This window comes from Carlito syrichta, unplaced genomic scaffold (assembly GCF_000164805.1).
Source record: "Carlito syrichta isolate Samal-C Ts95f unplaced genomic scaffold, Tarsius_syrichta-2.0.1 Scaffold304786, whole genome shotgun sequence".
Classification (NCBI taxonomy): Eukaryota; Metazoa; Chordata; class Mammalia; order Primates; family Tarsiidae; genus Carlito; species Carlito syrichta.
This window is the reverse complement of record NW_007248882.1, coordinates 8,279-77,579: the sequence shown is the minus strand read 5'-3', so window position 1 is coordinate 77,579 and position 69,301 is coordinate 8,279. Positions and strand designations below refer to the sequence as shown.

Sequence of the window (69,301 nt, the reverse complement as noted above, 5' to 3'; positions counted from 1 at the left end):
GCTGCAATGCTGGGGTCCCCAGCCCCCCCAGGGTGAGAGTCAGAGACCCACTGCAGATCTCCCTTGCAGAGGGCTTCAGACGCCGGGTTGCCCAGTAACCATCTTGCCTCGCCCCCTGTTTATCTCTTTCATGAGGTTCTTATAAAGTTTTTTTTTGTTTGTTTGCTTGTTTTCTTTAGGCTTTGGGGTTGATTTATGTGTGTGTTTTCAAGTTTCTTGTTGTGCTGTATTCTCTGTTGATTCTATGCTCTGCTGTTCTCTTGGGAAGCGCATGGTCATTTTTTTTTTCTTTCTTCTGTGTTTAATACCTTTTTAAGTGTCTCTTATAGAACAGGTCTGGAAGCTGCATAATCTCTTAGGGATTGGACGTCTGGGAAGGATTTTAATTCTCCATCACTGATGAAGCTGAATTTGGCTGGATAGGAAATTCTTGGATGAAATTGTTTATCTTTGAGGACTTTGAATATAAGGCTCCAGTCTCTTCTTTCTTTTTGTGTTTCTGCTGATAGGTCTGCTGTTATTCTGATTGGCTTTCCCTGGTAGGTAGTCTGACCTTTCTCTCTTGCTACCTTTAGGACTTTTTTTCTTTTGTGCCTACTTTGTGTAGGCAAATTACTATGTATCTGGGTGTTGATCTTTTGATGTCTAGTGAAGGTTCTCTGTATCTCTTGTGCTTGGCTGGTCACATCTCTGGTGAGATGGGGAAAGTTTTCTTGGATTTCTTCTTGGAATACTTGCTCCACATTGTTCTCCATCTCCCTTTCTTCTTCTGGAATACCAATAAGGCATAAGTTAAGCCTCTTGATATAATCGCACATCTTGCAGGCTTTGTTCTTTCTTTCTATGTTTTTTACAGATCGGGTTAATTCCATGTTTTGGTCTTCGAATTCTGAGGATCTTTCTTCAGCTAGATTGATTCTGCTTTCCATGCTTGTTATCTTGTTATTTATTTCCTGGATAAAAATTTGTATTGCCAAAATCTCTGTTACAAGTTTTTTCAGTGTTGTATCTTGTCCTTCTCGAGTCTTATTCACTCTTTCCATTCATTCCCTAATCTTTGTCATATTCTGGGACCAGTCATTGGTGACTTCCATTGTTTGGGCATCAAGGTCTGATTTTTCAGGAGTTTTGTCTTTGGTACATTTGAAATTGCTTGTGGTCTTTCTTTGGTTTTTCCTCATTTGTGACAGATTTCTTGTTTATCTCTTTAGGTCTGTTATTCAGTGTCAGTGAGAGAGGCTTTCCCGTCTGATGTTTCTTCAGATATCTATTCTTCCCTGATCTGGGATCTGGATTTGTTTTATTTTGAAATAGGATGGTGGATGGGAAGCTTTGCTGTCTCTTGTAGTTTTTGAAAGTCAAACAAAGTAGGGGATGTGGCGCTAGGATTCAGAGACTACTTGTAAATTGCAATGTTCACTAATTGTTGTATGTGTTCCCTGAGACCCACTCCCCACCACCACTCTATATTATGATGCAAAGCAGAACCCAATGCAAAAAGCAATTGAACACACACACAGACATACACACACAACCCAAAACAAACTGGAATAACAACAAAGTGAAACAAAACAAACAACAACAACAAAAACCCAAGAAAACTAAACACACACACACATGCCTAGCACAAAGTGAATAGAGAAGAAAAACAGAAAGACTGGAAAAAACCCAACAGGAATGCAGATTGAACCCTCATACATATATTGAAACACACCTTAAAATATAAAAAATGAAAATGAAAAAACCCAGAAGAACAAAATAGCAAAAACTAACCAACAACAACAAAATTGAAAAATGAATGTTCAATCATTCACATATACACATAAACAGAAAATGACAAGTAAAAGAATAAAGAAACAGAAAAAGAAAGGAAAAAAAATGTGGGTGATGCAGATAAAACCCTCACATACACCTTCATGCAAGGAAAAATATTTTTAAAATAGATGAACTAACAAACAGTCAAAAAAATTTTTTTAATTATTTTAAAAAATTAAAAAACAAAACCTGCCCTCTTGTGGCAGGCTCTGTAATTGTTCTTGTAATCAGGTCTCTCCTGCAGAGCCACCTCTTTCACTCTCTCCTCAGTGTCTGGAGGAGGGAAGGAAGAGGAGCAGTGGAGGTGGGTGTGACTGCAGTCCTCCCCTTCCACTCTGGTATGGTCAGGGAGATCTCCTCTGATGGGGAGGTGTGGGATTGTCTCTTCCCCAGGCATGTACTCATAGGTGTGTACTGATAAGACACCAGGGGTGTCCCAGCCAGGCCTGTCCTGGAATGGAGTTCTCCTATTGCAACTGATGTCCAGGTTCTGCCTGGGTTTGTCCCTCTCAGTTGTGACCCAGCTATATGGATCTGACATTCAGAGGATTGCTGGGGAGGAGGGGGTTTGGGTTAGCCCAATACTTACCACTGATCCTCTTAGAGTCCTTCCTCATCCTTTTCTGGCCCCACCCTTTTTCCTGCCTGGATCAGGGTAGGGAGTGGAGTGCCTGGAACTCAGCACTCGTCAGGTCCCTCCAAAGTTTGTGCTTTCAGGATATTCCCTGGGTCACCATCAATCCCTGAGTAGTTGATCTGCCAGTCACAGAGATTGGGTCTGCTGCTCTGTGGTGAGCAAGTCAGAACACTTTCCTGTCCTGCCTTCAAGATGGTGGTGGGGTGCCTGCCTCTCTTGTCCTCTTCTGTGGGACTTTGCCTCTGGACTCCCTCCTCAGCCCCAGCTGCCAGTGCCCTGCCAGATGCTGAAGTGGTGAGGCAAAACCTGGAACCAGCAGTCTCTCCTGCTGCAATGGTGAGGGAGAGCCTGGGGCAAGTTTCTTCCCACTGCTTCTTCACAGGAAAACTTTTGTCCTTTAAAAAAAAAATGGTGCTTGGCTTCTGTGACCTGGGAAAAGCCAGGAGCCAAGCAGAGAAGCTGCAGCACCAGTTGTTGCACCAGGGTCCTGGCCACTTGCTCACAAGTCCCCACTTAGACAGTCTCTCCCAGCATTTTCTTCCCAGGAAGGGTTTTGTTGATTAAAAAAAAAGGAAAATGGTGCTTGGCTTCAGCATCCCTGGAATCACTAGGGTCCAAGCCCAGCAGCTGTGGCACCAGTTGCTGCACCAGGAGAGCCCTGGCTGCTAACTCCTTAGTCCTCACTCAGTCAGTCATTCACATGCCCACTCACTCACCAGCATGTACACAAAATTTCCCATTCACTCACTTACTCACACTGGGACTCGCATAGTCCAACTGGCTCGGCCGCCATCTTCCTGACCTCCTCCTAAATGTTCATTTTCAAAGTCTACATTTATGTTTATCAATGAGACAGGATTTTCTTATTTACAAAGACAGAGGGTTTTGTTATTTATGTTATTGTGTTTTCCATGTGCTGCCCATAAATTGCCATTTTCTGATCCCCTTTCCTCATTGTGTTTTATAATATTTTTAATAGTTGACAATTGGATAGAATATAGTACTTGAGAGTTTTGTTACATTTATTTAAATACTAATGTGATTAAATGCATTTTCATATGTTTATTGATATTTTTATCCCTTCTTTAATGAATTGACTGTTCAAATCTTTTAACCATTTAAAAATATGTGCATTTTTTTTAGCAATTTATAAGATCATTTTTATATTAGCAATAACATTCTACTCAATCCATAACATGAGGATAAAACGCATTTGCCATATTAAATCCTTTGGTGTCTTCTGGCTCTAAGACAGATGTTTCCAGTGGAATAGAGCTTAGTCACCTTTTATGATCCCTTCCAATCGCAAGTCATATGATTGTGATTTACAATCACTGTGATTCTACTTGTCTTTGCCAAAGGAGATGTGATGATTTAAAGTCAAAAGTGTTACTGAACACTGTAGAGTCTCTTTGTTCCTCTAAGTCTTGAGTTAAGCTAGATGGAAGATGTAAATTTACACAATTTCTTTTTTTGGAATCTACATGCTCCTCATCAGCATTTAAGCATAATAAGCCTTTACTATGTTTTTGGGAGGAGGGGAAATCCTTTAATGAACCATTCTCTTGAGTTTCTTCCTTTGAGAGTCAAACTTTTTGAAAGAGTTTTCTATATTCCTATTCTTATTTTCCATTTTTCAATAACTCCTCAACACTGCTTCTACCACTCTAGTGAAACTGCTCTTCACAGGTCAGCAATGATCTTCTTATCACCAAATTCAATAGACAGTCTTATTCCTGATTTTTCAGCTGCATTTGAGCCTGTTAAGCACATTGTCCTAAACTTATGAATTCCAAGAGACCACATACTCCTGTTTGTTTGTTTGCCTCAGCAGCTTTTATATAGTTACTCTCTCTTTACCAATTTCCTGAATATTAATGTTCTGCAACTTGTTGTCCATGGTTGTTATCTTTTATTAATTTCTGAACTTTTACCAGGGAAGTTCATTTTCTCCATTGACATGAATTACCAGCTTTATGTTGCTTTCTGGTTTTCTATCTTTAGATACAGATCTATATTACCATCTTGTAATTTCATACCTCTTCTTTGATATACTGTAAGCATCTCAAATCCAATTCAAAATTAGTCTTATCATCATCTTCCATAAGTTGATGCTCCTTCAGTATCTCCTATTTGAAAAGATGCCACCACTGGTTGCCTACTTGTCTTAGGCAGAGAAGTCAGAGCTTTATTCTTGTTCTGCTTTTCCCAGAATGCGATCAATCACTGAATCCTGTCAATTCTCATGCTTCTTAATTATCTCTTCAAAACATATACTACTGTTTTTGAGCATTCCATTCTGTCTCTTGTTTCTGGGCATTTGCACATGCTGTTATATTCATTTTACAAACCATTCTTACATCTTTTTCAGATCTCCCTAAGACTCTTATTGAAGTTAGCTGATTCTGTGATGTATTCCCGTTGCACATAGCTGTTGCTCATTTGATTCTCTTAAAGTAAGCAAGAAACTCCATAAGACCACTTTTTAGAAAAGCACTTCATTGTACAATTATTTCCACACATATTAAGGGTAGTGATCAATGAATTTTGGCAAATATAATCACCATCATAATCAAGATAGAATATTTTCGCCATCCCCAAAAGTTCTCTTGTGGCTTTTCTCTTTCAATCTCTAGCTCTGACCACCCTTACTCAGGCAACCACTGATTTACAGTCTTCTATTATAGATTAGATTGGTCATTCTTAGAGTTTAAGATAAATGGAATCATAAAGTGTGTATTTTTTCATGACTGTTTTTATCCAGCCAGTACTATGTATTTGCAGATATCAATAATTTCTTTACTTACTGAATATTTCATTCTATGAATATATACACTATAATTTATTTTTATTCATTTATTGATATAAATTTGAACAGTGTATATGAATAAAGCCACCATGAACATTCAAGTACAAGGTTTTTGAAGTTATAAAATTTTGTTTCTCTTTATTTTCATCTAGAAATGAATTAATGGATTGTACAGTACACATATTTTTAACTTTGTAAAAGTCTGAGAGACCATTTTTTTAAATGGTTGAACATATTTTATATTCCCACCAGCAATGAAAGAAAGTTCCAGCTGCTCTGTATCCTTGTCAATATTTGTTATTATTAGTATTTTTAATTTTAGCCATTCTAGTGGTTATATAGTGGTATTCAATGTAGTTTTAATTTTCATTTTCTAGTGGTTAATGATGATGAAAATTTTTTATACACTTTTGTCCATTTGTTTATGATTTTTGTTTAAATGTCTACTTATAACTTTTGCCCCTTTTCTGACTGCATTGTTTCTCATTAATGAATTGTATGAGTTCCTTATATTTTATGGATACAAATCCTTTATCAGATATGGTTTATAAATGTTCTCTGTAGCTTACCTTTTTATTTTCTGAATAATCTTTTTCAAAGATCAGGCATATTCAATTTTTTTATGGTTCATGCTTTCTGTATCCTATGTAAGAAATCTTTGCCTAACCTAAGGTCAAATTTTAAAAAATCTTTCCTTCAGTAAATTCTATAGTTAAGTTTTTTACATTTAGATCTATGGTACATTTTAAGTTAAGTTTTGCACATGGTATGATACTGTTATCTATTTTTTTTTCCATATGGATATCCAGTGTTCTAGCACCATTTATTGAAAGAACAATCCTTTCCTGATTAAATTACCTTGGCTGTGATGTAAAAAAATCAATTGACTACATTCTGTTTCTATTTATATTCATATTCTATTTCTGGACTTTACTCTGTTTCATTGATCTATATCCCAATCCTAACGTGAATTTTACACATTGTTCATTATGTTAGCTTTGTAGAAACTCTTGAAATCAGGTAGTATGAGCTCTTCAAACTTGTTTTTCTTTTTCAAAATACTTGTGACTATTTTAGTTTATTTGCATTGTTATATAAAACAGAATAAATGTATCCATTGAGATTATACTTAATCTAATATATGTAGAAAATCTATAAAATAGGTAAATTTTAGGGGAAATGATAGCCTAACAATATAGATCCTTCCAATATATTTCATAGTGTATCTTTTTACTTATTTAGGTCTTATTTAAATTCTCTCAGCAATGTTTGGAAATTTTCAATGCTCTATTAATTGATTAGAAAGGATTGTTGAAGTTTACAAAAGTATAATTGTAGATTTGTTTTTCTTTCATGTAGTCCAAAGCTTTGTTAATAGATGTGTACATTTTTATGAGTGTTGTCTTCTTTATGAAGTGATCTCTTGATCATTATGATATTTTCTCTTTATCCCTGATGACATTCTTTTTCTGAAGGCTACTTTATCTTATGAATATAGTGAATTTTTCAGTTTGCCAATAATTATTGACTGCATAGTATATATTCATACATTTTTAAAAAATTTTAAACTATATGTGTCTTTCTTTTTATATAACATAGCCTCATTCCCTCCCAGCTTCTTTTAATATATTTCTTCTTATCTCTGATTTTCACAAATGTTATTGTAATATTTCTTGTGGTAGTTTCTTTGTGTTTATTCTACTTAGTGTTCATTGAGCTTAATGGATCTATAGGTTTATAATTTTTATAAAATTTTGAAAATGTTCAGTCTCTCCTTCTGTGCTTCCAATTACATAAGTGTTAGACTACTTGATATTACCCCAAATGTCACTGGGACTTTTAGTATTTTCAGTCTTTTTCCCTCTTTGTGCTTTATTTTGGTAGTTATTATATTTTCAAGTTTTTAAAATTCTGTTTCTGCAGTGTCTAATCCGAAATTAATTCTATTCAGTGAATTTTTCATTTTAGACTTGTATTTTTCATCTCTAGAATTGTATTTGATTCTTTTTTATATCTTACTACTTTCCTCATTATGATTGTTTTCCTTTAAATATCTGACATAATTATAATTATAATTGTTTTTATATGCTATTTTCATTATATCTATCATGTATGGCTTTGTTTCTGCTGACTTATTTTTCTTCTGATTACACCTCACATTTCCCTGCTTCTTAATATATCTTTAATTTTTGATTGACTACTGGTCATTGTGGATTTTACATTATTTGCATTTTGTTGTCTTATTTAAAGAGTCTTGGCTAGAAGATCAGTTATTTTGAATTAAGTTTGACACTTAATATTTTGTTTTGAGCCAGGCTCGGTGGCTCAGCCTGTAATCCCGCACTTTGGGAGGCTGAGGTGAGTGGATTGCCTGAGCCTGCGAGTTTGAGACCCGCCTGGGCAACTTGGCGAGACCTCATCTCTACAATAAATCAAAAAATTAGCCGGGTGTGGTAGCGCGCACCTGTAGTTACAGCTACTTGGAAGGCTGAGGCAGAAGGATCACCGGAGTCCAGCAGGTCGAGGCTGCGGTGGCCGGGAGCGGCCACTGCACTCCAGTCTGGGCGACAGAGTGAGACTTCAACTCAAAAAAAAAAATTTTTTTTGGAAAATATTTTAGGCATATCTAAAGTAACCTTTACTTTAAGGATCCTTTAGCCATGATACTGAAGCCTAGCTTTTGGGGGGTTTTTGATGAATACACCCAAGGGATTCATGAGAATTTTCCATGGTTAGAGTGTGAAAAATTCCCAACTCGTCTGTGATCTCTAGGAATTGTTTAGTTTTAAGCTTTCCCTATCTGCTCTTTGCCTAACTTCTTAGAGTTTTCACCTTTACATGCACATTTTGAGACAACAAAGAATCAGGGGCACCCCATGAAAATATATGAATCTCTTTGTCTGCAAAGCTCTCGTTTCTCAAGAACTACCCCTCATCACCTCAGAATCTTTGGACTCCAAACTCTATCATCTCAATTTAGCCACACCATTAGGTGATGTTTAGGATTCTTCTCCCTTCTTCAATCCAAAATATATTTCCAGGCAAAAAGCCTAGGTGATGGCAGGGCTCACCTCATATTTTCTCCTTATTTTCAATCTGTAGGTTTATAATTTTATCAAATTTACAAATTATTTAGTCTTCCCTTATATTTTCTCTTTATTTCAGGGATTAGAACACTGTATTGCCCATTACCCAATGTGTGAAAAAAATTGTTTGATATATTTTGTTCAGTTTTATAGTTGTTTAAGAAAGTAAAGTAAATCTGTTTCCTGTTATTGCAGCATTGCTGGAAGAATAGCTTGAAGTTTTTTAAAAATGTCTTTGAATGTGATATACTTTCGCTAAAATTCTCTAGGATCTGGCAAGCTTGTATTGTATTTTGAAATATAAAGATAAAATTGACAAAATTTCATTGCTAGGAAGCTATGTCTAGTCAGGTAAAACAGATGAGTATGTGGTCTTGAGCGAGTCACTTACAATCTCAAAAGAGGCACCATGCTATAATTAGGAACAGGTGGCTAGACAATATTAATACCAATTCTTCAAGACTGATCTTGATTACACAGTGCAGAATCTGCCAAGACAATTATTTGATTTTACCACTTACTATCTGTGGTAAACTGGACAGTTAATAAAGTTGTTAAAGTTGAGTTTTTCATCATTACCTACCTATAATAGTTCTTAGGGTGATTGTGAGTACTAAGTATATATGAATAAAGTGCCTGCCCTAAAAGAAGTGCTCAGTTGGCTGGGTGCAATGACTCAAGCCTTTAATTCTAGCACTTTGGGAGGCCAAGACAAGAGGATTGCCTGAGACCAGGGGTTCGAGACCAGCCTGAGCAACATAGTGAGACCTCGTCTCCACAATAAAAATAAAAAAATTAGCTGGGCATGGTGACTTGTGCCTGTAGTTCCAGTTACGTGGAAGACTGAGGTAGAAGGATCGCCTGAACCCAGCAGGTCGAGACTGCGGTGGCCATGAGCATGCCACTGCATTCCAGCGTGGGCGACAGAGTGAGACTCCAACTAAAAAATAAAAAATAAATTTAAAAAGTACTCAGTCTCGTTTAATTCTTTTCTCTCTATCACTCAGTTTTCTCAACTATATATTTGTAATAATCTTCTATGTCTGTTTTAGGTTGCAGGACTATTGTGAAGATAAGAAATTATGAGCTTCACAGTGCTATGGTATCTTCAGATTACTAGGGAACTCTGAGGCCCTTGGCAATTTTCTTGATTTTTCTGAGTAGCAGCCCTGGGCAAGTTAATTGAACATTGTTCCTTCTCTGATCTCCAGGCTGACTGGAATGGTAGATTGATTTAGACTCCCAGTGTGTGGGGTTCTTTTTAGAAGTGATAGTCTTGTTAGGTTCTTCACAGTACAATAACTCTCCCCTGGCAGCACCAGTTATTTTTTTTAGAAGAACAAAATGTATATGCTATGGATTCTTGGATTTGTTGTAGGATTAGGCTAAGCTTAAGTGGGTCTCTTCAGATTTTTACAGCAACCATTTCTTTTCAGATTGCACTACTCAATGTGTGTTCTCTCAGAGTACTTGGGAGCTAACATATTAACAAAAAGAGGCTGGTATTTTTCATGCCTAGGAATGAAGGGCTGTTTTCTAATGAAAATGAATGTAGGAAGAATCATCCTTCTACAGAGTAACATTGTCCAGGTCAGAAGAGTAAGAAATCCAGCTGATTTGTTATGCTAGAAAGGACAGGAACCTGGAAGAAAGATTTGGCTCAAACTCTCATTAGCACCTGAGTGAACTTAGGAAAGTCATTTATTCTCTCTGAGACTTTTTTTCTCATTTGAGGATGGAAATAATACTACATACATTGCATAGTAAATGTGAGGAACAAATGAGTTAGTAGATTGGGAAAATTTCTCTGTAATCTATAATGGTCTAACCAGCTACCTTCTATTATTTTTATTTTATTAAAAATTTTATACTCGTCTTTTTATACTCCTCTCTAGTACAGATGCTACCATATCTTATCTGCTTAGTTTCTCTTCAGATTCATTCTACTTATGCTTTATGTGTACTTGATCTGCTTGATGACCACAGCCCTGGTTTTCCTTGGGAAGTAGCCCAGTAGAATAGAAAGAATATAGGCTTTGAAACCAATGGTCTGTGCTTTACTTCTCATTTCTACCATATCATTGTATGACTATGAAAAAATTGTTTGAAAATTCTTTTATTATTTTCTCATCTATAAAACAGAAACATTAAACCTTACTTTTCAGGGCTATTATGAGGACTAAATGATACGCATATCAAATAACTACATGTAAGAGGTGGTGAATAAGCATTCCATTATTTCAGATATCTAAATTCTTGAAAATAGGCCTTATTGTACATTTTCCAGAACATGCACCAAAAATATGCTATTTTCTGGATTTTATTTGTTGAATAATTATATGCCCAGATTTTTTTCTCATTTTTTTTTCCTTTTGGTGCACTTTGACTTTATGAACCCATCAAAATATCTTGCACATTCACCATGCAAAATGTTTCCCTTTCAAATCTGTCAGCACCCCAAAATTACCCACTAACCACAAACTTTGGGCTCCTCTGGGCTAATTTACAGTTATTAAAAGACCGGCTAGCAACCATAGCCTTTGATCCCTGGCAGTTACCCATTCTCTGATTTTTTCTCACATCCAGATAGTCTTGATTTTGTACAACTATCTGCAGCCCACACAGTTAGAAGATAATCCCCATCTGGGATTTTCTAATTAAACTGCCTCATTTCACAGAAACTAGATTTCAGAGACAGTTGAAGCAGTCAACTCTCCTGGCTTCCTCACCTGTGTTATTCCCATAAACTCTTGCTACTATCCTTATTTACAGTTAATCTTCACAACAACCCTGTATGATAAGAATGTTAATGCAAGGATCCCCATTTGATACATGAGGAAATCAGTCTCACAAGGGTCACACAGCTAATAGGTAACAGAATTAGTTTGAAACCCAGACCCTGTTCTTCTCTGTTGAGCTATATCAGCCTGTTGCCCTTCTAAATTGCTTGTAAAGCAGTGATATGGTCAGGGTTGGTGCATGTAGCTTGCTCATGTGGGTCGAGTTAATTCTCCAATAACAGCTGGTGGGAAGCTGGAATGGGCTCCAGCCAGGCAGATATTGGCAAGCATTTCTCTTCCAAAATGCCATTCATTTATGCCATTGTTCTTAGAATATTCTGCATAGTTTCATTTGACCTTGACCTTTACCCTTCTGTTCTTCATTTTGCTGAGTGTAGAGGACTCTTCATTGCAAACCAGGATTGGAGGCAGGGGAAAGATGCTGTAATTCATTTTTTTCCCAGGGAGAATCTATAGAATTAAGAAACATGCTTATTTACATATATGTGTTTGTTTATTGACTTATTCAGTCATTATATTTTATTTGCCATAGTTCTTTGAAGTGGCTTATACAAATGCAGGAATTTCATTGCCTTCAAGGCCCCCAGCAGGCCGTCTCTATCTTTCTAGCTCCATCTCTAGCCATTCTAAAAATCCCAACTACATGGTCTCCTCTCAGTGCCCAGAAGGCACCAAGCTCTTCTATTTTAGAGACATATTACAAGCTGCCCCTTCTGGCAAAATGAGAGTAGGAAAAAAGAAGCAATCAGGAGTAGGGGTAATGCCCACATTTATTGTGGTTGAGTAATAAACTTAACTTTGAGATTCCTAGCAACCAAGGCAAAGAGAGATACGTGAAGACATATGGTTCACACTACCCATTACAAAATTCAGTAAAGTTGCTTAGTACAAACCCAGCATTTTTTTTTTTTTTTTTTTGAGTTGGAGTCTCACTCTGTCGCCCCGACTGGAGTACAGTGGCCACTCCTGGCCACTGCAGCCTCGACCTGCTGGGCTCCGGCGATCCTTTCACTTCAGCCTTCCAAGTAGCTGAAACTGCAGGCGCGCGCTACTACACCCGGCTAATTTTTTTATTTACCGTAGAGATGAGGGCTCGCCAAGTTGCCCAGGCAGGTCTTGAACCCGCAGGCTCAGGCAATCCACTCACCTCAGCCTCCCAAAGCGCGGGATTACAGGCTGAGCTACCAAGCCGGGCTCAAACCCAGCTTTTACTGACACTGAAACCCAGGGGAGTAGGAAGTGAGTGAACAGTCTTTATGAAGAATGTAGTTTATTATGTGATTAAACAATAATCTAGCCACATTCTTAGCTGTACCCCATCAATAAGGAAAAAGTGTTATATGACTATTTTACGACATCTTTCAATGTAGTCCTTTGTTATCTGCCATATTGATAAAAGCAGTTTTGTTAAGAGAACAAAATACTGTTCTTTTGTAACCTGGCTTGATTCAAAGATAAATTTTATGATATCTTAAAGACTGGATTAACTACATAATTTTCAGGCTATTTTCATTTTTTTTTTTCATTCTCTCTCTCTCTCTTATTTATTTATTTATTTTTTTGAGTTGGAGCCTCACTCTGTCGCCCAGGCTGGAGTGCAGTGGCATGCATGCTCACAGCCACCCCAGCGTCGACCTGCTGGGCTCAGGCCATCATTCTGCCTCAGCCTTCAAGTAACCAGAACTATCAGCGTGCACTACCATGCCTGGCTGATTTTTTTTTTAATTGTAGAGATGAGATCTCGCCAAGTTGCCCAGGCTGTTCTCGAACCCGTGGGCTAGGCAATCCCCTTACCTTGGCCTCCCAAAGTGCTGGGATTACAGGCTTGAGCCACTGAGCCCTGCCTTTTTCTCTTCTCTTAACTGAGCTTTTTATACATATTCAGTGGGAAAGAACTTAAGCTTGTGTTTCTGGTAATTAACTGACTAACATAATTTACTAACCACAAGTTTTCTAAGTAATTGTGTCTGTATGATCCTTTTTTTTTTTTCTGAGTTGGAGTTTTACTCTTTTCGCCCAGCCTGGAGTGCAGAGGCTCTCTGACCGCCACTGAAGCCTCGACCTGCTGGGCTTAGGTGATCCTTCTGCCTCAGCCTTCCAAGTAGCTACAGACGCACTCCACCGTGCCTGGTTATATAATCCTATTTTTATAAGAAAGTTTTTAAGAATAAAATTTTCATCTATAAATTGGAGACAATGAATGTTGAAAAGATCAAGTAATATGATATTACTAATACAAGTGGACAATAATAATGTAGTGGTTAATAGACATTGAGCTATTCCTAGGTGCTAGGTATTGCTAATTGTTTTATTTACATTTTCTCATTTAATCCTTACAAAAAACTTTAAAAGATAAGTATTAGTATTGCACCAACTTCAAAACAAAAACTGAGGGTCAGAGAGTTTGAGTAAATGTATAAAGTCATAGGTTTGGTAAGTGGAGGAGCCAGAATTAAACTGCAGATTGGTTGAATCTCAGAGTTCTTACTCTTAATTGCCATACTATAATTAATAATATGTGGTATCCAATAAATGAGTTAATAGTATTTTAATAGAGTTATAACCAAACCTAAATTGTTGTTAATCAATGTAAGATTAATATGATTGAGGTATTTTTGTTAGAAAGTGTTAACATAGCCTGTAGAATTTTATCTGGTGTGACTTACCACATTTCATCAAATTGAAGTTGTCGACTGTAAGATGCACTATTACTTTATATACTACCAAGAAAGAAAAATGTTGCTAATTAAACTCTGGCCCAGTGCTTTTTTACTACATTTAATTTTTATTTTGTACTCATTGACAGACTTCTTTTGAACTTCTTTATACAGTGATTTTTTTTAACTGATAGATTTATCTTGTGCATGATTAAAAATATACAAATAAAGTGTTAAGGTATTTTAAAAACATTCAAGATCTCACTCTTCATAATTTCATCCAGAGTTTTCAATAAACATGTTTTCCACACAGTAACATCGTCTGTACTTTAAGAACATGGAGAGGCAGCCTTTCTTCAAAGTGTCGACTATCATTTTGGTATTTTCTCCCAAGTCACTGACACATTAGCAAGTTTTGATATGTGCCCTGAGGCAATGTCAAAGGGTCATGACTGTCAGCAGAGACTGTAAGATGTATTTGGATTTCAGAGATGAAAAATGGGTGGAAAATATATATCTTAGAACTGACAGTTAACTATATTGAGCAATGCGTGCTTTGCATAGCTTAAAATTATAGTAATTCCAATGAAGATTTTCATTGACAGTCTTGTTCATTCCAACCCAAGTATTCAATGTGTTGGATACTTACTACACATACACATACACCACACCACACACACACACATACACACACACACATATTTTAATTTGGTCAACAAATATATATTAGATAAAAAGTAAGTATCCAATATGTATTTATCGGCCAAATTGGAATTGTTAAAAGCTCTTGTGAAGGGCTAATGTAACTGACAACTTCAAGTTGAAGCCAGTGCTCATTGATCATTCTGAAAATCCTAGGCCTATTGGGAATTATGCTAAACCCACTCTGTGCACCATAAATGGAACAACAAATGTCAAATGGATGACAGTATAACTGTTTACAGCATGGTTCACTGACTATTTTATTTTTATTTCATTATTTATTTATTTATTTTTCCGTCTTTTAAAAATTTTTATTATAAAGATGTGGGGTGCATTTCAGGGTTAGGTATATAAACATTGATCATGCAGGTACCCTTGTTGATGAAGTATGCCCCTCGTTCCCCTTGCAGTTTCCCTCAACTGCCAATCCTACCCCTCCCGACAGTTTCCCACTACTGCTGATTGCTTGCTTATAGCATTATAATTGTTCAAGGTTTGTTTATGAGTGAGAACATATGGAACTCTGTTGTTTGTTTCGATAAATCACTGAGTATGATCGACTCCAAATCCATCCAAATTGTTGCAAAGTCCATATATTTATCCTTCTTTATGGCCACATAATATTCCATTGTGTATATGTACCACATTTTTTTTATCCAGTCCAGCTTCAATGGGCAACATGATTGGTTTCATGTTTTTGCTATTGTGAATAGAGCTGCAACGACCATATGTGTGCAGGTATCTTTTTTGTAGAATGATTTGAGTTCCTCCAGGTATATTCCCAATAGGGGAATTGCTGAATCATATGGAAGGTCAATTTCTAGTTCTTTCAGGAATTGCCACACTGTCTTCCAAAGAGGTTGTACTAGTTTGCATTCCTACCAGCGGTGTAGAAGCGTTTCTTTTTCTCCACATCCTTGCCTGTTGTTGTTTGTTTTATTAATGATGTCCATTTTACAGGGGCTAGGTGGTATCTTAGTGTGATTTTGATTTGCATTTCTCTGATGATGAGTGAGACTGAGCACTTTTTCATGTGTCTGTTGGCTGCCTGTATATCTTCTTTTGAGAAGTGTCTATTCATGTCTTTTGCCCACTTTTTAAAGGGGCTGTTTGTTTTTTTCCTTTCAGCGCATTTGAGTTCCTTGTAGATCCTAGATGTTAGGCCTTTGTCGGATAAAGAGTTGGCAAATAGATTTTCCCATTCTGTGGGCTGACTCCCTGCTCTCTTGATGGTTTCTTTTGCTTTGCAGAGCTCGTTAATTTGATGAGGTCCCATTTGTCTACTTTATTTCTTAAGGTATTGGCCTTTAGGGTTCTGAGTAGGAATTGGTTCCCAGTTACAATTTTCATAAGGGTGTCTTTTGTGTTTTCTAAGATTCTTATAGTTTGAGATTTTACATTCAGGTCTTTGATCCATTTAGAGTTAATTTTTGTGTATGGTGATAAGTAGGGGTCCTGTTTCAATCTTCTGCATGTGGTCAGCCAGTTTTCCAAGCACCATTTACTGAATAGGTTCTCCTCTCCCCAGTGGTTGTTGTTGGAGGCTTTTTCAAAGATGAGTTGGTTGAGGAATTGAGGCTTTGCTTCTGGAATCTCTATCCTGTTCCATTGGTCTATGTGCCTGTTCTTGCACCAATATCAGGCTGTTTGATTACTGTAGCCTTATAGTAAAGTTTGAAGTCTGGAAGTGTGATACCTCCTTCTTTGTTTCTTTTTCTAAGGATTGTTTTAGCGATTTGTAGTAATTTATGTTTTCATATGAATTGCTGTATTGTCATTTCCAGGTCTGAGAAGAATGATGTTGGTAATTTAATGGGTATTGCATTGAATCTGTAGATTGCCTTTGGTAGGTTAGCCATCTTAACAATGTTGACTCTTCCTATCCATGAGCATGAAATATTTTTCCATTTGTTTGTGTCTTCTTGGATTTCTTTAAGCAGTGTTTTGTAGTTTTCATTGTAAAGGTCTTTCACTTCTCTGGTTAGGAAGATGCCAAGGTATTTCATTTTTTGTGGGGCTATTGTGAATGGGATTGTGCTTTTAATTTGGATCTCTGTCTGCTTGTTGTTGGTGTAAAGGAATGCAACCATCTTTTATTTGGTACCCTGAGATTTTCCCAAAGTGCTTTAGCAAGGCAAGCAGGTTTTTAACAGATTCTCTTGGATTTTCAAGGTATAGGATCATATCATCAGCAAAGAGGATAACCTGACTTCCTCTTTTCCTATTTGGATACCCCTTATTTCCTTCTCTTGTCTAATTGCCTGAGCTAGGACTTCCAACACAATATTGAACAAGAGGGGTGAGAATGGGCAGCCTTGTCTTGTTCCAGTTTTTAAGGGAAATGATTCTGGTTTCTGTCCATTTAGCAATATGTTAGCTGTAGGTTTGTCGTAGATGGTACTTACTATTTTGAGGTATGTTCCTTCTATACCTAGGTGTTTGAGGGTTTTTATCAAGAAGGATGCTGGATTTTATCAAAAGCTTTTTCTGCATCTAATGAGATAATCATGTGGTTCTTGTTTTTACATCTGTTGATGTATTTAATGACATTTATGGTCTTGTGAATGTTGAGCCAGCCCTGCATCCTGGGGGTGAAGCCTACTTGGTCATGGTGGATGATATTTGAAATGTGTTTTTGGATCTGATTTGCTGGAATCTTGTTGAGGATATTTTCATCTATGTTTGTAAGGGATATTGGCCTCTTACAATGTTCTCTTTCTTTGTTGGATCTTTACCTGGTTTGGGTATCAGTGTAATGTTAACTTCATAAAATGATTTGGGGAGAATTCCATCTTTCTCAATTGCCTGAAATACTTTCAGTAGGATTGGTATCAGCTCTTCCTTGTACATTTTGTAGAATTCTTCTGAAAAGCCATCCAGTCAGGACTTTTTTTGGTAGGTAGCTTCATTGAGTATTTTAAACTCACTGTTGAGATCTACTGCTCAGAAAAAAGATTCCTTTCAAAATATTACCGTTTAATGACAATGTACCTAGTTACCCGTGAACTCTGATGGTGAAGTACAAGAAAATTAATGCTGTTTTCATGCCTGCTAACAAAACATCCATTTTATAATTCATGGGTTAATGAGTAATTTCAACTTTCAAGTCTTATTATTTAAGAAATACATTTCATAATGCTATAGCTCTCATAGATAATGCTTCCTCTTATGGATATAAGCAAAATAAATAGAAAATCTTCTGGAAAGGATTCACCATTTTAGATGCCATTAAGAACATTTGTGATTCATGGGAGGAGGTCAGAATATCAACATTAATAGGAGTTTTGAAGAAGTTGATTCTAGCCCTCATGGATGAATTTGAGGGGTTCAAAGACTTTAGTGGATTAACTATGAGTGTAGTTGAAATAGCAAGAGAACTAGAACCAAAGATGTGACTGAATTGCTGTGATAGCATGACAAAACTTAAATGGGTAAGGATCTGCCTCTCATGGATAAGCAAAGAAAGTGATTTCTAGAGATTGAATCTACTCTTGGTGATGTTGCTGTGAACATTTTTGAAATGACAACAAAGGATGTCTAATATTACATAAAGTTAGTTGATAAAGCAGTGGTGGGGTTTGAGAGGATTGAGTCCAGCTTTGAAAGATGTTTTACTGTAGGTAAAATGCTATCCAACGTCATCACATGCTACAGATAAATCTTTTCTGAAAGGCAGAGTCAGTTGAGGTGGTGGATTTCATTGTTGTCTTATTTTTAAAAATTTCCACAGTCACCCCAATCTTCAGCAACAGCACACTGGTCAGCAGCCATGAACATTGAGGCAATACCTTCCATCAGCCAAAAACTTAAGATCCCTTGAAGGCTCAGATGATTGTTAGCATTATATGCCTTATGTGCTTGTTTTTTTCAAATACATTATTTATTCTTCAGGAGAAATATATTCATATATCTATGTTATCCTCCAGGAAACTGGCCCTCAAATATTAACCAATTACCTCAAGGGTTGGCTACTAAGAGGAAAAAGCTGGGATCCCATATATGTCTTAGTCAACTCAAGTCCTAGGTCTTTTGTATTACACATGTTGCCCTTTTCAGAATCCTTAAAACTTTAACTAGGCAGAACACAGGCAGAGCTAGGCAGTTGCTAGGATTGTGAAACTGGTACATTTTATTCTTTGAAATGTCAAACTCAAAGACTGCATCTCAATTTAGTTCCAAAAGCCTTCCCTAAGAGCCTACTTTTTGCCTGAGTGTTAGAGAAACAGAGACAAATTAAATCGGTCTCTGTCCTTAGGAAGCTCACAATTTAGTCAAGTATCTTTCAAAATATAGTCTTTTCAGTCCTGAAGTTCATTCAACATTATTTAACAAGTATTTACTAAGGAAAAACTTTGTGCTGGGGACAAAGTATACATCAGTAAATAGAATATATATAACTTCTTCCCTCATGGGCCTTCTGATCTAATGGTAATGACAGAGAGTACACAAGTAAGCAATTAAGTACATATATAATTTAAAATTTTAATGTATGCTATGATAATGTATCGTGTTTAGTTCTAGAAGATAATATAAAGGACATAGATGATATGGTCAAAGGAAGCCTCTCTGTGGAGTTGAAATTTACTCTGAAGCTTGAATGATTGGATGAATGATAAGAAGTAGGGAAGTGAAAAGCACTGAAGGTCATGCCAAGTAGAAAGAAGAGAATGGTTGAAAGCCTCTAGTGGGAAAGACATTATATGTTTCAAAGAACTGAAAGTAGAAATGTAACAGAAGGTGATGCTAGGGAGAAAGGCAGAACTGAAGTCAGATAGGGTTCAAAATTCACTAAAAGACATTGAAGACCTTTTTTTTTTAGTGGGAGGGGCTTACATTTTTGCAAACTGATATTTTTTTCAATACATTGGCCTCCATGGAGAATAGACTATAGTGAACTACTGTAGAAGAGAAGAAATTAGAAAGAAGGCCAGTACACTAGTGAGATAACAGTGGTTTAGAGTAGGATGGGCTACAGTAGAAATGAAAAGAACTTAAAGGACTTGAGTATGTACTGGAAGTAAGCTTACTGAAAGATAAATTGGATTTAGGAATGAAGGAGAGTGATCAATCAAGGTTGAGTCTAGGTTTCTGGCTTGGGCAACTGGTTGAATATTATTATCACGGATTTCATTAGAGAATTATTGTTTTGAAATAGGGTTTCACTCTGCTTACCAGGCTGGAGTGCAGTGACATGATCATAGCTCACTGCAGCATCAAACTCCTGAGTTCAATCACTCCTCCTGCCTCAGCATTCTTAGTAGCTGTAGGTGTGTGCCACCACACCCAGCTAATTAAAATAAATTTTTTTTGTAAACATGGGTTATCACTATGTTGCCCAGGATGGTCTTAAACTACTGGCCTCAAGCTATTCTCCTGCCTCAGCCTCTCAAAGTATTGGGATTGCAGGCATGAGCCACTCAGCCTGAATTCACACTCAGCCTGAATTAGGGAATTTTGAAAGACCAGGAATGTGAGTGGAATAGAAAAGTGGACACTTCTATTTTGCAAACACCAAGTTTTAGATAGTTGTGAGATTTTTAAGGGAAGATATCTAGTAATCTTTTGGATATATAAGATTGGGGTCCAGAGGAGAAGCTTGGGCTAGAGACATACATTTGAGATTGTCTGCATATAGACTATATTTAATACCTATACTATATTTAATGCCCATATTTGAAAGAGAAAACCTAGAAAAAAGGGTGGAGCAAAAAAGAATAGATGGCATGGGTTCAAACCCTGAAAAATTTTCTAAGTTAGAGACTGGTTAGAAAAGAGACTCACATAGAAATAAAAAAAATAAGTGACCAGAGGTAGGGGGAAAACTAAGAGAAGAGTGGACTTAATTGTCATTGAAAAATAAGCAGCACAAACAGCTTGCAGATGCAGAAGTTTGGCCGTGAAGAGAGCAGAGAGATGGGTAGTAGTTGACAGTGGGTGGAGTGTTGAGTCATGGGACCAAGGTTATTTGCTAATGGTAATGATCCAGAAAGACATTGGTATTAGAGACACAGAAGATGGCCAAAGAGCATAATCCTTGAGCAAGTGAGAGGCAGAGGATATAGAGGACACACTAAGGGCCTTTGTTGTAAAGAAGGACAACTTTATCCATGGTAACAGGATTATAGAAAGAGACATAGGAATGTTTCTAATTTTGGTTGTGGCAATATGAGGATGTTCCTGTCTGATGGCTCCTAAAATGGAAAGCATTTGGTGAGGTTACCCTCTAAGAGTGATGGTGAAGGGGAAAGAACAGTGGTTTTCAAGAGATAGAAGGTCTGAACTTGGTTGTTTATTTGTTTTGATTCATTTTTTCTTCAGAGGAAAAAAAGAGAGAGAAATGTACTTACTAGAATAACCTTGTAGAATTGCTGAGCAGTGATAACAACAGTAGCTTGAGGATTGGGATCATGAATTTAAAGTTAAAAAGTTCACTTACAAAGCTACTCTATGAGATGGATACTATTATTACATTATTCAGAGTGAACATTGTTTGGGAGGAAGAGAGGCTGGAGAACATGAGAGATTAGAGTCATGTGAAGACAGATGGCAGAGGAATTCTGGATTTCTAGTAGGGACTGAGGGAAATTGGTAGGTGGGATATGGTAGGATCAGCAGTAATGGGCCATCCAGTTGAAGTGGACAGTGGGCACTAGTGCTAGATTTACCAGGTGAGTGACCACTTCCAAAGCAGCTTTTCCCTCAGCGAGCAGAAAGGTTATAGCTAAGATGACTGGGGACTCTCTTCCTCCCATCCAGGGAAGCAAAAGGTGATCCTGCCAAGGGGAGAAGAGAAGTTGAATTTCTCTTATCTGTCCCCTAACACTACAATGTTTAGAACAGTTTTTTATTTCAATAGATTAAGGTTATAAGACTTTATGTAAAGTTTTTCAGAAATAGAAGTTGCTTTAAAATTATAATGGGATATTTGAAAAAAATATCTAGAGGGTCAATTAATCTTAAGAATATTTTTCTGATAGGGAACTGGATGAATGGCCTAGAGAGGGGGTGGTACTTGCTGAAAGCCACACAGTGAGTTCATGGTAGAACCAGGTGAACTCCTGTCTCTCAGTTTAGTGCTCTTCACCACACTTGCTGGATCCAAGTGTAGGACCTTAGAAAATGCTCTAGGGTAAATAGTGTAGCAAGCCTCTGCCCAGCTCTCACCCCTTCTCTGTGTCTAGCCCATCTCCTGCTGGAAGTCCACACCTGGGGTTTTAAAAAAATCATGTTATGTTAAGTATGCCATAACCCCTGCCTCTGCTGACTGTATTCTATTAAGAAATCATTCACTGTTTTGTCAATAACCCTAGGTGTCCTCTCCTGACAGTGCAGAGAGATGAGACCTCCCTGCATTCTTTGCTCACCCTGGCAGCAATACTAGGTCCTATACTTCCAGAACTACATGCAGAAAGTATTACAGATGTGTGTCAACTTACAGTGGGGTTACATCCTGATAAACCCATTGTAGTCAAAAATATAATCAGTTGAAAATGCATTTAATACAATAATCTACCAAACATCATGTATAGCTTAGCCTATCTTAAATGTTCTCAGAACACATATATGAACATACCATTGAGCAAAATCCTCTAACGCAAACCTATTTTATAATACAGTGTTGAATATCTCATGTAATTTATTGAATAGTGTACTGAAAATGAAAAACGGAAGGGTTGTGTAGGTACTCATCATTAACACACACAACTGAAACTACCAGCATAAATAGGTCCGTGATAAGCAGGGACTATCTATATATCTTTTAATCCATTCCTACCACTTCCTTTTCCTTTCTTCTCCATTTGCCCCATCCTTAAGTTTCTGTTCATTTGTTTTGAATTACAAGAATTTCAACTTTTGTTTCCTTGTCATCCTGTTGTAGGTCATGATCTTTGGATTTCATTTTCTATCTACCAGTAGTTTATCATAGTATTTTTCCAAATAAAGAAGAAATGGTGCTAACTATTAAAAGGTGGCCTCTACTTTTGTTAGTAAATTTATTCTTGGTTATAAGTGAAAGAGAATAACAAAACAGGACAATGATGTTATTGGAAGGATTTTGAGGTCTTTCCATAGCATGTAAAGGAAAGTTGAGGAACAAAACTTTGAGGAAACCCCCCAAGAACCCTTTGGGGGAATCTCAGCAGTATAAATTCATGGAATGCCTACTTAGGTATTAATATGAATATGACTCAGTGTCAAAAAAATGAGCCTCACTTCTCCATTTCTGGATTCAAGTTTTTCAGAGATGGACACTGATTGTCCTGACTTAGTTCAGATATTGACTTAGTTCAATGAGCTATGCTTAGGGCAGGATCATGCTGAATAGACAAGGCCATGTGCCTAGTCCTGAATAGTGGTGCCATTTCCAGGAAATGCAGAATTGCTGAGGATTCAGTAACCAACCCAAGCAGCATTCCACATTGCTTCTCTTAGGATTAAATTTAAAGGTAGCATTCTTCATTCATTCAAAAGCTATTCATTAGGAACATGCTAGAAATGGGTATTGGGTGCTAGTATACAGAGACTAATACAAATGTGTGTTCTGGAACCCAGTGTTATTACTGCTAGTGATTGGAGTGAGGAGCACATGTGAAGCATGCCTGTGTGATTTAAGCAGGAAGGTAAAACTCTTTTAGTAAAGATAGTGTTCAAGAGAGAATTAGAAACACACATTACCCATTGTTATGGCCATCTCTGGAATGTTACATAGTTCTCCAGTCTTCCAGAATTGCTTTGAGAGCAGCCAGCCAGCACTGGGGGCCATCACCAAAGAAAGAGATATATTGAATCTATTGTGGTTAGGTAAACTGAACTCCTAGATGAGGTTGTGAAAGATATGTTCACAAGTTTTGTTAATCTCTTCTCATTTAAGAAGTAGTTTTAGGTCCTCTTTCCATTTTAAAAGGATTTTTGTATTCACTTGTCCTTTCTATAAAAAAGGAGAGATAGCCAGTAGTTATAATTTTGCCCTTGGAGTTAATCAGGAGATAAAAAAAAAAAAGAACGTAGTAGCAATAGAATTATTATCATACAAATGAACATTTATTGAGAATTTATTGTACCACACACTGCACTAAGAGTTTTTCATAAATTTACACATTTTATCCTTATAGTAATTCTATGAATTAGGTACTCCTATGAAGTAGATATTCTCGTTACTTCACTTTATGAATAAGGAAACTGTAGCTCAAAGAGATTGAAGAATGTCCCCATGTTTCACAGCTACTGAGTGCCAGATTCACCATGCAGACACAGGTCTCACTTATCCAAAGCTTACACTCGTTATAATTATGCTAAGATGCTCCCATAGTTTTCCTAAAGTATTGCTAGTGCAAAGAGTATGGTACTGGGACCAGGATTATCAGTATATCTGGATTCTAGTCCTAACTCTCCACCAGCTCACTTTGTAACTTTAGGTAAGCTGTTTCTTTTCTCTGAGACTCACTTTTCCTACTTATAATAGATATGGCATGAACAAATCTCTAAGAACCCTTCCAGTGACAAGGTTTGATGATCCTATAGGCTCTTAGAGGCCTCTTAAATAAGTCTTGTGGTTTCTTGCTGTTCACGAACCCTGTGCTTGAGAAAGGTCCTTGGGACTGATTTTTGGAAACATAATTCTGCAGTTCCATTTCACTGCACTTGCTCCATTCAGAGAAGGTTTACAAAGGCCACTTCTGTCTTGCCACCTGGCAGCAATTGCTTACATAAGCCATTCAGTGCATAGTAGAGAGCTATACTCTTAATGTCAATGCCTAAAATAAATAAATAAATACATGTATAATGTCTGCTCTGGTCCTGGTAAATTGCATTCCACGTAAAATAGCAAATCCATATCAGCAAAATATTTAATACTGGTTTGGAGCAGAAGGTCTGGGCTGCAGATTGAAATTCAGATAGCTGGCAGACAGCCCATTTTCCATATAAGAAATGTGATATGAACCTCTAGCTCCAGGCAGATTCTTGTGCGGGAAGAAGGGTCAACAGGGCAGAAATGGGTATTGGGTGCTAGTATACAGAGACTGTGGTGCCTTTTATTATGCAAACAATAGGAAAAACTATCTCAGACATATTTGGAGGTAAATATTTCATCATTGCAAAACTATAACAACTGTTTTCATATCTGTAGGGCTCTCTGGAGCTCACTCAGATCCAGAGTGGCCTACCATGGGAGAGGACATTTGGAATTCCCTGAGCTTTCTTCCTGTGGCTTGCAGATTTGGGCTGAGTTCACAAGAGGCAACAGAAATGCAACACAAAAAGCCCTTAGACTTGGATTCAGAAGACCTTGGATGAATTCCAGCTCTGCCAAGGTTAAGCTCTGTAAATTTGGGGAAGTTACTTAAAATTTCTGATCCCCTCTCTTTTTCCATTGTAAAGAGAAGACAAGGATCCAAGGGATTAGTGCTAAGATTAAATAAAGAGAAAAGGAGAATAAATATTTATTAAAGCATCTGCTATATCCTGATGTTTTTCTCTACTTTCCTAGTTTGTGACATAAAATAATTATTCCTACTTCTCTATTTAGTGTATGATAATTCTCATTCATTTTATAAAAATGAATCATATTCTTCCCTCAAGAAGATTCAGTCAAGAGTGGGGTTTAAATACATTACCAAAAAAAAAAAAATTAAAATATGACTTAATATGCCATACTCCAGCTATAGGGGAATATGGAGACACAAAAGAATGAACACTAAATTGTATAATGGGACTCAGAAAATTCCTCCCAAAGGAGGAATCAAGGAATCAAGGGAGAAGATGCTTAAAGCAAAAGGGTTGGAAGGATCAGGATGACCACTGGCCTGGAAGGTGTGACAGTGACATCTTTCTAGCACAATGAGGAATCCCCCAGTAGGCTGAATGTGGGTCAGTGGAATGCCTTAATAATCTAATTATTAAGGTATTTGAATGTCAAATTCAGACTTTATTGTTTAAGTAATAGAGATTCACACAGTTTGGTTTCATTGGAAGAGGGATTACAATGAATGTGCATCATACATAGGTGAATGGCAGAAACTGAGGGGTCTGGAGATTAGAAGTCAGAAGAACATCAGTAAAATATTACATGTTTTGCTGAATGATCATTTGCAAGTAAGTGACTTAAACTCCTTGTATATAAATTTCCCTAGACTTTTAAGTGGAGAGAATAGAATCTTAGAGAAACAAGTGACAGTTATCAATTCCACAAGGATTTTGGGGGGAATATCCTAGGGGAAGAGCCTTCTGTTAGGAAATTAATGTAGAGATGTGGGGTTGGGAGTAGAGAATGGAGGAGTGAGAGTCTTGACTCTTTAAAGGTTGATCTACATGGCTTAGAACTGTAGGATGTGTGATGTAGGGCAGGTCTCATTTACATTTTTGGTGTACAGTTTCCCCTTATGCATGGTTGGAGCAGGTTTTTTTTGAGGCTTTTGTCAGCTTTAATATTTTAAGTTTTTACCTTTCAAACTTGTTCTCAAGTCTTTACTTATGGGTACTCTATTCAAAATATAATTCTTCAAACTGGACTTCAACCTTATCTTTGATCCTCTTACCTATCTGGAAATGTTTGCAGAACAGTACATGCATTATCCCAAAAGGCCAAGGTTAAAGGACTTCTCTTAGCTTTGCAATGAACATAGACTATAAACAAAAAGACAGAAAACATAAGTCTCCAGAAGTGTATTACATTTCTGAATTCTCAATCTCAGATCCCATAGACCAGTGGTCCTCCAACCTTCTTGTCAACAGGGTCCAGTTTTGTGGAAAACAGTTTTTCCACAGACCAGGGGTGGGGGAGATGGTTTTGAAGTGATTCAAGCACATAATATTTATTGTGCACTTTATTTCTATTATTATTACATTGTAATATATAATGAAATAATTATACAACTCACCATAAAAAAGAGGTGTGAACAGAAGTGGTAAATAAAATAATGGGCAGGTCACATGCAGACTAAAATAAGTGTCAGAGTCTGACTTAAAGCCTGCCACCAGATGCAGCTGTACTATAGAAGTACATCAATTCACTTGCCACTCACTGATAGAGTTTTGATATGTCTGCAAGCAATTGATCTGCTATGGTCTCTGTGAGGTTGAACCTCCCTGCTAATATTAATCTATATTTGTAGTCACTCCTCAGCGCTAGCAACACTGCCTCAGCCTCATCTCAGATCATGAGGCATTAGATTCTCATAAGGAGCACACGACCAAACCCCTCACACGCACAGTTCACAGTAGGTTCATGCTCCTATGAGAATCCAAAGCCGCCACTGATCTGACAGGAGACAGAGCTCAGGCAGTAATGTGAGCAGTGGGGAGAGGCTGTAAATACAGATGAAGCCTCCCTGGCTTGCCTGCTGCTTACCTCCTACTGTGCAGCCAGGTAACAGGCCATGATCCTATAAGGTGGAGTAGGGATCTCTGCTAGAGACAGAAAGTGTTGGATAAGAAGTAATAGGAGTAGAAAATAGTGAAGGAGATAGGCTTTTACCATGTGAGTAGGAAGTCAATGCCAAGGAGGTGCTTTATTTGTTCTTAAACTGAGCTATGTATTTATGTCAGACATGAATCTGTGAGAACTTCTAACCACAGATGCCTCATGACAGAACAGAAATCTGAATCATGAGTCAGTGAGCAGGACCCTTTTCCAAAGTGGGCTTTGGAAAAATCGGTGTCCTTTAGCATCCTAGTGGTGGGTTTGTGGCTGCCATGAGATTGAAGTGATAACAAGTGATAGTGAAAACAGGAAATGTCCTTGAAGTTAGGAGACCCAGGTTCAAGCTACAATGCAATCACATACAAATTGTATATGGTTCTTAACAACTGAGTTAACCTTTCTTGATTTTCAATGGGCGTTACGATAATATCTACTTCACAGGGGGGTTATAAAGCTCACTTTTCAAAATGGGTTCATGCATTTATTTATTAGATTGATTCAACAAGTACTTGCTAAGATCCTTATATAGCAACAACTGTACTGGCATTAAAGGAGCAATAGTGAGTGAGAAACGTGAAGTCTAATACTGTAAAAATGTAATATACAAATCAAATGTTAATACTTTATGAGTATTAGTGTAGTGGCCCAGAAATTTTATTCATAGCAACCACATGTAGCATCTTTCTTTCTTAAAACAGCTCTGGTCTTCCTTAGAAGTAGGAAACTTGAAAGTAAATGACAGCAACAATGAATTTTATTCCAGACCAGTAAGCTTGGTCCTGTGCTATAACTAAACCATTCCTTTATATTGATGTATTGCTCTTTGGTAAAATTTCCTGATCTCTCAGATTTCTACTTCTCTCCCCTGTTCTCTTCCTCCACATAAAAATAATATCTGGTGATACTGACCTCATGAGAAGAAAGTGGACATTGAATTTGTGGATGTACAAGATGATCTCTGAATTCTCTTTTATTTTAGCTATGAAATGGCTCCTTAGGCGGGAGACCACTGAGGTGTACCAGCCTTGTTCTTGGCCTTCTGAAGGCATCTGCTGCTAAAACCTACTGCTGATACCCAGTGTTTTCTTTCTCTTTCTCTTTCAGTTGATTATGGCCTAGATGTCCTTTCTGGACTCATATTGCCTCTTATCTATGATCTAGCTCAAGTAGTCTATCTCTGACTTGAGGACCTCTTACTATTAAACTCCAGTCAGATTCTCAGATAACTGCTGAGTCTTCTCATGGGGAAACATGAGACTTTCTAATTCCACATCCCACAGGAACCAGGTTGCTATGGGGGCAGCATAGTCCGTCTGTTTTATAAGCCCTAAATTGAAAATAGAACAGAACATCCTCTGAACTCTATTTATCTCCTACTTTTCTGGATGTTTCTAAAGTATCACACCTCAAACACAGTCACCAATACATACACACACTCATATGTACTCCCCCCCACACCCCTATTAAATTTCACACTGTTAAGAAGTAAGGATTTATACTGTAAAAATACACTAAGTCCATGAGGTTTATAATGCTATTAAAACTGAAAACAGGGTAGCCTGACTACAGGTGCCAATGTTTCATTTCTTTCAGTAATTCTCATAGTATTGCTGGGACCTTTAGAAACAGGTATCATTCAATTTTGTGTATGTATGGATAAGGCATTAGATTACTATTCACAAGCTATAGATGCCTGCATGGCACCAAATTTACTTTCAGGAGTAGATGTTATGTGGCAGGTATCAAAATGGAATGATCAATTCTGTGTCTTCTACTGATTAAACCTTCTCATTTGGTTAAACAGCCAGTGTATACCAGAGTTCTACACAGGTCAAAATTATATCACTTTCAGAGCAGCAATACGTGATCCAAGGTTTTCTTGAAGGTAGTGCAAAAGATGCAGTTCATAATGTTCTCCAGACTCAGGAACTCTGATGCTGTGTCCCTCCTGAGGATAGATCTGTAAATCATATGGCTTCCCAGCCCTCTCTAAGAAACTCAGTAATATACTGGTATGTGCAAAATGGACATTCTCATTCAAGAACCCATGTAAGAGTAGTAAACGATTTGGTTCAGAGGGGAGCTTTTCTGCTTGCATGGCCACAGATCCTAAGTAATAGCCCTGCTCATTCTAGTCAGGGTGACCCATGTAACGCTCTGTGTATCCTGTATCATAGAATATCCGCAGAGTGACTGGGGCCCCAGCAATAGCAACCCTGAAGATATCTCACCTCTGCATTAATGCCACGAAGGAGAGGTATCCTCCATAGGACCAGCCATGGATGCCCACACAATCTAAGTCAATGAAATCATATCGAGAAGCTAGATATTGAAGTCTTTCCACCTGATCATCAATTTCTATTTGACCCATTTTATATTTAAAGTCACCTTCAAATTTAAGCCCTCGGTGACAGGATCCCCTGTTGTCTATCACCACAACCACATAACCCAGAGAGGCTAGGGTATTCAAGCGAAAATACTTGACTCCTTTAAACCAATTATTCACTAACTGCACCTGAGGACCACCATATATGAACAGCACAGTAGGGAATTTCTTTCCAGGTTGTGGATTATCAGGCTTGTACAGCATCCCACACAATGTAAATCCAGTAGTACTTTCAAAAGAGAAAATTTCAGGAGGGGTATAGTCAGGAAGAGGACCTGCTGAATCCAAAATGGTGGCCCAAAATTCCTTTGTTTTGCACGCTGGGTCATCTTCAGGATTTGACAGCTTGTAGAGGGACACACAGTGTGGATTCTTCTGGTTACTAGACTTACGTATAAAGAAGTCACAATGCTGACTGATGCAGCAAGAATGGGAATAGCCACGATTGGTCATCCTTGTCACCTCTCCAAGATTTACATAACTGACCAAGTATAGGTGATGCTCTAAGGGGGAGTGTTTAGTGCCTTCAAAATATACCAGGCTTCTGACTTCATCTACCTGGATGTTAGATCCATGCCGGCCAAGAACTTTCCATTCACCACTGGTAATTGTTATTTCCTCTTTGATAGGACACTTAAAATCACTTGGGGCAGGTAGTCCACCACTGGATCATTTATATCTGCTCTCCTTTAAAATGGATGTGATTTTGTATAAATGATGGAAACCAGTTTTGCATCCAGAGGCAAAAATAAATTCAGTTTCATCTTTGTGACTTTGGGGAGAAACATGAAAGATGTCATGGATATTTATCCAGATGTCTGTTGTTTCCTCATAGATAATGAGTGGCGTCACAGAGTCAGGCACCGACTCAATGAGACTCTGCCTTTCCATGGCATCATCTTCTATGGGGATAAATAATTCAGGTGAGATCAACACTATCTGTAGGCAAGTTTGGGAACAATCTAGTAGGATGGACCAAACATATTTTTCCTCTGGAACCCATCCAACTCTGGCTATATATTCAACTAGAATCTCAAAAGGTTGAATTAGTTCCTTGTCTATGACATCTACAATCCTTCCTTCAACATCAATCATTATTTCTGACATCTTAAAAGTGACTTGCTGTGCCTGTTTTAGGATAACGGAATGAGTCTGCCCTCCTTGATTCCAACATAGGGGATGTAGCATGAATAATTTCCACCTTGGATTCATTTACAGTATACTTCTGAGTTTGTTAAAATATGATTTTAGTGATTGGTTTGGTTCAATTACAGAATCTCTTGACTAGTTACAGATCTGATAGCACTTAAATGTAATTGACTAGCTTATGCTTCATTGCTTGGGGTGTATCCAGCATGTTATGAACTAATCACTATTAAACTTGACTTAACCAATCACTAATGATTTTTCAAGGATAACTTAGTGGCCTCTTAAAGACACTTATTTTGGCTCTGACCAGTTTTTGCCAATTTCAACTGTATGTAGTATAAATAATTCTAATTTTTATTTGATGATATGACAGAGTGGGATTTTCCTTTTGCATAAAGGCAAGTAGCTATATATGTAGCATGGATTTAATTAGTCTTATGATACTGATAATTACAGGCAGAAAATTTTTCGATCAAATTATTAGAACTTAAATATTTGCAGGCAAGTTTTTTTTTTCTTTAAGAAAAGGGAAAAGTACATACTTACTCGTATTCTTCAGAAAAGTTAGTGTTGCCAGTTTTCATTTGGTATTTCCTTATTAAAATGTTCCAGAGTTTTAGGGAAGCTGAAGGGAATCACAGTGGGGTAGGAGACTAGGACGTGGGGAATGACAGGGAGAAGAGATGGTGAGAGTTTGCCTAAGAACTAAACAGAAATAGTTTCAACAGAAATACTCATGAAGAAGTTTAAGAAGTGAAATTTAAACAGATTATTAAGGAAACCAGAATTAAGAAATCGCTCTCTTGCCAGCACAGCTGCAGACTAACATTATTCAGGGGAAGAAATGTTCCTTGGGGTTACTTTTATAATTCTAACTTTTTTGTCTGTTACTTTTTTCCTCTTAATTTTAGAAACCTTACAAATTAAACTTCATCCTTTTAAATTGCTTGAACATACTTCAGATATTGTGAGCCTAAAATAAAAAGGTTTACAGACAACCTCTTCACATGAGCTAATCCTAGGCAAACCATGGCTTGCTTTTCTTGTGTTTAAAGCCTGTAAACAGTTTTCTTGAATGGCCATGACATTTCTGTGGTTTAGCCCTAACATTGGACTATGAGGAGAGCTCAAGGCTTCCAAGTGCTGATTGGGATCTGCCCTGTTGGAGTCTTGAGGTGCTAGATCTGTCACATTGGCACCAGTGGCAGGGAAGGCATCTATGAGTTTGACCCTTTTTATTACAAGCTTCGTGTTTAAGAAGTTGTTACCAACAATTTAATCAACACTTTAAGAAAAGTTGCCCTATTTCTTTTTCACCACTGCAGAGAGAGTAGATTTTTCCCATGGAGAATACTAGTAGCCTCCACTAGTAAGATGGTGACTGCATTGGGGTGGACATCACTGAGGACTAGGTGGGAGGTGAGGAGCCCAGAAATGACAGAACTGGTTGGTTCTGTCCTTTGGGAAGGGATTGGTTTTGCTGTCTGTATCTATACTGTATAATAGATACCACACTTTTTCCTTATTGTCTGTGTATGTATTGATTTTCATGTTTATGATATTTTACCATGCCAAGATTTGTTTATATTTTTTTAATGTTAAATTAAATTGATTTGGGTAAAAAAAAAAAAAAAAGAAGAAGTAAGGATTTGAACCTCTGACTTCAAAATCCATGCTCTTAGCCATTATTTTATATAGAGTAGTCTTATTTGGAAGAGTGTGCTGGTATCATTAGCTTCATAAATATAGATGCTTAGAACAAAAAAAAATTCCACAGAGATCACTCATTTTGTTCTTTATTTGAAAAATGAGAAAACTGAGACCCACAGATGGATAATTCATCCAAGGTCACACAGAACCTATAGATCCGAGTCTTTTGTCATCTGGATCTTGGGTACTTCACACACAGAAGCTCTCAGTGCTTGGGAGCCACAACTCATTGAGTTGTCCTTCCTCTAAGACATTAATTTGGATTTGAATGTCAGCTCTACCACTTACTAATTTAAGGCATCTTTCTGAACTCTTCTAAGTCTAGCATCCTTATCAGAAAGATGGTAAAATATAGCATCTCGACTTGGAGTCATTAGAAAGGAGATAAATTATATAAAATTATTAGCAAAGTAGGAATTTAATAGTAGTTTTCTTCTTTCACAATTCCTGGGTGTTACTTTCTGGAGCCATCATAGTTACTGGATTTGAAACTGTTTCTGCTGTGTCAGTCAAGCCCTGCCTGACCCTATGAACATTGCCAGACGCCCGGGACTTCAACCATTGGCAGCTTAAACTTATGATCTCTGGTCCAGTCATGCAGACTCCAGAACCCTGGGCTGTCTGACTTAACTTCTGCCCTGGCATATGTTCTTTTAGTCCTCTGCACCAATTTTGCAGTGTTACTGGGACCTTATGCCTCTTGACCCATTGCCAGTCTAGATTTAGTAACCTTGAGATCTGTGGTGGATACAATGTACCTCCCAGATTCTCCTTCAAGGACAATGTATTGCCCTGGTTCTTGGTTGGTGCACTTAGCAGACAGCCTTCAGCTGTAAGACTTTTCAGGGATTGCCTCAGAAACTGACAGCTGTCCAGCTAATGTCATGCCCCTTTCTGGGTACTCCCCATCCAATGCAGGAAGGAATATGAAGACCTGGTCATTTCAGCCCAATTTGGGACAACTCTGAAAGGCCATTCTAGCTCCAGAGCTCCCTAAGGGTATAGCAAAGGTACCTTGGGTTTCCATCACAGTTTACTTTTCCCTCTGTCCACTCCTACTTCCTTCCCTTCCTTCTACAATTGTTGATCCCAAGAGAACTTTGTAAACATACTGAGTGCTAATCTGTATTTAAGTTTCTGCTTTTTGGAGAACCTGACCTATGGCAAGGTCCCTCAAGTTATACCCAGTTTTCAACACTATCAGTACTAACCTTACCTAACAGATTCTGAACTGTTCCTGCCCACACCCTAGAATGAGAGAGAGAGAGAGAGAGAGAGAGAGAGAGAGAGAGAGAGAGAGAGAGAGACAGAGAGACAGAGAGAGAAAGAAACAGACAAACATAGGCTTGCTGTCTTGGCATCAAGGAAGCCAAAGCCACAAGATCTTCTCACAACTTTTTGCTCCTGGATTGTGTTTCTGTGGAGTCAACTGTCAGCTGGACTTTAATCTCCAATAGCTTTTGTTCTTCTTTCCTATGCCTTACTCTGACAGGTTCTGGACCCTAGGGACACAGGGTTAAATCAGATCCAGTTTTGCTCTGATACAGGGAAACTAGTCAGGGTGATCAGGAAACCCCGTAATGACCTTCCAAACAGACCTAGTGGCATGAACATCCAGAGACCCGGCCAGAGGGTCATCCTATATTAAACACAGGCCAATCATTTTCACAGAGAGTCCAGAGTCTGCCTTTGGAGAGATGGACACCATAATCCTCCATGAACCCAACAGAGAAGTTCCTTATCATATAGTCCAAGGGACTGGAGGGTTTGGATACCCGCTGTCCCATATTGTCAAAACGAGTAAATCACAGGAGGCACCTGATGAGGATCAGATCTCCAACCACAAGAAGATAAGTAAGGGCCAGAAGAAGTTTATGACCTGATGATCAATTCAAAGGTGCAGCAGAAGCAAGCCCTATAGCAAAGAGCATAGCAAGAATACAAAGAAAGGAAAGGGGGTGAGGATGACAGGGATATAGAAATATCATATGCAATCAGAAGTCCAAAGTGGGTACCCAAACAGAAACCAGATACTAAACCAAAACACTGTTCTACCAACATCTTGGGTCAGTGAACAGAGTCTAAAGAGCGACCTCGTCAGGCTCCATCCTCCTCAACAGAGTTGTGGCCTCATTCAGAATAAACAGATTAAACAGATTCTTACCTCCTAGGAGAACGCAGATGGACTCAGGAATTTTGAGGCAATGGGAAGCTGGTGGTCATTTCAACTCCCTCTGAGCCAGATGAGAGGTCATAGGGCCTTGGAACATTCCAGGAAGAGGGCCCTGGAATGTCTCAGGGGGTGCCTCCCCTATACCTCCTCCACCAAGCTGGGGAGAGTTGGAATGAGGCCACCTCCTGAGGTTGATGACATCTTGCTGGGGCTTCCAAATGTTATAGCCAGATTGTGAACTCAGATCTCCAGAAAGGAGATGCCAACACAGTGGGTCGGATTATGAGTCCTTTAATAGCTGGGAGTTGAGAGTGGCTAGTGCCAAAAGATCTCTTGACCCCGAACAGAGTGAGCAGGGGGTATATAAAGGCAGAAATTATATAAGCTATACAGTTTTAATTACATTTTCTTGGCAGGACATTTGGTTGCAAAAGGGTACAGATAGCTATGGAATTTACAACTAGGGAGTTTCCAAGCACTGAGGGGAACGAGAATGAGGGTGTGTGGTGTGATTATGGGAAGGTTGCACAAGGGGGTTATTTCTAGGTCAAGATGGAAGACCTATTAGAAAATGGAGTTACTTATGTCAAGCAAGTTATTACAGGCTATTATAGGTTTTTCAGATAGATATTTCAAAGGTGTCATATCTAGAGTGAGAGGAAGGTATTACACAAATAAATCATATGAGGGGGACCCAAAAAGAACCAGAATTATTTTTTGGAAGGTGGGCCCCGGCTTCCTCTACTAGGTAAGTGTTCTAGAAATCCATCAACATCAGTGTACCAGCTATTATTGTGGAAAACTGTGTTCATCTTCAGTTAATTTCTTTTTTGGAGATTCTTTCAATGTGTTTGCCCATTTCATGATGGATAAGTTACAAGCGCACCTGCCCACACCATGCTGAGTGTTCAGCAGTTTTTAACCAAAAACAGCATGACACCCATGCTCCACCCTTCCTATTCACCCAGTCTCATTCCGAGCAACTTTTCGTTGTTGTTTCCCCAGTGGAAAAAAAAATCCTAAAAGGAAAACATTTTGCTGATGTGGAAGAGGTGAAACAAAAAAATGGCAGAAACACTAAAAGGCATCAAAATTGCCAAGTTCAAAAAACTGTTTTGAGCAGTAAAGTGAAAAAAGTATCTTATAGGTTTATTGCATCAAACAGAGTACTTTGGGGTAAGTGAAGTTTAAACATGTAAGAATAAATACACAATTTTTTATAAATACATTCTGGTTTTTTGGGGGTCCCCCCCTCATAGCATGGAGTAATAAGTACAATAAAAGAGGCAATTCATGCCCTAAGAAATGTGGATTACAGTGTTTTCTGGTGAGCAAAGGGCAAAGTTATTCTGATGATTAAATGAAGCTACATAGCACAATACTTGGCATAGAGGAGGCAGTTATTGAATCAAAGGATTTTGTTTTGCAGGTTTGGGGATGGAGGCTGAGACATGGAGTGGCTTGTATAAAGTCCTGTTAGTAAATAACAGAGCTGGAACTAGAACTTAAATCTCCAGATTTACATTTCATGACTTTTTGCACTATGCACTTTGCCTTGAGAGGGTATAATGTATGTGTGTTCCCAATGCTAGTATTATTTTCAGATCCAAACTTCTGGGAAACCTCCTGCCTCCCTCACAGTTTGGATGCACCATATACCTGGTTTCTGACTGTGCTTAGCAGGTTCCTTTGTTCTTTGCTGAAATGAACCTAGCAGCTGAACAGTATTTCGGTTCCCACATCCCATTCTCCCTTCATGCTTAGTGGGATGGTGGAGACTCATCAGACTGTAGCAGCGACTGACATTTATATGAAAAGAAGCCACTGTGTCCTTTGTAAGAAAGAGCATGTAGCTCTAAGCCTTACTGCTTTCCTATTTTCCTTCCTTTGGGAGATTCTAGCAAGATCTTGGCCTGCTGGAGGGAGCTACCATGAGTCGACACTCTGGAAATTATATATTCTATAATTAAAATCAATAGCAAAACAGACACACAGCAGAAAGGTCATAGAATACAACAGAAAACCATTGGGCAGCATATTTCCAGATGTGAAAATAGATTTTTGAACTTTTCTTTAATCTGTGAATGCCTAAAGACATTTGTAGGAGAGAGGCAGTGTACCCCAAGCCCAGCCTCACCTGGGAAGGGTTTAGCTAAAGAGAAGACTCTCTGCTGAAACTCTTAAAGTCCAAGCTTTTCTAGACCAGTGGTGCCCTTTTAAAACTCTCTGACCAGCCCCTGTCATTAAGCCAGAGCCAGGTTGGAGTGAACCCCTAGCCCTGGAAAGTTATTCACAGCCTGTATCCTGAAACCTTTACCTTGGCTCTATCCAGTGCTCCCCCATTCCTTATATCCCTCTTAGAATCCCTGCTTCCTGACTTAATTGCTGTGGCTACATCACACTTTTCCCCTTTAGATATGATATTTGATGGTGCTCTTCTGTCATTTTCCTATCTTCAGATACATCTATTCTCATGTGTCAGGCTGCTTCAGCCCTGGCCTGAACCAGATCAACCTCTGGAACTTTTCCCGGTACTATCTTGTGTTTTCCATGTTCAGTTTGACCAGACAACAGGGGCTTAAACATAACCACACCTCCTCTACTCCATATGAATTCCTGGGTGAAACCTTTTTATCTTTCTCAGATACAACACATGTATTCTTATCTTTTTTTATGAGCCAGGCACAGAATGGAAATGGGGATATTTACATATTATTTTTATTTGTTAGAGATTGTAGTTATTTTACAGATGATCTTAGAGTAAAATTACTTGTTATACTGTAGCAAGTCGGTGATCCCGTTACATCTCTTGCCTCCCAGATCCATAGTCACTCCACTGCAAGAGTTACTACTGGCTTGAAGAAGCAGTGTCATTACAACGTTACAGCGCATAACATGCTGAATTTTTCAATCTGGTAGAATATTATTTCCATAGAATCAGGGGTGACCCATAATAGAAATGTGCCTAAGTAAAAGTCATGAAAGACTTTTATGCAAGCCTAAAAGAGTCAGACTTTGTTAAATAATTGCCTAGAGCCAAAGTGTTTACCCCAAACACTGGCCTTCTAGCCTTCATGCGTGGCCTCCAGAGTCTTCAGGTACAACAGTGAATCAGAATCCTGGTTTGTTTTGAAATTTTTTATTCAAGTATAATATTCAAATGTAAAAGTATAGGTATCATATGTGCATATGATAGTTTCCATGATCTGAACACATTTATGTACCCAGCATTCAAATCAAGAAACAATATCACCAGCATGTCAGCTCCCTTCCCCCAAGACTATCCTAATTTAGTCCCACAATTATTTTATCCTTTCTACTGTTGATGGCATTTGGGAACTTTCTAGTTTTGCATATTATAAATAGTATTTTAAGAATACTATTGTATATGTCTTTTTAGTGCACATGTGTATGTATTTCTGTTGGGTATATATCCAGGAGTAGAATTACTCAGTTGTTGAGTATGTATTTTGTATTAGTTTCCTATTGCTGCTGTAGCAAATTACTGTAAATTTAGTTTAGTGGCTTAAAAACAACACAAATGTATTTTCTTACAGTTCCGGAGATAAATCTGCAGTGAGTCTTGTGGGACTAAAATCAAGGTGTCAGCAGGGCCCGTTCCTTCTGGAGGCTCTGGGTAGAATGTTTTTGTAACTTTTACAGCTGCTAGAGTTTTATTCCTTACATTCTTTGGCACATGTCCCATTCCTTTATTTTCAAAGCCGGCAACATAGCATCTTCAATCACTTTTCATTTCTGTCTTTACATTACCTTTACTCTTATGAGAACCCTTGTGATTACATCAGATCCACTCAGCTAATCCAGGACAGTCTCCCCATCTCAAGATCCCAATTTAATCATGACTGCAAAATTCCCTTTACCACAGAAGGTAACATTCTCAGGTTCCAGGGATTAAGATGTGGACATCTTTTGGGAGAGTGGGGTATCATTCAGCCTATCACATATATTCCACTTTTTGTAAATAGTGCCAATACTACCAGTTGACACCCCTGCCAGCAAAATATGATAAATCTGTTTGTTCTGCATCTGTATCAACTTGTGGTCTATTCCATCCTTTTGATTTTAGCCAGAACTCTAGTTTTCTGCTTAGCTCACAAAGCTATCTGGAAAGTCACACTTTCTGTATCTACAATTTGACCCACGACCCTTCTTTCTCTAAGTACAATATTTCCTCCCCATTGGTATTTCTGTTAAGAAATAACAGTTTTTAAAATGAGATCTATCCTATGATGAAATGGGCTACCTTATGAAGGGAGAAGGGGTAAGTTTTTTGTCACTAAACACATTCAAGAAGAGGCTAGCTAAGCATTTTAAGGAAAACTGTAGAGACAAATTATGTATTGAATAGAGGTGTTTTCTTATAATAAGTCAGGGATTTGAAGTTAAAGAACCCAGGTTTTGGTTTTGACTCTCTACTACTGCATAACCATGAGCAAATTTTTAATATTTATGAATTTAAATTTTCTTATTTTTATATTGGGGATATTACTAATTTCATGTATTTGCTGTGAATGTCAAATACTACCTTCTCCAAGTCACCTAGACATGTAACCATTTCTGTAACATGAAAATGATAATTTTTTATACTTTTATTATACCACTGCTTACACTGTACTGCAATGACATGTTTATTTACAGTCTTATGGATGAGTCTTCAAATTCTGTAAAGGCAGATATTTTGTGTGGTGTGTTTACTATTACATTTTTAGCCCTTAGCAGAGTAAATTACACATGGTAGGTGTACAATGAATGAATGAATCTTATTTCTGTAACATGACTGGTGTGAGAATCTAGTAAGATATTGGCAATAAAAGCACTTTTTAAATTTCAGAACATTTTCAAAATGCATGTGTTGTTTCTGTCATTATTATCTTGCTAGTCCAGGCAGCAAGGCTCTAGGTCAGTCATTAAAGCAGACTGGAACCTCTTCATCAGGAAAAGATGCTAGGAGGGTACTGACATCTGTCCTGTCTGAACTTCTCTTTGAGGAACATGGCGTGCTCTCTACAGGACACCATTTCTGCCTCTCTGAAGAACAGCCCTAATTACTGGTGATAATTAGTTGCAATTTAAGGTCCTCAGGGCAATTTGTGGAGGTGCAAATTGCATCTAGGCTCTTCAGGATTTAATGTCCTGTCTTTTGATGTCTCATCCAATCTCTCTTCCTGTGAAATAAGAGCAGAAGAAAAAGGTGACTGAATGGAGCCAAAACCTAAAGGTCAGCTTTACAGAAGGGCCTCCTTTACCACTGTCCTCTGCAGAGTAAATTTCAAGTAGCTGTAAGCAGTGGGACCTGGCAGAACAGTGTTCAGAAAAGGAGAAAGTCACTCCCTTTCTCTGTGGCTAAGCTCTATGCCGAGTGAGTGCTAAGAATGTAGAGGGGAGCAGATGTGAGCCTCATGCCACTGAGTTGCTCAAGGTCTAGTGGGAAAAGCAGGTATGAAAACAGACAATTGCAAGGTAGTCTGATGATGACACTAGAAAGAAAAACAAGAACAAAATTGATAATGACAGCCATCATTATGCATTATACTAGCACAGGTACTAGTACAGATGCTTTACTTCTGCTTTCTCTAATCTCTATAGTAACCATAAAACCATATCATGACCAAGTTATGATAAAATGTAACTCTTTTTGTCAAATGAAGAAAAAGAAGCTCAAGGAAGAAATTGGAAAGGTAGAAGTGAGTTTGTTGAGGTTACTGAAGTTAGGGGAACAGTAAGATTCTCCAAGCCTAGGACAAACAATGTTTGGATAAAAAGATGAACCTGATATTGGCCAAAAACCACAAGGTGAACCTAAGAAAATTAATTCAAGAAACATGCTCTGAAATTGCCACTTAAGTCTCTTTTCATTTTCTGAGTTTATACCCTCCTGAATATTATCCTTTATCTTAAGGTTTTGATTCCTCTTTGTATTAGTCAGGTTCTCCAGAGAGACAGACCAATATTATAGATGTTAGATAGATTAGATAGATAGATAGATATTATAGTATTGAGTTGCACAATTATGGAGACCACAAAGTCTCACAATCTGTTATCTTCAAGGTAGAGAACCAAGAAAGTTGGTGGTATAATTCAGTCTAAACCCAAAGGCCTGAGAACCAGGGAAGCTGATTATGTGAATACCAGTCCAAGAACTGGGGGGATAACAGTGTAGTTCCAGTCTAGGTCCAAAGGCTAAGAACCAGGAATTCTGATATCCAAGGGCAAGAGAATGGATGTCTCAGTGCAAGCAGAGAGAGCAAATTTGTCCTTCTGCCTTTTCTTTTATTCAGACCCTCAATGGATTGTATGATGTATACCTTCATTGGTTGGTTATCTTCTTTACTCAGTCTACCAATTTAAATAATTGTCCCCTCTGAAAATATCCTGATAGACACACTCAGAAATAATGTTTTACCAGCTATCTGGGCATCCCTTAGCCAAGTCAAGTTAACAACAGCAACAACAATAAAATTAACCAGCACACTCTTGAAATGCAAAGTAGGTAATTAAAAAGAACTTAGGATTTGGAGTCACAAGGGACAAAATGGTGGTCTCAAATCTACCATTTAATAGCAGGTAAGATTAGACCAAGATAGGGAGCTGCCTCAAGCCAATCAATGATCTGGAACTCTTTTAATATGATATTTTAAAAGTATTATTTCAGTAGTTTAATCTAGAAAAAAAGTCTGAGTGCTGCATGGGGGAAGAGGACAAAAAGAATACCCTTGGTTGTAGGACATAGTCACTGCTGTGTTATCTTGAAAAACTCAGCATAGGCCCCAAATTTGCAAAACCCTTTCAGTAAAACAAAAGCCTGAAATGAAGTTCCTGCCTTATCTCTATAGCCAATAGGTAAAAATCTGTTGCAGCTCAGGCACAAGTGGTAGAAGGAGGGGTAATCTTCTCTCACAACCACATCTACCCAACAGCTTATCAAGACATTGCTTCCAACTTCAATAATGGATAGTTCTGTTACATGCAATGTTTTCCATCATCTCATTATACTTTCATTTGTGTAAACACATTAAGATATTAGTGTCTTTGGCAGAGATGCCCTTAGGCCCCTTCTCTTAATCAAAATCTGTTTTGACTTTGATTTTGTTTTTTACCTTCTAAATTTGGAGTGATGATACCTACTATTATTCCTAGTTCCAACCTCCTCATTTACTGCGAACTTTCCTAAGGACAGATGGTGCCAAACACATGGGCCCAATGGAAAAGGTCATTACTCTTCACGAATTGAAGTTTTCAAGCATCCTATGTTACTACCTTGGATTTTAGAGTGCATCAGAATTAGGGAGTGGTTTCTCTTCATTGGCCTCCCTTTCCTTTTCTGTGCTAAAGCTTAAAGAAATACATGTGGGGAATGAGAAACTTTGCTTTGATGAATACCTTTTTCTTAGGGAATAAAGAAAGATGGGTCAGGGCTCAGAGGAAAAGAAGAAAAAGACTCCTTACTTTTAGGACTAGTATTAGGCTCTAGGTGTGAAAAATGAAGTAAAAGAAATTCTTAAGTGGAAAGAGAAACAAGTCCTATTTGAGAATAAAAATTAATAGATATTGCCTCCTATTGTCTGAGCATCTTCAATGCTCACTATAGAAGGTTCCTTGCATATTTTACTTACCACAATCTTCAAACAACCCTATGAGATACAAATTAATCCAGTCATTTTGAAGACAAAGAAACTGAGACTCAGAGAACTTAAGACGATAAAATTGCACAGTTAGCAAACAGTAGAGCTGAGACTTTATTTCTGGTCTAACTCCAAGAGCTGTGTTCTTTTCATATGACAAACTCTTTCTATTTTTTTGAACCTCATCATTCTAGAGTAAAGTGATTTAAAGTTACTGAATGTACCTTGAATTTTCCAAAGCACAATTCTTTTTTGTTGTTTAAATTAGTTGTTTGTTTTATATTCCCTCCGGTTTTAGAGTAGTATGTAGTTAATGAATGAATTAAATAATTGATTAAACCCATTTTTCTATTAACATTATAACAGCACTTCCATTAATATGAAAATATGAATGTGTCTCAGAGATGTTCCTTTGACATTATAATGACTATATTAAAATTTCAAATATAATAATGAAATTATAATTGTTTTAGAGAAACAATTGAAAAAGGCTATATATAAATGCTCTGGAAGAACTATGGGATGTTCATGAAGTACTAAAATGAATTTCCAGAGAAGTTGATATAAAAAACATGTAATTTTCATTGAATTGGGTTATAATTGCAAAATAATAATCATTTAAAGAAAATCTTTTGTTTCAAGCACTATAGTGAACAAAACAAGAGCTGGCAGGTTAAAACAATACAACGTGTCGATTGAGACACAGAAATGTAATCCAAATTCAGGTTTATTTAAAGTCTTTCATGACCTTCTTTTAATGGCTATGAAGGATATATTCCATTTGTCTCTCCCATTCCACTCTCTAACCTTTTGCACTCTTAGTCCTCCCCTTTGCCCTCAGGCTAATCTGAATGGATCGCATCCATAGACTGCCTTGCCCTGTGGCTTCAGCCAATCAGGGATGCCTCCAAAAGAACAGAGGGAGGGAGAAGAAAAGCTGTGGTATTTATGTCTTAGTCTTCCTCCCTGAAGGGTCATAATGACTGGCTCTGTCCTTTGGTTGAAAGTCATAGTTGCTGTAATGCAGCCCTCTCAACATAGCCCCTCAGCTTCCAGAGCCTGGTAACCACTCCTTTTTTTTCTTCCTGCCTCCAAGTGGTATCTAGCCTCTGGGTACAAATCTATCCTTCCAAGTTTCTCACTCTGTCGCCCAGACTGGAGTGTAGTGGCCGCTCCCAGCCACCGCAGCCTCGACCTGCTGGGCTCCGGCGATCCTTCCGCCTCAGCCTTCCGAGTAGCTGGAACTACAGATGCGCTACTACGCCCGGTTAATTTTTTGATTTATTGTAGAGATGAGGTCTCGCCAAGTTGCCCAGGCAGGTCTCGAACCTGCAGGCTCAGGCAATCCACTCACCTCAGCCTCCCAAAGGCGCGGTATTACAGGCGGAGCCACCGAGTCCGGCTCTTTTTGTGTGTGTGTGTGAGTTGGAGTCCCACTCTGTCACCTAGACTGGAGTGCAGTGGCACGCTCCCAGTCACTGCAGCCTCGACCTGCTGGGCTCTGGCGATCCTTCCACCTCAGCCTTCCAAGTAGCTGGAACTACAAGCGTGCGCTACCACGCCCGGCTACTTTTTTATTTATTTATTGTAGAGATGCCGTCTCGCCAAGTTGCCCAGGCGGGTCTCGAACCCGCGGGTTCAGGCAATCCACTCACCTCAGCCTCCCAAAGTGCTGGGATTACAGGCTGAGTCACCGAGCCCGGCTCTTCCAAGTTTTTCTACATTCTACTTACACCTTTGAAAATAGTCCTGCTTTGGCCAAGCGCAGTGGCTCAGCCTGTAATCCCAACACTTTGGAAGGCTAAGGCAAGAGGATTGCCTGAGTCTGGAGTTTCCAGCAGCCTGGGCAACTTGGTGAGATCTTGTCTCGACAATAAATCACAAAAACTAACCAGGCGTGGTGGCATGCGTCTATGGTTCCAGCTACTTGGAAGGCTGAGGCAGAAGGATCACCTAAGCCCAGGAGGTCGAGGCTGCAGTGGCCGTGAGCGTGCCCCTGCACTCCAACCTGGGCAACAAAGAGTGAGACTCCAACTCAAGAAAAAAAGAAAGAAAAGAAAAGAAAAAGAAAGAAAACAGTCCTGCTTTAAACAATCCTCTAACAGCAAGTTTGAGTGTGCCATCTAATTTCCTGTTGGGACTCTGTTAACCTTTACATGATGTTTTATTGTTTTTTCCTCACAAAATTATGACTTGCCTCAGTTCAAGTTAAGTTTTAGGTGAGTCCCATCATTTCTCTAGACTTTAATTGGAGATTTCGACATCATTATGAGACTTAAATAAATTAAGCTGGGTAAAGCACTTAGCACAGTTACTGACATGTAGTAGATACCCAGAAAATACTGGTTTCCTCTTTCCTTCTTTTTCTTAATTGCTTGGCATTATATTTGTCAAAGAAAAATAAATGATTTGGGGGAATCAATGAAACAGGAAAAGATTTGGTAAATGTGAGTTTTCAGGCAACAGAGAAGTTTAAGCCTGGGCTGGGTGCTACTTGGTGAGGATGCTAATTATGAGAACTAAAATGAAAAGCCTGACAAAATGAAGGGGGATTTCCTCCCCTCCCCCATAATATAAGATTCAATTCTACCACTTTTACCTGGGTAGGATTCTCTAGTAGTGCCCACACTGCAAGGGTTAAGATTTCAAAATGAGTTCACGCTTTGGTCTGCTCACTCATCCTTACCCAGACTCTCTGCCATCCCTTGAACAGGACTTTAAAAGTAGTTTTGCAACTTTGAGTATGGCAGACTCCAAACATATTCTTATCCACCTACCACACTATCATTTGGTATTCATGTCCATTTTAATTTAATGAATATTTTTGCAAATATTAAGTCTCAGGCCTTGTTTGGATTCTGGAGAAACAGCATTCAGTCAATAGATATTTATTAATCACTTAACTGTGTGCTATAATCTGTTTCATGTTAATCTGATACAACATGAGCAAGACAGACAAAAAGTATTTTCCCTCCAGAAGTTTACTCTAATTGGTGAGATACACAATAAGACAAATATATACTGTAAAATCAGGTGCTGATAAATGACATGAAGACAAGTAAGGCAGGGCAAATAAATAGGAGGTTATGGAATAAGGAGTATTTTAGATCATATGGGACATTTGAACAAAATTCTGAATAAAATTAGGAATTAACTATATGAATATCTGATGGAGAGCATTCCAGGCAAAGGGAATGGCATGAAATAAGACCCAGAAATGAGAAGAAGAAAGACCAGTGTACCAGAGTGTGTAAGTGGTAAGAAAGAGAGCTGTGAAATGGCCAGAAGTTGGATTAGATATAGAACTTTATAGGTTGTGGTAAGGACTTTGGATTTTTTTCTTAAATTTTTAATGGGAAGACACTAGAAGATTGTCAACAAGGAAAGTGATATGGATCTAAGATAGATGTTTAAAACATCACTTTGGCTGCTAAGAAGAGAATATACTAATGGGGGCAGTGAAGGGGAAAGAGCAAGACTGAAAACAGGGAGATCAATTAAGAGATTGCTACAATGGTCCAGGAGAAAGATAAAGAGGGCTTCAGGCAGGGAGGCTGTGGGGAGGCTGCTACAGTGGCCCAGCAGAAAGAAAAAGGTTGTTTATGGGAAGACTAGTAAGAATGCATCTGCAGCGGTCCAGAGGAGAGCAGGTGGGGCCTAGAGGTGGAGAGACGAAAAGATTCAGGATATATTTCTGAGTTAGTATCAAAAGAACTCACTTGTGGATTTAACATAGGATGTGAGAGAAAGAGAGGAACCAAGGATGACTATTGAGTTTTTGGGCTTAATGATTGGTTAGTGTCATTGAAGAAAGGAGTCAAGAATTCTGTTTCAGTATGTTAGGTTTAAATGTTCCTTAGACAGCCAAGTAAAGATGTCTAGTGGGCAATTAAATGTATGTCTGAAGCTCAGGGGAAAGGTAGGGCATGAGATATGAGTTAGCAACATGTAACTATTTTGTAGCCCCCAAATTGGAGTAGAGCATAGAACAGGGAACAGGACCCAGGGTCTTTCTGGAGTTCAGAGTCCCTGTTTCTCTCCTTGTGAGACTCTGTTGAGTCAGAGGTGTGTGGATTTAGCTGTTTTCTTAGCACTTGGGGCAAAGCATTGGCCAGAAGGATGTCCTAATGGTTACCTGCTGAGGTATGAGTCAGACACATCCGGATTTTGATTCTAACTTCGTCATTGGTCAGGTGTGTGACCTTGGGGAAATTGCTTAACATCTTCAAACCTGTTTTTTCATTCTTAAAAGGGGCATGTTAATGATAATGAATGGAATGTAACAATGCCTGTTACTTAGTAAGCTTTTAATAAATCCTAACTATGAATACTAAGATGATCATACTTATTGTTAATATTAGGAACTCACTGATTTCCCCTTCCTCCTCTACTCCTTCTTCCTCCTTTTGGGTATCAATAAATTTGGAAGCAAAATGATTACTTGTATAACTTTTTGCAATATCTTACTCGATCAGAGAATAATTCTAGTTTTACAACTGATATTATACTTAGTTACTGTTTATTTACATAGATTGTATCCTAATTGCATTTAATATCTTAAACTCTTCTTTATAAAGAAAAAATTTGACCTGCACAAAACATGTTTGGTCAATAAATGAGTAATTTTGAAACTAATCAGTTCATAAGAAGCCATCATTCATGTGCTTGTCTAATTTTCATCTTGCTTCCCCCAAATTTGGCGTCCTTAATCTACTTGGAGTATTCAGTTTTAGTTTGAAGATGCATCTGAGTTTTTTTTAATGGTAACTAGGATTCAAAAAATCTTCATGTACTTACCTTTGTAAGTAGAATGAGATTTGAAATGAGAGATTATATATAAAATCTCATACAGAATATATCACATGAAGTACTCTTGATGTATCTTTGATGATTTAAGTCAGACATCAGGAGGATAGAACATGAGAATTAGTGAGATGGTAGTGATGGTGTTAAGCACTCAAAGATCAAATATTTTTATAAAGGGAAAATTTTTTTCTGCATGCATGCATGTATTCATTCATTTGAAATTAATTTTTAAGCATCCACTATGTGATAGGTGCCAAAAGTATCAAGCCACATGAAGAAATCTCATTGTTCTCAAGAAGTTTCCATCTAGGAGAGGGAGACACACACACACACACACACACACACACACACACACACACACACACTCTGAAGTGATGTAGATGTTATTATAAAAATCTCTTTAGAAAAATGTAGGAAATCCTACATCTAACTAATTTAAAAATATGACACAGATATGGGTATAACTGGGTACATTTCCTGTAGCTTGAAGTTTCTCTGTAATTGGCCAAGGAGAGCATTAACAGCCAGCATAAAATGACTGGTGTGTGTTGACCAAGAGGAGAGGTGCCTGTCAATGACTGAATGAGGGGAATGTTTGTTTCCTTGTATTGTCTGGAATGGCAACAATGAGGACCTAGAGCACTGTGGGAAGCTTTTAAATATTTAGTCTGTGCCAATCCACAATTGAGGTATTTGTGTATTTAACTTGATAGAGAGATGAATTATATATGGGAGCCTTTTCCCATCGTTTGCTCAACTTGTGTTGACAAACATCCCATCATTCTCCAGGAAGCACATGCCATGGGGATTACTGCAACATTCTGCAGACAATTATTTGCAGGGTTTTCATCCCATATGCTGCTTTCCCTTCACCACAGGTGCCTTTTTATTTATTAAAACACAATCGCCGAACAGGGAACTTTTCCAGACTCCCTTTTTTTAAAGTGACATTTTAGAGCTCAGGTCAAATGTACCCTCTGTGAATGTATACAGTTGGCCCTCTCTATCTGCAGTCCTGCATCCATGGATTCAACCAACCACAGCTTGAAAGATATTTGAAAAAAAATTAAAAAGTACAACAATAAAAATAAAGCAATACAGTATAACAACTATTTATGTAATATTTGACATTATATTATAAATAATCTAGAGATGATTTAAAGCATATTTGACATTATATTATAAATAATCTAGAGATGATTTAAAGCATATAGGAGGCTATATGCAAATACTGCAGGATATTATAGAAGAGACTTGAGCATCCACAATTTTTGGTATTCATGGGGTCCTGGAAACAATTCCTTATAAATGCTGAGGGACGACTGTAGTTCTCACCAAGATTTTGTTTTTTGAAGCATAAGGAAACTCTTAGCTAGTCAACACAGTAGTCAATAATTCCATTGAAAATTCAGTTTTACTTAAAAGAGAAATATATTGTCTCACTTAAAACTGAAAGCTGAAAAGTTTATAATTCTATGCCAGTTGTCAGGGTATTAGATTAGATCCTGTATATCTTTCTATTGATATTCTTGGCTCTATCCACATGTTCTTTCTTAGCCACCTATCCAGGCACACAATTTTGTTGATTACTTAATTTTCAAAAGAGCATATCAGCTCTATCCTCTACTTAGTTGACTGTAAGAATATAGGATTAGGCCTTGAGCTACCACAGTGGAATATCTCATTTGAAATTCTAGGAATTTGATATGAAATGAAGCTTCAAGTTCTCTGCTATCTTACTCTAAATAAAAGTCTACTTGTAAGAAATAACATTAATGGAGGCCTGCCTAAGGATACACAGTTAATTAGTTTCTCTGTCCTTGGACCAAGTTAGATAATCTGAGAGCTGCATAGCTAGATTGCACTATCTTGGTGCTCACAGAGCTGCTCTTGTAGAATTGCACTTGGTTTGCATTTAGGGGCCCCATTAAAAAAAAATCATATGACATTTCTTAATGTGTTTACTCCAAAGGTGGTAACAAACATTTATGGAAGCATGAGAAAAATTTATCAGATTTTGTGACTAGAATTAATTTTTGCCCCAGCAGACTGGGTTATTTATCTTCATTTTGAGAACTCTGAGAATCATATGGCAGCTCAGAGTTCCTTCCTTGCTCTGGCTGGTAGGAATCTCAAATTTAAAACCCACCTCTAATGAGTGCACAGGAACTTATGGTATGCATGAGGTTTGTACTAACCTTACTTCAAACTTTATTTCATTTTTCCATTCATGATTTCTTGTCTTTATTTACTTATTTACACTTGTATTAAATGCATTTTGTTAATTTATTTTGAACCTAAAAGAACTAGAAGCACACATGCACGTATACCACACAATGTCATTTTTGGTCATTATGCAGTGAAAGATCTAGGGAATTAACTGAATTGGTCCCTTTCTGTGCAAATGTTTGATCTACAGCAAATTTTCCTTCTATTTCTAGATTTTTAAAATGTAAAAGTGGATATATTGGCTCACTTTTTTTGTGCAAGATTAGTGTGCATGGAGTTTAGGAATAGAGTGAATTTCTGACTACCTGGAGGCAAGATTTGGAATATACTACTAGGACTGACTTATCCTGTTCTCACAGTTTGTACCCAAAGGCATTCATCTCCTAGAATCATACACTTATAGAAGAACCTTGAGACTAATAATGAAATATTAGTCCAAACTCTCTTCTCTATTTAATTGTTTAATTTTGATTTGGGGAGTCAGATGGTACTGGGTTCAAATTCTAATTATTCTTTTAGAAGTAATATAGCATTAACACAGTATACTGAACTCATCTCTACCTCTCATCAAATACTTAATCTTTAAATGAGGGCTAATAATTCTTATATCCCAAGATTACTCTGAATGTTAAACAGAGTAATGGACTTAGCAATGTGTCCAACACACAGAAGATAACTCATTAATTGGTGTATAATATAACTGTGACAACCACTGCTATTAACCTTAGATAATCTACTTCGTATTTACTCCTGCACTTGCCTTCTTTGGGTGCCCTGCCTACCAATGCAAGGTTCTAAGCAACATTTAGTTCATCATTCATTCATGTATTGTACCAGGAACTTCTAGGCACTGAATACCTCCCTCAGGGAGCTTGTAGTGCAGGTTGAAGAGAAATAAAATTTCAAATAGTGACAAATGTTAAGAAGAAAATAAAACAGGAGCTTGAAAGAGAGACTGACTTCAGTTAGAGGTCTAATTTAATTTGAGTGGTCAGGAAAGATTCTTTTGTGGAGATGGCATCTTGGATGAGATCTGAAAGGTGAGAAGACATTGGGGAAGAACATTCAAAAGAAAAGGAACACTGAATGGAAAGGTCTTAGAATAGGAATGAACTTGGTGTATTTCGAGAACAGAAAGAAGGCCAGTAGGGCAAAATGAAGTAGGAAGAGGTCACATCTTAGTGATGAGTTTGTCCTTATTTTTTTGTTTTTGCTTTTCAGCTGCAATGGGAAGGCACTGGAAAATTTTAAGCAGGTGTGTGAAAAGATCTGATACTAACTTTAAAAAAAAATCCCTTCCTTAAACAATATGCAATATCTGGGCTCCATCTTCCCAGGCTTTTCTTCCCCCACCCCCTCAACCCCCTCCCAATCCCTCCCGCCCTAGCCCTCCAGGATTTTCTGTCTGCTCAGAAATTCCTTAATCATGTCTTCATCCTTTGGTGAGCTCTTAACTATCTATTTATCAATGTCCAACTCAAATGGATCTGGTGACATCCCACCTTTCTGTCTAATGCATGATTACTCTGTCCTTTAGTTACAGGGACACAAACTTCTATCATAGTGCCAAGAATACTTTTTTATTGTGATCAGGATGCCTTCATCTCTTGTAAGACTGAATTTCTTGGGGGTGGGTGGCAGCATTGTGTTTTATTTATCTCTGAGTCTCCAGGACTTAGAAAGATGTTGGCACAGAGAAGATGCAGAACGTGTTGCTTGAGTTTTAGCATTATATTATACAAATAGAACTGCTCTGACTGAGTCAGGAAATTGAAAATTAACTAAATTTTGAAATTAGAGGTAGCCAGGTGGGGCATACTAGCCTCGTCGGCAGAGTTCCAGGTCTCTTCTTTAGGCTGCATCTGTGGGCCACTGTACATTCAAAGAAACTTCGGTTCAGCTGAGGCTTTGCTGCTCCTAATGACATGGACACTGATATAACTACATTCTGACTGATTTTCAAAGAAATAGACATTCCGCTTCTGACAAAAAATATAGAAAGACTTGAGCTTCCACCCCTTCTAACACTATCCCAAAATATACATTCACAATGCTAGGAATTAATCTTCAGCAAGCCAGAGGCCTTGGTAGACTGGGACTCATTTTTTGAGAAATATCACATTCTGTGAGATCTCAACCCAAAAGGACAGGAGCCCCTGCAAAATTTATTCTCCAAGTCACTGCTGCCTCTGGGACTGATGCAAGCCATACCCTAATAAATCTTCCACTAAGGCCTCTTTCCTTCTGTTTGCCCCTTGATCCTATCACCTTTGTCTTCACTCCACAGGATTTATTTTTTTCTCCTCCTCTTTTTCCCCTTATTGCAATAACTTGTCAGCTTGCAGAACACTTTCTCAGTCTTATGCTTCAAGACAGAAGATCAGCTTAAGGAGAAAGGCTTGTCCTCCCTAAATACTCTACTGTCAGATCCCTCGTCACTCTACACTTAACACCACTTTCCCCCATGTCCTCCCCAAATTCCACACTTAAAACTAGGATTCCTCCTAGAAATCTCCCAGAAAGGATTGGACTGGTTGTGAGAGATTTTGGTATGAAGCTGGAAGCTGTTCAATATTCCTACCTGGAAAAGGAATCATACTCTTTTCTTCTATTTTAGCTAGCAATTCTTGAAAGTTTACTTTGGGGAGCCTAGTAACAATTCCTACCTAGATATCCTTTCCTTAGTGCCACTTTAGGCAAAACAGAGGATATAGGAAAAATGACTTGGAGAAAGTAGAGCATATGTGTGATACATTTGCTTGATGGTATTCATTAGTCGGACCTTCAGACCCCACCCCATTCCCTACAGCTTGGTTCAAGTTCCTCTTTAGACTCCTCACCAATTATCCCCACATAAAACCTTTGCTTCAGCTACATGGCTCAATTACCTTGAATGCCTTATCTGTACTCTTATCTCTGCTTCTTTGCAAATACTACTTCCTCTATCTGACAAGTTGTTCCTCCTGTTTGAATAAAACTACATTTTATTTCACTGTCAAGATTCAGTTAGAAATCACCCACTTCAGGAATCCTTCCCCGATCACCCCAACTAGGTCTCCAGTGAACATCCTTATTATTTAGTATGTCTGTAGAGAAAGGACAGTATTCTCTCTAAGTGTTAGCTTGGTGAGTTGAAGCCCCGGTTAGTCTCAACTTTTCACTTTTCAGTGAACACACCACATCTCTTCTACCACACTCCATCTCTTACTCCAAGAAGCCATTGAATGTCTGAGTTACTCCTACATAAAGGTGAAATAGACAACTTCCTACATTGTATGATATGAGGCTATAATCTGATCTGAAATATTTTTTCTTACTGGCCTTCGATTAAAGCTTTGAAGATAACTTATAAAACTGATAATATTGCAATGAAATTCTTAGAATCATAACCTGATGATTCTAAAATTTTTAGAATCATAACCTTCTAAGATGTCAGTTCTAGAGATACCCTCTTAAAATCAGCTAGTTTAACCTTGTTTTGCTTTGTTTTTTATATAATCTTTTTGTGTTTTCATCGAAGAGATTGCTTTTCAGAAAGGTAAATGAGTGCAAAAACCATATATGAAATCCAAAATATTATTTCTCAACATTATTTTTCAGTAGCATAATTCTAATTATTTGAAGGCAAATATGGCTGATATTTGTGTTCTCATTGTCTCCAATGTAATTGGTCATGTATAGAGTATAAGATACAGCTTCTTTAGTTGATAAGAATAAAAATCTATTTTGTTTAACTTAGGCAAAAATAAATGCATTTGAAGGATACTGCAGACTCACAGAATCAATGGGCGGTAGAGACTTGGACTTGAGGATGAGAAGGAAGCAAAGAGCTTTAACACCAGGAAGAGGAAGTCACAAAAGTTGCCTTTGAGTGTACCAGTCTGGTCAGAACAAGAAAGAACATCAAGTCTTTCATTATTTTCTCTCTGCTAAAGACACAGATTCCATGGAGGGCATACTTGATTGGTCTGGTTGGGGCATGTGCTTTGGCAAGGGACAGCAAGGCCTTTTCTAGTGTCCCCACCAAACTGTATCAAACAGAAAAGGAGCCATTTAAATATAGGAAATCATTTGCTATTGGGAAAAAGAAATAGATACTGAGCAGTCAACATTTACTAATGCCCACTACCACAAGAATCCTTTATTCATATAAAGGAAAGTGGACAGTATTGATAGCTACCAACTGTAGCCCACTGGCATATGTCAGGAACTTTATTTGTATTTTTTATTAGCTATTTTGGATGCATCTGTGGGGAAAATACCATCATTCCCATTTTGCACATCAGAAAATTGAAGATAAAAAAGGATAAGTCACTTCCCCAAAGTTGTATAATAAAATGCCTAGCAAAACCTGTATTCAGAGCCAGACCTGGTTGCCTCTAAAATCTGTGTTCTCACTTCTATTCTGAAACTTTATGCATGTAAAAGAGCTAATGCAATTCCCAGCACCTAAGAGATGCTCTGTCCTAAGGAACAGGAGAAGCAGGGGAACATCAATGTCACTTGCCGTTCCCTTTGTCTGCAACAGTCTTCCTCCAGAAATCCAATGGGCTTACTCCTTGACTTTATTCAAGTGTTATCTCATCAGAAAGACCTTTCTTGACAACACCATGTAGGAAACCTCCCAATCTGTTCTTTGCTTTCTATTCCCTATGTTGTCTTGTTTTTTTTTGGCATTTGACACCACCTGACATAATATGTTTGTTTATTTGTTCTCTGCCATAAAAACTAGTTCTTTGCTTTACACACTAATTTATCTTCAGCATCAAGAATAGTGCTTGATAAATATTTGTTTGATAAGCAAAAAAAAAAAATGTAATTAGAAGAGCAATTCACAGCTTTGCTTCTAACCTCCAGTGTAGCTTTGGTCCAGTTATTTATCTCTCTAGGCTTCAGTTATAAAAGGAAAATGTTGAGCCAGATCAAGCTTGCCTCTGTCCTTTGCCCTGTCCTGTTTCTTGCCATCCAACTTCTGTTTACTTGTTTATTTGGTTTTGCCTATTGTGCTTCTCTTCTAGTTTTGTTTTAAAGAAAGAATTTTTGTATCAAAAAAAGTGATTGAAAGACACTAGACTAGATGATTCCTAAAGATTCATATCTCTACAAAAGTATATAGATATGTCAGTATAAAGGGCTAATAGACTTCCCAAATATATTGCAAAGAAAGTTTTTCAAAGAACAATTATGTGTTTCTTATTGGAAAAAAATAAAACATTCCTCACCTCCTATACTTCCAACTCCCAAATTTCAGGAAGCTGGTAGGTGACTTGCAAAGTTCATTTTCTCATTTCAATTACCAAAAGCTCTTTACCGAGTCCATTTTATTACTTTAATTAACATAATAACCCTGAAAAGTGGGAGGTTATGAAATATGTGAATTTAGAGCTTCTAAGATTAATAAGTCTACTGAAGTATGAAAGCTTTTCACATAATTTTTTAACTGTGTGAAGATCAGTGGTGTAGAAAGGGAGCTACACCATTCACAGGCAAAGGATGAGCACTGAGAAATTGATTTAGAGACTGTCTTTCATGTGATAAAGGCTAAAATGTCAGAGTTGACTCCTTTGAATCAGCATTTCAACCATTACTCTGTGAGGGAATGGCCTAATGGTATCACTGGTGCCACCTTGGGAGCCAATGGCCTTTGTGTAGAGCAGGTCACTGAGAGCATGCTTAAAATCCACTGTAGCTCTTTACTTCTTTTAAGGTAAGTCTTTACTCCACAACATGACTTACATGTTGTACTATAGGCTCCAGCCTCCATCTCTCTTTTCAGCCTTTTGCTACTCTTTACCTTATTCAGGCTCTTATTTATGCTTGCATTCATTCAGTCAATCAAAATTATTTATTTAGTGATTACTATGTAGCAGACTTTGGTTAGCCACTAGGGATTCATGGTGTGCAAATAGACACGTGGACCCACTCTAATGGAGCAAAGAAGAGCAAATTTGAGCCATAATGAGGTATGATGTATGTTATCATAGGGTAGGACTTTGGGTCATGGGTAAGACAAGGGGTAAACACAGCTAACCTAGGTGGAAAGAGGACTTTGCAGAGAAAGTAAGACCAAAGATAAGTAGCTTTCACATATGAAGATTCTCTGGGGTGTTTAAGTGTTAGTAGGCTCCTGTGGTAAGACACGCCAGCTCATCTGCGGACTCTCAGCTATGTCTTGGTCTCAGTCCCATCCTACAGACATTGAGTAAGAGCCTCTAGCAAGAAACTGAAGACTTCTCCTATTCCCAGAATTCTTTTTCTCAGAATTATAATAGGTATTTACCTAAGTTGATCTCCTATCAGCATGGTGGACCTTTGTTTTGCCTTTACCTCTGGCTCCTGCATCAGCCTACTGAGGTCTTGCTGTTGTCACACTATTATAGTAATTCTTCTGGCATCACTGGGCAAGACTTCCTTTCTCTGTATTAGGCATTCTCAGGGAACTACCATAGCTCACTCAGTCTTTGTTCTTTAGTCAGTGCTTTGTCTTCCCAACCCAAACCCCATACCTCACAACCTGCCATTCTAATGCATCCACAGGTCATTAAATTGTTATTAATTTTCACATGGTTTAATGGCCTGACCTTGGCTTCCTCATCCACTGTCTAGAGACTGTCCCCTAGGGGATACCTCCTTCTTGTTTCCCATGTGTTCATGCCAGCCTTTTATTCCTGGTAGGGTAGATATCATTCCTGATTCCCTTTACCTTGGTAAGGGAGAATAATTTCCACATGACCTGGCTTTGAACTTGGTATGTATGTCATCCTTGCAAAATAATCCTATTCTCCCCCTCACTAATTCTGATCACATTTTCATCTGCTTGGGACTGTGATGGTACCTTCCCTCTCCAGAACAGACATTTGCTTTCTACTTATGCCCTCTGCCCCTCATCATTTTTCTCCTTGGCAGTCCACTTCCTTAGTTGCTGACTCAGTTTTGTTTCCAACCTCATTGTCTCTTCCTGTCCTCCTGCGCTTGGAAACCTAGTTTCTGGACATACTCATTTTTCACATTACTTTTTGGCTAAGTTCCCCGGATTTGCCAACCTGGAATTTAGGCCATTTCCTGGCTTCCTTGGACTCCAGGTCACTTGAATCTACTCTCATTACCTATTCCTCAGCCTTTCCACTGTAGGCTCAGTTCAGTTCACCCAGCGAATAAATACTTCCTGTGCTGGGATTAGGAGTGAGGGGAAGAGAGGGGTCTAAGGTTATGAAAAAAATCAGGTAGGGTTGCAGACTGTTCGATTCGCCCACATTTCTTTGTCTGTTTTTAAGGCCCTCAACCTTGGTCTACTTAGTCTGTAGTGCCCCACTCAGTGAGTACAGGGGGACAAATCTGAAACCACTCTGTGCTGGGGGTCATTATGATGAGTCTTTGACCACCAGCACCACCACCCCACTCCCTCTTGGTAACCAGGTTGAGCTCTATGTGTACAAACTGGTCTATCTTACAGTGACTCCTCACATGGTAGGGCTCAGTGAGAGTGAACATTCTGCACAAAAGCTCTTATCTAATGGGGGGTAGAAGGAAAAACTGCAAGACTCTGGAAGCAAACCAGGATATACCACATTATACAAGACCCTGTCCTGGTAGAGAAGGAGGAAGGAAGCCTTTGTCTGGATGACTAATCCTTTATCATTTCTTTGAGAAAAGCACTATGTGAAACAGGCAAAATCAAACTCATAGAACAGTTTAGAAGTCCCTCCACCATAATACCCCTCCCTCTCCAGCCCTGCTAGGAACCCACTAGCCAACTGTGGACCTAGAACTGACAGGCCACTGACAATCAGCCCTCTTACCTCTCTGGCATTATCCCCTCACCAGCATATTCTCTTGCCAGTTAGGCAAGACAAAGGGTTAATGTGAAGAACAGAATAGATCGTAAAGTATTCAAAGACCCTTAGATGAACTGTGAACTCAGTGTATCTGAGAAAGTAAAAAAGTCATGTTAAAAAGTTTGGATTTCATTCCAGAATAATTGTAAATTGTGAAAGAGTTTTAATCCAGACAGTAGCATGATCCAATTAAACTTTGAAAAGACTTTATGGAAAAGGGAATGGAGAGGAGTGGGGAAAAAAGGAGTTGGGTAGGGTAGAAGTTTTTTTCAGCAAAGTAGCAAAAACATGGAAATACAGACAAGTAGACAGATTTGAGGTAGCTTTGGAGTCAGGTAAAGCACATTACTCGATGCCATTAATAGATGTCTACTGTGAGTCTACCATGTATCAGGTTCTTTGTCAGATACTAGATTATTCACCAGTGAGGAAACAAAATACTGCTCTTGCCCACATAGAAATTACAACCTAGTTGAAAATGTAAACTATAAACAAACAAGCACAACACATTAGTTATATGTTGAAGTAATGCTTTGAGGGAAAGGACCTAGTTGCTTTGAGGGAAATTAACAAGAGTCTAAGTAAACTGTTGATAGAGGTGATAACATTTGAGATAAAACAAAAAAAGATGAGTAGAAGTCGGCTAGGCAAGGGAAACAGTTAATGTGGAGAACAGAATGAATAGATGGAAAAGTATTCAAAGGTCCTTAAATGAACTGTGAACTCAGTGCATCTGAGGAAGTAAAAAAGTCATGTTAAAAAGTTTGGATTTCATTCCAGAATAATTGGAAATTGTAAAAGAGTTTTAATCCAGGAAGTGACATGATCCAATTAAGCTTTGAAAAGACTGTATGGAGAGAATGGAGAGGAGTGGGAAGAAGGAAACTGGGTAGGGTAGGAGGTTTTTTCAGCAAACTAGTAAAAACATGGAAATACAGACAAGAAGACAGATTTGAGGTATCTTTTGAAGACAGATAAATTTAAAGTCTTTAAAGACCTTAACAAGATGTGAAAATTTTAGTAAATGATATCAAGCCAAAAAACTTGGTATCATTATTGACTTCGCTCTTTCACACTTCATATCCAATCCATCAGCAAATCCTATAATCTACCTTCAAAACAGATTCCAAGTCCCATATCTTCTTACCACTTCCACAGCTTCTGCCCTTACCTAACCCTTTACTATTCCTTGCCTGGTCAACTGTAGTTAGTGAACGCTAACTGGTTTCATTGCTTTCACTCCCCTGACTGCCATACGCAGCTCTTACCAAAACTGGCCAATAATCTAGTCTCCTCTTTCACTTTCTCTTCTTTTTTTTAGAGACAGGGTCATACTTTGTCACCCAGGCTGGAGTCCAGCCACATGATCATAGTTCACTGCAGCCTCAAACTCCTGGCCTCAAGCAATCCTCCTGCCTCAGCTGCCTGAGTAGCTAGATGTACACCACCATGCCTGGCTAATTTAAAAAATTTTTAAATTTTTTTGTAGTGATGGTGTTTTGCTATGTTGCACAGGCATGTCTTGAACTCCTGGTCCAAGCAATTCTCCTGCCTGTGCCTCCCAAAGTATTAGGATGACAGATTTGAGCCATGGTGCTTGGCTTTCTCCTTCACTTTCTGTCAATTTCCTCTTCACAAATTGACAGTTTCTGTCAATTTCTTCTTCACATATTCTTATGTATTCACACTGATGTTCCTACCATTTCTCAAGACACACCTAGCTCATTCCTGCCCTTATAACTTCCTGCTTGCTGTTCTCTCTGGTTTACTTTTTTTCAGCTGCACGTATGGTTTTTTTCCTTGCTTCAATTTCTACTAAATGATCACTTCTCTAAAAAAAGCCCTGTGCTATCCTTTATCTCCTTACCCTGCTTTCACATTAATTACATTTATCATCACCTTATACTATATTATATATTGATTTGTTTATCTCTCTTTCCGATTAGAATTTAAATTCTATAAAACCATGACTTTTTTTCCCTTCTGCTTCCTTAACATCTAGAAGAGTGATAACATGGGAAGCTCTCAGGCAATATTGATTATTACTATTATTTATTTTCTAATTGACAAATTAAACAGTAATTGTTTATTGAAGAAGAGAAGGGAGGGGGAAAGGAGAGGAAGACATTAAGATCAACTCAGATTTTTGTGTTATACAATTGGATGGATGGAGATGGAAGGCTATTCACTGTGATGAGAGCACTTTCTGAAGTCAAGAGATCAGTTTTGATCAAGTTAAAGTTGAAGTAACTTTGAGACATCCAAGAGAAGCAATCAGGTTGGCAGAAGGATAGGATGACCATATGATTTATCATCCCAACAGAAAGTGAACAAGAAAACTAAAAATAAAATTGTGTGTATTTTTTTAAAGATTGATATTTTTGAAACAATTGATTTTATTACATTGGTGGACTTACAAAATAATTATTTTCAAAATCTATTTTTAAAATTAAAATATATTCTAAATAATAAAATTAGTATACATTCAGGTACAATAAGATAAAAATGTTTTAAAATATATTTATATTCTTAAAATCAAAGTAGTTATTTTTGACCATACTTTAATCTGCTTTCTACCTGTATTGAATACATCCACTGGTATTTTATTAAGAATTACTTTTCTACCATAGTCTTATTATTTTTAGTTTTTGATAAATTGCCTCTAATATTAGAATTTATTTTATGGTTAATAAGTTTGAAACTGTGGACACATTCAATTAATTCTACTTTTCCATACTATTCTTAAATAAAAAAGGACTCTGTAGGTACTGAGGTATCTGGTAAATTCAGAGCAAATTTTCTAAAAAGAAGACATTCTCAGGTATAAGCTTTTCAGTATTAAATATATGAATATTTCAGTCCAAATATTTCTTTTTTGCTCCTTTTCAATAAATTTTCTTTGATAATTTTTTATAAAACAAAATCTATCAAATGAAGTGCCTCTTCTTTATTCTTTTAAGTGTTCACCAAATGTAGATGCTATAAAATTATAGGCCTTCTAAATTTCACTCCTCACTTGTGTAACATAAAGATCCAGTTAAAAATAGGAGCTCCATCAAAAGATTCTCTTTATGAACTAAGTTATTCCAAAGTTTAATCATTGAATTTAAAATTAAATCTTGTACTCCAATTGTGCTTTCGTCATTTAATTTGTGAAGTTTCTCCCTTGCTTTTGTAAAGACAAATGTCATGTCTTCTTGTTTGTAAGCTTTATTTTCAATAATTGCAATTTGATAAAAGCTTTAAAAATTGATGTACTTTAGTGCTTCATCTATGGAATATTTGATCAAAGATTTCCAATTGTTTTGGCACAAAATGCAACCAAAATTTAGAGATCTTATTTACAATAATAAAAAAGTGCAAAACCAATGTTGATTAACAAAGCAGCTTATTAAAAGCTCAAAATTTCTGAAATCTCATTGTTGACAGACAGTTAAAATAGCCTTTCTGAAATGTTAAGAGAAATTGTGTGTGTGTTGTTTAATGTTAGCATCATACAAAAATATGCTGGGCATGGTGGCTTATGCCTGTAATCCCAGCACTTTGGGAGGTTGAGGTGAGAGGAGTTTGATACCAGCTTAGACAACATGGCAAGACCTCATCTCTAAAAAAAAAAAAAAAAAAAATTAAAAATATTAGCTGGGCATGGTGGCTGTAGTTCTTACCTTCTTGGGAGACTGAGGCAGAAGCCTCTACCTGCCTGAGCCCAGGAGGTAAAGGCGGTAATGAGCCATGATCACTGCACTCCAGCCTAGGCAACAGAGTAAGACCCCGACTCAAAAGAAAAAGGGAAAGTTCCATTTCTTTGTGTATGTTTTATCAACTATTGTTTCTATTTTGAAGATAGAAAATAGAATCTTGTTTGGATGCAGTTATGAATTATGTGGACAAATGCAAAATAAATTTCTCCTCCATAGGATTGCTCATTTAACAAGTACATTGCTTTCATTAAAATTTGTATTTTATTATCTTAACAATTAATTTTATCTTTAATATTTAAAGTTTTAAAATCAAATTCGCTCTATCATTGCTACTAAGACAGTGTTTTAGCTTCAATAGAATGAATTTCCAAAAATTTTACTTGGGTTCCATGAATTGGATGAAAATAATTGAATTACATTGTAATTCAGTTAAATTATATTCCATTTGAAACATCTGATGATCCTGATATAAAACTGTTGGTTTCAGTTCTTCTTCTAATTGACAAAAGACATTGACAGCTACTACTTCATACACAAGAAAATTTGGAATTGGAAGTTATCAAAATTATTTCAGAGGAACAGTCTTGTACTCTAATAAGTCATACTCCATATCACTTCTGATGTATGACTTTTCATTTAGAGTATATGACTATTCTAAAATAATTTCAATGATTTTTCTCCTATGCATCTGCTTTTACATATGTAAATTATAATATCTGGGCATACATTTTTAAAGAAAATCTGTAAATTATTTAAGTAGCTGTTGATGTTTCTTTAGCAGGTTTGTGCCTTCTCGTTTTAATGCCGGCATGTTGTCAGTGTATTTCCTATTGGAATCATAAATACTGAGAAACATTTTACACAAGTTACATATTCATCATTGCATTTCATGAGTAATTTTAATAGTTAAAACATGCACTTTTGTATTTTTGAGCTCATTACTGTGAAAGGGTAGCAAACAAAAATTTTTGAAGAAGTATAACAAAACCAAAAAAAACCCCATAATTTTAGATTTACTCCATAGGATAAATGTGCCAAGAACATTCAGACTATTCTATATAAGAGGATTGTTCAGTCTATTTTCCAAACATATTTTATATTTTCCTAACCAGTTATTTTCCACATTTCCTACTGGTCCCACCTACTAGTAACTAGAGGGCCCATATATTATTATAGCGTGGGCTACAGCACAATTGACTGGTACAACAAGCTGCCAGCAGGGACGACACCTTTGACTACTTCTCCCACCACCATCTGGACCTGAAAGCCTATTAACTGCTCACATGAGTCTGGACACACTTAGTTTTATCAGAGAGAACATCTCCTTGAAAGGAAGATATTGGCTCTAAAAAAGACCAGGAAGAGTAAACAGGATTATCACTTGTCTTCTTTCATAAACATGTGTTTAAATTAAGTGCCTCTCCCTTGTCATTTTTTCTTTGGTCCCTTATCTGACTTGCTCTGTGTGTTTCATGCTCTAAGCACACTTATTGTAAACTTGGAATTCATTGTTCTGAACCAAGAGGGAGCATAATGCCAACTATCCATCACACAGAGCTGGTGATAAGCAGTTCCCATTTGCTGAGTACCTACTGTGTGTCAGATACCAATCTCTGATCTTCACCTCACATCTATGAGCTAGACACTATTTTTGTTTTATAGACAGAGAAACCTAGACCCAAGCTTACATGACTGATAAATAATGGAAGTAGACTAGAGCCTGAGCCTATACTCTCTATTGTACAATAACTACATTTCTTTCTTTTTTCTTTTTTTTTATTTCTATCAATTTAAGGGGTATGAGTACAGTTTTGTTACACGGGTATATTGCATAGTGGTGAAGTTTGGGCTTTTAGCGTGACCATCACCTGAATAATGTATATTGTACCCATTAAGTAATTTTCATCCCTCATCCCTCTCCCACCCTCCTAACCTTCTGGGTCTCCAGTGTCTATTATTCCACACTCTATGCCCAGGTGTACATATTATTTACCTTCCACTTAAAAGTGAAGACATGCTATATTTGACTTTGTTTCTGAGTTGCTTTACTTCTAAAAGACATCCAAAGTTGGAATTGAACATAGCTCTGTCTGTTCATTCAAAACCCAGCACTACCCGACTTATGTATTCATTCATTCAAAATATTTATTGAGTGCCTTCTGTATGCTAGGTTCTGTGCAAGGTGACTATAAGGAGATTCCAGTCTAGTAACTTCACAAACCAAACCATTGTTGTTATTCCACCCCCGATGTAGCCACAGAGTAACTTAGGTGTAAAACTTCAGTGCAAACCTGAATCATTGCAGCTATGGCCTGCCAACCCATCCCAAAGCACCTGGAATTCTAAAGCTGCCTCATATGCCATCCCATACCCCAGCAAATGACAGTTTTGAAAACACCTAAGAGTTTCACAACGACCCTAAGAACAATAACAGAATGCTTTTTCGTAACCACATTTTACACAGAGGCACGGAGAGGAGAAGAGTATAGCAAGAGCTTGGACTAGAATCCAACTCCTAGCTCCTTGTTCAGTGCCCTTTACTTGCCGCCTCTCAGGAATCTGGATTGGAGTATGTGATTTAGAGCCTCTTCTTGCACAGAGTGTCTGTCCCTGGAGTCTCTGGCCGCATTGGCATTCTGCCAGCAGTCACTCGTAGGTGGGAACATTGTTGCTGTCCATGACCAAGGGGAATAATCCGTCTCAGCTATTCTCCAGCTCTAAACCAGCCAAAGTAATTGGGTTTCATTTTATTTTTTTAAAAGGCTTGGAATTAATAGAAGCAGCTGCTGCCACAGTATGTGGGTGTCTTTCTCCAGGAGGCACGTGTGTGCGCGCTCACACACATACACTCCCCACCCACCCCCAAAAGCAACCCTACATATAAAATAAACTCTGAGAAATAAACAATACAGTGTGTAGGACAAAAAGGTTAATTCAAGAATCGAGCAGTGTCTTTTTGTTATCAAAAACTTGGCTGGCAATATGTAACACTGTCTGTCTCCTCCCACCCCTAGTGCCTATCAGCCCCTGATAAGATGGTAATCTGATTAGACACCGGGTGTAAAAATGTATTGCCTATATCTGAGCACTCCCTCCTCTCTCCCCCTCCTTGTGACTCACCAAGAGATTAGCTGTGACAAAGTGCAGAGAGAGATAAGAATAGATGTGCTGGTGACAGGAGCACTATTATAATTATTTGGGGAAAGATAGGACTGGAATTAGGAGTGCATCCTGTTTGCCTAGAGAGGGTATGTTTATAATATGGGCATTCATAATAGGTGCCTGACTGGGCCAGACATCAGGGAGGAAAAGGAGGGGTGCCACTTGCTCAAGCTAGGTGGTGGTCTCGGTAGTTCCAGCCAAATGTATACTAGAGGCTATGTGCTGGCATAGATGACAAACAAGAGATTCAGCAGCCAGCCCTCACAATGAGAAGAGGAATTAAGTCTTAACCTCAATTTCAAATATACCTGGGATACCAGATGCCAGTTTGCTTCCCATCCCTGGGTAGATGAAGTAAGGAAACCAAAGTACTGTGTAACTGCAGTTATATTAATTTGAGGTAGCACAGCGTTGGTGTGGTGGGAAGAATATGTGCTTAGCAGTCACAGTAGTGCGTATCAAACAGGTAGCATAGCTATTGGCATACAGTAGGTGCTTAATATTTGTTATTCCTTTTGGGATATCTGAATGACTTTGTGATGACCTTAGTCTGCATACTTCCTCAGGACTTACAAACTGAAAAGACTGGTTCTTTGCTGTTTCCCTTTCTGCTAATTTGAAGAAAAATATTTGTGTTTACTGAAGTTGAAACTCATTGATTCTCGTTCATATTTTCTGCTTGATTAGAGAGGAAATTAGGGCTGCCATCTTTTAGGGCTCCTGAGGAGGGCTAGAGAATGTTTTTGAGAGCCTTATGTACGCCATTAGGTCCTAGGCTTCTCTTCTTCCATGTGTTCTGGTAACCTCCACAATGATGCTTTGGGAATTTAGCTGAGGGATTTGGTCCAAAGGTAAAGAAGATGATAGATGTCAGGAGAATTATTCATTAATTTACTAAATCATAAATTCACTCATTCATTCAACAAACGTGTTGAGTTCCTCTTCAGGGCCAAGTACCATGCTAAGTGCTGCAGATTTTGAGATGAATCAGAAACACAGGTGTCTACAGTTATATTTAAGGTAATAATTCCTCCTAGAGTTACAGACAGAGACTTCAAAGAGGAAATACCTTTTGGACTGGGGCTTACTTCTATATATCGGGATACACTATGTAGAAAAGAACGGGTAAGGCAATTATAGGTAGAAGGAACAACTTTTTTTATAGACAAGGAGGTTTTTGAGAACATAATATTTTCAGGGCATGACTTAAAGTTTCCTAGAAGAGAGAATAATGTACATATACAAAGGGGGACCTAAAAAACCTAGAATTTATTTATGAAAAATTTGTGTATTTATTCTTACATGTTTAAACTTTAGCCACCTTCAGAGTACTGTCCACTTGATGCAATACATCTATTTAGATGCCTTTTTCATTGCTCCAGACAGTTTTTGAACATCAGTTGTGATGCTTTTTAGTGCTTCTGCTCTTTTTTGTTTCACCTCTTCCACATGGGCAAAATGTTTCCCATTGAAGACTTTTTTCATCCAAGTAAACAAAAAAGAAAAGTTTCTCAGGGAGAGATCAGGTGAATAGTGAAGGTAGGCCACAGGGGTCGTGCATTTTTGGTTAAAAATTGCTGAACACTCAGCACGTTGTGGGCAGGTGCACTCGTAAATCACCCATCATGAAATGGACAAATGCATAGAAAGATCCCCTCGTCCAAAAAAAATTTTTACTGAAGCTGAACACAGCCTCTCACAACAATGCTAGCTAATGGCAATGAGTTGGCTACTAACCTTGTGGGGGAAGCCTGTACTACAAGAGGCCCCCCCTCCAAAAGATAATTCTGGTTTTTTTGCAGGTCCCTACTCATATTAGTGTGGCTGAAAATATTTACAAAAATATTTATTTATCCAACTCAAGTATATTTGAGCACAGCCCTGTATAGGGCTATGCATGGCTATACAAGGCTCTGTATATATCCTGAAGAACCAGAAATGAACACTATGTAGTCCCTTTTAAGTGGTTCTTGCCCTTAAGGGGAGGTAAATCTAATAGTGGAGAAAGGAATATATTCAAAGTGATACAATGAGCTAGAGGCTATAATAGAAAGGTGTATAGAGTATATTTGTGAATGTGTTGAGTATGTATGTGTGTGTGTGTTTCCTCACCCCCCTTCGCATGCATGACTGAATCTGAAAATGTGAGTTACAGACTTCCCTCACTCATATGGATGTCCTTTAGTACAGTGGACTCAAGACAAGACCTTGTTCAATAATTAAGTCAGTCTTAATTTCTGAGTCCTGAGAGCACACACACTAGGGCTTGGAATCTTCCTGGCAGGAGCAGGTGTTGGACTGTTTCCTTTGTAGGGTCTTCTGGGGAATCATAGACAATCTGATTCTCTCAAGAAGAAGGGTTCTTGACTCTATATTTTCATTATATCATTGGATAATAGGAATAGCTTTAGAGGATAATTGAGAATATTAAAAGAGTTAATGCATTACAAAGTACTTAGAATGATCTGGTACATGGTCAATGCTATATACATATTAAAACATAGTACTTTTATTATTGTTGTTGTTTTATTGTTTCCATGGATATCTCAAATTTCTATGTTAAATGGAATCAGAATTTGCCTTGTCTAACTTAACATCAAGTACAGCAACTTGATCCCCTAAAGCTTCTCATACTTGTACTTCTCTACATGCAGGCCTATCTTTTTTCCTCTCAGCTGAATGTTAGAGTCTCTACTTTACATTGAGCTAGAATCTGCCTTCCTGTGATGCCTACCAGTGATATTCCAGGATGGGTCTTCTTTTTCTTTTTTAATTTTTTAAGAAAATAAACAAGTATTGTTTGAGACTTCTGTGCCATCAATAGTGGGAAAGAGAGGAAAGCGGTGACACAGTTCATGCCTTTAAGAAGCCTACATTCTCTCTGAAGATGTACCCAAATATCCATTTACTTTTGTTGCTTATTGTTAAGAGACAAACCAAATGATAAAACTCTATTATATAACTTGTCAAAGTAGAGAAATATTAATTAAAACTGAATTGTCAGGGAAGGCATTAGAGAAGAAATGTGTTAAAGGATAGGCACTTATTTATACGTTCTTATGTTTATTGGTTAATTAGTTCATTTTAACAATATTTACACCTTTATTAACAATTAAGCATCAGTCCCATCTGTAAGCAGGTGTTCGCCAAGTAGGTAAGATGGCAAGGTGGACAGTCTAGGTGGAGGACAGATCAAGTACAAAGCAGGCCAGTCTAGGTCTAGGTGGAGGTGTTGGAGGTATGGCTCAAAAATGTGTTAGGGAGTTATGAGTAGTTCACTATGAATAAAGCATAGGGTTCAAGGAAGAGAGAGATGGGTGATACCAGAATCACAAAAACAACACAGGGAGCCTGTGGGCCAAACTGAAATGTGAGGATAGGAAGCTACTTGAAGAGTTTTTAGCAAGAGAGTATCGCGAGATCAGATTTTTCTGGAAATAGAAGATAAGGCTATGAATTGGGTTACAAGGGGAGAATGAGGCAGAAATATGCTGTAGGATTTATGAGCACAGGCTTTGGAGCTACCTGGCCTAGATTTAATACAGACTCTGCAGCTCACTAATCCTGTGATCTTAGGGAATGTTTTTTTTTTTTTTTACCTCTCTGGGCTTCAGTGTTCTTGTTTGTGTAAAGGGGATGCTAACAGCCCCTAGCTAATAAGGTAATTGTAAGGGTTAAATGATAATATATATAAAACACTTAATACTATAATGAGAACATAAGAAGCAGAATAAGAGGGAAAAAGAAGTTCTCAGGAACTACTCATTCTTCTATACTCCATATACAGAAGAATCAGGAGGAGCAACTTTCCTCCTCATCCCCCATGCACCTTCCAAGTCATTATTTCTGTACCTCATCACTGGTAGGTAGCTCCAGAATTTTAGTATAGGAAGGTTTAGGGTAGCAATTTGGTTAGAAGAAGGAGTGCCTATAAGATTTGTCTTAAAGCTATATTTGCATTATAGAAAGACAACTATTGTTATTCATATATGTATTCACAATAGCTTTGGGAATAGGAGGCAAATGGATTCAAAATAAAAGAGACTTTTTTTTTCTCCCTAGTTTCAGCCTCTTTGTTTTTATTCTTTGCATTACTTGAAAGTCCTGATGAATTCGGCCTGCTGAGCCCTTCTCAGATGGATTTGTCTGTATCCTTGGCAAAGTATGGAAAAATCTGGCCTGAGCAGCATCTCAGCTTCCCTGAATGATTACCCCAGAGCCCATTACCTCCACTCTGTCTGCTAATCAGGTTAGGCATCCCAACCCACCCAGGAGAGAACCTGGGACAGCTACAGGCAGTAGATGAATTATCTTGATAGCACATAATCAAATTCAGTGGAGACAGCAGGCTCTCAGAGTCAAGTTGCTGAACTTGGCTGGAAGAGGAGAAAAGCATGGCCCCTGATTGGATATAGTGGTAAATGAAGAGTTGAAAATGACATCATAACCTGAAGGACCTTATGACTATGGGAACCACCTGCATATGAAGTCATACTTATCCCGTGTTCTAAGAGATTCAGATTCAGATAATTGAGTCAGGGCCTGAAGTAACCATCACAGACCATTGGATGGAGACCTTAAGGCCCCTTCACTAACATTCTTCCAGAATACAAATCTGGAACCCTGAGACTCACTTTTTCCACCTACCCCACTTTCCTGAATCTTCAGTCACATTACAAATGTAGAACATCCTTTACTCTCTCTATATTCTGGTCTGTTCTCTGTCTAATCTTGACTGTCGACTATTCCCTTCCCTCTCCAAACCTTTCCACTTTTTCCCCTGGAACTTAGCTCCCCGGTTAATTATCTCACTTGGATCTCAGTCTTTTAGTCCATTGCTTCCTTTACCCCTTGTCTTAACCGAACTATGCTTGGTACATGATACTTAAATATTTGCTGAATATACTATTCACAATAGCAAAACCATGGAACCAACTGTACCGCCCAGCAAAACTGGACTGGATTTAAAAAATGTGGTACATATACATAATGGAATATTACACAGTCATAAAGAAGACAATCTTACAGACTTCACAGCAACCTGGGTGGATGTAGAGTCTATCATACTCAGTGATCTATCACAGAAACAAAAAACTGAGTACCACATGTTCTCACTCATAAGTGGACCCTGAACATTTATGCTAATACTATAAGAAAGGGATTGGCAGTAGTGGGATACTGCCAGGGGGTGAGGGAGGGGCACACTATATCGATAAGGGTACCTGATCTCAAACCAGGAGAAGTGGGGACCAAAGGGAGGTTCAAACTTTACCTGTATGATGACCACTTGTATACCTAATTCTGAATTATTCCCTACGCCTTTCAAATTTTAAATAAATTAATTAAATATGTGTTTGATTTTGAAAAAAAATTTGCTGAATAACATAATGGTCTAAGGCCTGATACTCTTGGAGGACATTATTTCCCTCAATAACCTCTCAGGAACTGCTCATTCTTCTATACTCCATATACAGAAGAATCAGGAGGAGCAACTTTCCTCCTCATCCCCCATGCACCTTCCAAGTCATTATTTCTGTACCTCATCACTGGTAGGTAGCTCCCGAATTTTAGTATAGGAA

General features: G+C 38.0%; 1 pseudogene across 1 annotated transcript; it reads right to left on the bottom strand.

The window, feature by feature from the left end:
* Nucleotides 1-28,522: 28,522 nt before the first annotated feature.
* Nucleotides 28,523-50,999, bottom strand: LOC103263287 (annotated as a pseudogene). The gene is made up of 2 exons (XR_002482134.1): nt 50,844-50,999; nt 28,523-30,539 (listed from the first exon to the last, which is right to left on the bottom strand). The product of XR_002482134.1 is annotated as a dipeptidyl peptidase 8 pseudogene (transcript).
* Between the last annotated feature and the right edge of the window lie 18,302 nt (nt 51,000-69,301).